Source organism: Triturus cristatus, chromosome 5_1, assembly GCF_964204655.1.
Source record: "Triturus cristatus chromosome 5_1, aTriCri1.1, whole genome shotgun sequence".
Taxonomy (NCBI): domain Eukaryota; kingdom Metazoa; phylum Chordata; class Amphibia; order Caudata; family Salamandridae; genus Triturus; species Triturus cristatus.
Window position 1 is genome coordinate 488397742 of NC_140587.1, and position 72089 is coordinate 488469830.

A 72089-nucleotide genomic window follows, 5' to 3' on the forward strand; every position below is an offset into this window, starting at 1 on the left:
CTAATGAAAGACCAAATATTACTTGTATTTGTTGCCGCAGAAGCCATTATAAAATTCAAACAAGGAATGTTGATCTGTATAAAAAAAGTGAAAATGAAGATAATTATAAGTGGAAGGATTTTGCAACATATATATTTCTGGAAAATTGTTTTGAATTGGGTGAAGATCAGCGTATTTGTAAATACTGTTATAACAAGTTAGAAGAAAATAGAATGCCGACCAGAGCTGTACATAATAATTTAGAATTGGATGCTATTCCTGCCGAACTTTCGGATTTAAATACATATGAGTCTATACTCATTCAATGTGTTCATCCGTTCCAGACCATAGTACGTATGGAGCCCAAAACTGGTAAATTACCTCCTTCAGATTTACTGAGAGGTTTAAAAGGAAGAGTGGTGTATTTGCCCTTGGATTTGAAAAAAAATATGGAAATTATTGATGCAGATACTTTGGAAACTGAACCATTAGTTATTCTGGTTAATGGTGTACCTACAAAGATAAGAAGATTTGGCAGGAGCTGGTAGATGTACGGAAAGTACAAAGAGCAAATTTATATTTGAAAAGGAATAATAAATGGTATGAATCAATTTATATAGATGAAGAAGAAGAAGATTTACAAGAAGACACAGAAACACCAACTGGACAAATTGAAGAAGTGGACAAGTCAAAAGAAGAAGAAATGTATGAACATTTTAGCATACATCCTCTTCATTCAAAAGAAGTTATGGGAGACACTATTGATCTGTTTCAGATGAAGAAAGCAAAAGGAACTCCCGTGAGTGTATGGGAGAAGAGCTTGGAAGCTCGATGTTTTCCTCAGCTGTTTCCTACAGGAAAAGGTGGACGATACGATGAACGCCCAGAACAGATTCCAGCTTCTGAGTATCGGACTACAAGACTATATGCTGAAGATTCAAGATTTCGTCAAAGTATTCCTTATTTGTTTCATCTTTTATTTGAAAGCGACTTGTCTGCATTATCTTATGCAGTAAATCACATTTTAAAAAGTGGAGTACATCTACATAATGTGTCTGCTAAGGATTTTATGGAGAAAGTGCAGCACCGAGATGATCATTTGGAAACATAACTGATCAATCTGATGGCCTGTCAGCGTGGGACAAATGAATATTGGTACCGACGCCATGGTGAATTAAAATGCATGTTACGGAATTTAGGAACTCCTACATGGTTTGTAACCCTAAGCTGTGCCGAGTACGCTTGGGATGATTTATTGGATTTTCTACGAGAGGCAAATTCAAACATTAAAAACATTGAATACAAGACAGCAGGAGAACTGTGCTCATTGGATCCGGTTAATGTTTGCAGATATTTCAATCATAGATTTGAGGCTATGATGTCCTTCATCTGCAATAAAAAAAATCCACCTCTTGGAGAAGTAGTGGATTTCTTTTGGAGAAAAGAGTACCAGGCAAGAGGTGCTCCTCATATTCATATGCTGTTGTGGATCAAGGATGCCCCAAAATTTGGAACAGATGCTGATGAAGCAGTGTTATCTTTCATTGAAGAATATGCAACATGTGCTATACCTAATAGCACAGAAGAGAAAAAGTTAAAAGAACAAGTTTTACGTTTCCAAAGTCATCGGTGTGGAAAATACTGTCGACGGAAGTACAAGACCAAAGATAAATTCTACACAAAGTGTCGATTTGGATTTCCTAGACCTGTTCTTTCAAAAGAAAGAGTCAACAGTTTTATGTCAGCTGTGCGACATACTATAACCAGAAAATCTCCCAAAAATACATACAACCTAAGAAGAAAAGTAGAGTCAAAATGTATAAATGACTTCAACCCAGTCATTTTAACCATGTGGAATGCTAACATGGATATTGAGTATGTGGCAGACAATTCTATTGCTGTTGCTCGGTATGTCACATCTTACATCACTAAATCTGAGAAAACAGAATTGAAGGAAATGTGGGAAGAGATTTCTCACGAGAAGACTGTCAGTAAGAAGCTGTACAGTTTCAGTTTAAAGATGTTATCGCATCGAGAAATTGGATCCTACGAATGCTCAGATAGGTTATCATCTGCAAGTCTTTACTCGAAATCCAGAAGAATAATTTGGGTAAGCTTAGGCCTTGCAGGAATGAGAAATCGGGTACTGAAATCTGTTGGAGAAATTGAATATTTGGCCGAGAATGACCCAGAAAGTACAGATATTTTGAAAACAAACATGTTGGACACATATTACCCAAAAAGAAGTCATCATCTTGAGAACATGTGTCTCTATGAAGTGCTGCAGAACTACATTTTTTCACGGAAAGCCACAGAAGACATCAACAATGGAAAATATAAAGTCATTGGTGAGGAAGGATGTTTGGTGAAGCAAACAAAAGGAAGTTTGATAAATCACAGGAAGCTGAGTTGCGACACTACTGACAAAAAGGAATTTTACTACTTGGCTCTTTTACAGCTGTTTAAACCATGGCGTTCAGAGGACGAACTACTGGGAGAATTTCAAAGCTATGAAGATTCTTTTAATGCTAGCAAAGATAGCATAGAATGCAGTACTTTCACAACTTATGTCCAAATGTTAAATGAAGAAAATGAACAGGAAGCAAAAATTGCAGCTGAAGTAGCTAGAGACAGTTCTCAAGACAGCCAAAGTTCAGGAACACTTAGTCAAGATCCCCTAGGACAACCAATCATAGAAAATGAAGCTGCAGTAGCCATGACTGAAGTAGAAACGGCTATGAATCAAGCACAGGAAGATTCAATTGACTTACTAAATCTGGAACAACAACTGAATGAAGAACAAAAACAAATTAATGAAGAAGTCACCAAAAAAATTGATCATGGATTACTACATGAAAAAAAACAGTGCTCATGCACATCATTTGAACCAATCAGGATGTATGTGAGTGGACAAGCTGGAACTGGTAAAAGTTTCTTAATAAAAGTCATCAGAAGTTACCTACAGCAAAAAACAGCTTCAAATTTGTCTTGTGTGGTAACTGCTCCAACTGGGTTAGCAGCCTATAACATAAAAGGAATTACCTTACATCGCTTGCTAATGTTACCAGTGGAGCATGAGAACAAAATAGAATACCACAAGCTAACTGGAGAAGCATGCTTCGAAGTTTCAAGAGTGTTGAAGAAGATGCAAGTTCTCATTATTGATGAGGTGAGCATGGTTTCAAACTTAATGCTTGCCTTTGTGCATTTAAGAATGCAACAAATTCTTAAGAGAGACTATGACGTGTTATTTGGAGGTAAACACGTCATAGTTTTTGGAGATCTTTTACAGCTCACTCCAGTTAAAGGACAACCAGTGTTTAATACTGTGACACATGAAGACACGAAGAAGTCATTAGGAAGCATTGGTAATGCAAATATTTGGTCGTTCTTTGAGTACAAAGAACTCACTACCAATATGAGACAAGCAAACGACGAAGATTATGCAAGTATTCTGAAAGATATCAGAATTGGACTACTCACAGAAGTTGGCAAAAAAGCATTACAGAGTAGGATGCTACATAATTTATTTCCAAATGAAGAAATAGTTGCAGAGAAAATATACAAGAACATTGCTGAAAGAAATACTGTAATCTGCTTAATGCCAACACTACGTGAGTGCTCAATATTCAATGAGGAACTTTTGAAATTGGAAATGGAAGAGATTAAGAAAATGGAAGCAGAGGACAAAATTCAGCATGAAAGAATTACTTTTACATTAACAGGCAAACTGAAAAATAAATTGGATTCACTAGAGAAGAACATTTCAAAAACAGCTGGATTAGAAAAAAATCTATATGTTTGCATGAATTGTCGAGTGATTTTAAGGAGAAATTTGGATGTAGAAAAAGGTTTAGTGAATGGAGCTATGGGAAGAGTTGTGGGTTTTATTAATTATCAGAAAAAAGAAGGAATTGAATGTTTAAAAATAAAATTTGATCAGATTGAAGAAGTTAAAGACATTTGTCGTTGTTCAGTTCGTTTCATGCTTGTGAAAGACTTATATGTGCGTAGAAAGCAGTTTCCATTTTCTCTAGCATATGCTGTAACTATTCACAAGTCTCAAGGATTGACTGTAGATAGTGCTTTTGTAAACATTGGTTCTACTGTGTTCAAAGAAGGTATGGCATATGTTGCTCTGTCACGAGTAAAAACATTATCTGGTTTATTTATGATAGACTTTGATGACTCAAAAGTTAGTGCTGATACAAACTGTGTAAAGGAGTATAATAGATTAAGAAGAACCTATGCTCCTCATTTAGGACAGTATCCTGTGATTGAAAAACATGTTGTCTCTCGGAAAAGGAGATTTGAAAATATCTGTAATGTGGATGAACAGAACAAAAAAAAAAAGGACAGTGATGTGATAGCAAGGAAAAAGAAAAAGGACAGTGTTGAAGAGGTTGTTGGTTGCCATTTTGAAAATAGCTCTGGTGTCAACTGCTATGCAAATGTAGTGCTGAATGTTGTATTTTATCTTGAAAAGTTGCTAGAACAGATAATAGTAAATCATGGAAAAAGATTGTATTCTCTGCTGAGTCTCCTATATGAGAAGCTGAGTACTGATAAAACTGAAATAGAAAGTGCTACTGATGTTAGAAATCTTTTAGATGTATGTTGTGGTTCTACACAGTTTAAAGAAAATGTCCAGCAAGATGCACAGGAATTCTTAATATATATTTTGAGCGTACTTGAAGATGAAGGAGTAGAAGTAGAAAACTTATTTGGTGTCTCTTACAAATGGGAACATTGCTGTGAAAACTGTATGAACACATGTAGTAGTAATGTTGATTCAGAAAGGTTCATATTTTTACCATTACCACAAAGTAAATCAGTGACTTTTAGTAAATTAGTTAAAGATGCCAATCACAACATGGAATGTTCTGAATGTAAATCTGACATGTTTTCCACGTTATTTTTACAGAAATATGGTCAGTATTAGGCCTGGGCGAAAATTTCGTTCCGTTCGCGGAAATTGCGATAATTTGACATTTTCGCGTTCCGCGGAGAGCGCGAAAATGTCAAAAATTGCGGTTTCCGCAGCTTGGCGATAATTTGTTTCTTGCTCGCGCTATAAAATAATACATTCTCGCGTGCGCGCGATCGCCTTACCTGAATCCCTGCGTTCGCCGACAAGTTTTCTTGATCCGGTCGCGTTCTCCATGAGATGTTGTATTGTTTTTAGCCATTTGCGCTGTCTCGCGACAGTTCGCGCCCGCAGTGACGTCATGCGTTGCGCGATCACGTCTTTCTTCTCGCGATCATGCACTGCGAGAAAACTCAAAACAAGATGGCCGCGCCCGCAAGCAACCACATGGGTAAGTTGGCGACCCGCAACCATGCAGAAAATCTCGCGAACATGCCGGAAAAAAACTTCCGCATCTTCGCGATATTTCCGCTTGTTTGCGATAATTTTAAACATTTTCGCGATAATTTGCGAAAGTTAATTTCACAAATTCCGCCCACCCCTAGTCAGTATGTAATTTTAATGATGCAACGTTGTAGAGCTGATGGTTCAAAATTGGATACTTTAATAAAGAAGTTTACAGGACAACAATTATCAATTTCTGGAAAAACTTTTGTTACAGTTGTAATAATTTTTCATGAAGGACCTACTGTAACTTCTGGACATTACACAGTTTATCTTAAATGTGAAAAAGGCTGGACACTGTGTAATGATTCCCATTTGATTTTCAAGCAACGTTTGCCTTATGATTTACCCAATTCTTACTTAATTTTTCTGAAACCTAAATTTTGAAAAATAAAAACTGCATCTGAAGAAAGCATTCTTTGTCATTTTAAAGGATTATAATTGAAGATATCACTTAAAAAGAATTTTGAAATTACTATTTGGCCTAAAGGAAAAGTAATAAAAACAATTGTGGACTCCTTTGACAGAAATTATTTTGGCATGTGTGCTTTTGCGACAAGGTTTAAAGACGGTTTATCTAGAAAATGTTTATTCATCTAGAAAAGTACTTGTAATATATATGTAATATTTCTAACAAGGTATATTTTAGTGAGGATAGTTTTTGGGCTTTTTTTAAACAATCTTTTAGATTGTTTTTTTTTTTCCCCCTGTTAAATGATGAATACAATTGTTTTCACTATTTTAAGGGAAAATTAAAAAATTCTGAAAACAGCAAAAAAAGGGCAAAAAATTGCTTTGTAAAATATGTAAAAACATGTAATGCTTTTTGTAATGTATGATTGAATATTAATACTTTTTTTCTTTTTTTGCAGAACTAGAAATAAAAAATAAAAAACGAAATTCTGTTCCCTGGCAAAATACAAAAAATTTATTTTTTCCAAATAAGTTATTTTTTTTAAAAAATAGTTGTATTTCTCAATCCTCCCTTTTCATGCTTCCATTTCTTCACCTCTTTTTGTACATTAAATGTAAAAAAAAAAAAAAAAAAAAATTTTTAAAAAACATCCTTGGGTGCGCGCATGGTGCGCGCACCCAAAAAAAAATCCCCCCAAAAATTTTGGGGGTTTAGTTTTTAAGTGGCTCTTAAAAGAGCCCTTGAGTTAATGGAGGGAAACAGGAAGAGAAAAACGAAAAAAAAGAAAAAACATCTATGGCCTACTGCACTCATGCGCATCAAATTTTCTCTGAATGAGATCAAGACTGGTCTCACCCACAGAAATAAGTCGACCGCAATCAGTGCAGCATGTGGACAACCTCGCCAAACAAGGTGGTCCAAAAAGAGGTGTGGAAGAAGGCAAAGGCACCACTGCAGAAGAAGTGCTCGCCTGAGCTGCCGAAGATGTGCTCGGCTGAGCTGCTGCAGATGTCGTCGGTTGAGCAGGTGGAGGGTTTGCTCCAGAAGCTCGACGAAAAGTCACTGGATGCATTTTGTCAACATGCCTCAACATAGTGTGAATGCTAAAAGAATACTTCTTGTTAGGATTCCCACGTGACAAGACTTTTTGACAAAGTACACAAGTAACTTTAGGTGCATTTACCTTTTTTTGTCCCTCTGGAAAAGTGAAAAACTGCCATATAAAGCTGTCTTTCTGCTTCCTGTTCCTCTGCCTCTCAAGAGTGTCCTGGTCACTGTCTGAAGATGGTTGCTGTTCAGCCATTGTCTCTCAACAACAGAATAGCTCCTTCTCCAAAGGAATCAGAACTAATAATGAGGGGAGTAGGTGTGGTTTGGGAAGAATCTGGAACTGAAAATACTTCAAACCAATCAAAAGTGATGATTCATGATCACATGACTTGCCATGAGGGGATTGGGTGTGGTGTTGAAACAATCAGAAACTGAAAGTAATGATAACCAATTAGAAGTGTTGTTTTATTAAGCATATAACCCGAGGTGCGCGCACTGCGCAAGCTCCGAGCGCGCACCTTGTGATTACGCATGCGCGAACGCGTAGGAGCGCATGTGCATACGTCATATGCGCGTACGTAACGCGCATACGTTGAACACGCGTATACGCGAACGTTAATGCGCGTAATTTAAGCGTATGCTTAAGTGAACCGCGTGGAGCGCGTACGACGCACGCACGCATGCGTACGTACGTACGCATACGTACTGGGTGCGCGCTCCCAGCGCGCACTATAACGTATGTATGCGTACGTAAATAACGTACGACGGTATTCATAAAAAACTTACGAAAACGTACTAGGTGCGCGCTCAGAGCGCGCACCCCAAGAATTTATATAAAAAAAAAAAGTGGAGAAAAATTAATTGCAAAAATAAAATAAACTGTTCAAATTTATCCTAATTGAAAGTTAAAAAAAAGAGCAAAAACAAATAAAAGGATACAGATAATATATAAATGAATACATAGGAATTTTATTTTATAATTCAAAAATTAGCATTTAAAAAACCGTACAAATTCACTGAAAAAACCATAGGTTTCACACACGTTCTAGTTAGGAATTAGCATTTAAAAAACCTTGCAAATTCCCTGAAAAAACCATAGGTTTCACACACGTTATAGTTAGCTGGACATTTCTCTCATACAAAACCAATGAAATTCCCCCGTTATAGTTAGTTCAGCTAACTATAACTCGCGCGCCCGCAATGCACTGCTGATGACGTCACATATTACATCACTCATGACATGGTCAGTGACATCACTCATGACATCACTGATGACATCTCAAATGACATCACTCATGACATCACTGATGACATCATCCTTGTGATAGAGTGGCAGATCTCCTGTCACCCTAATATAACCTTTGATACACACATTCAAAAATAAAGACTAAAATTTTCAAAACAATCGACATACCAATACCAGTTACAACAACCTCTTCAGTAATTCTAAGATCCACATACACATCCACTCATCCACCAACAGTCCTATACAGTCACTCATACATGTACTCACTCATCATATGTACTCATACACCTATACATCCTGTTACACAATGCCACTCATCCATAGAGTTACTCACACACATAGTCACTCATAATAATAAAGAATCAAACATACATTTACTTGCATATACAGTTATACACACACCACCACACTTACTTCTATGGAAACTTACACATACTTAGTCTTTTAAACAATCACTTATAGAAACACATACTTATTCATACAGGAACTCTTTCAATCTCTCACTCTCACATATACTCACTTATATACAACAATAGTCACATATACTAGTTTAAAACATATGTAGTTACTCATAAAGACACTATTGAGACAGTCATTCACTCACTAACACACCCATGCACACACTCATCCACCCATACAGTCCTGCACACATGCTGTCTTCAATACATACAAACAGTGAGTCACTCATTCATGCACCTATGCACTACGTAATACCCCCCACCGAACCATGCAGACACTCAGACTGATGCTAAAAACAAACAACTAATAATGGTAATGGTAATGGTAATGGTAAAGGTATTTCTAAAGCGCTAACATTCATCCCAAAGGATATCATGGCGCTAAGATTGAACAATATACAGCGAGCGTTTTAGTGAGTGTTAGGGAACAACATGGTTTTAAGTTTCTTTCTGAAGATGAGGTAATAACCTATACAGCTAACTATAACTCGCGTGCCCGCAATGCACTGCTGATGACGTCACATATTACATCACTCATGACATGGTCAGTGACATCACTCATGACATCACTCATGACATCTCAAATGACATCACTGATGACATGACTGATGACATCATCCAGTGAATGTGTGTTTTTCTGAAAATTAAATAAGTTTTATATATGTATATCTCAAGGTCGATGGAAGAATAAATGGGTATATAAGTGTCTAAATGGAAGATTTGTTTTTGAAACATTGATTGTGTAACTGACTGATTAAGTGTATCATAGTGAATACATGGCTTAGTGAGTAATGTTTAAATATGTAAATATCTGTATCAGTCTCTCACTTTGTGTATAAGTGGCTGCATGGGTTGGTGAGTAGCTACATGGCTGTCTATATAGGTTATTAGTTGGTATTTTGAGTATCAGTCTGAGTGTCTGCATGGTTCGGTGGGGGGTATTACGTAGTGCATAGGTGCATGAATGAGTGACTCACTGTTTGTATGTGTTGAAAACAGCATGTGTGCTGGACTGTATGGGTGGATGAGTGTGTGTATGGGTGTGTTAGTGAGGGAATGACTGTCTCAATAGTGTATTTATGAGTAACTACATATGTTTTAAACTAGTATATGTGACTATTGGTGTATATATGTGAGTATATGTGAGAGTGAGAGATTGAAAGAGTTCCTGTATGAATAAGTATGTGTTTCTATAAGTCATTGTTTAAAAGACTAAGTATGTGTAAGTTTCCGTAGAAGTAAGTGTGGTGGTGTGTGTATAACTGTATATGCAAGTAAATGTATGTTTGATTCTTTATTAGCATGAGTGACTATGTGTGTGAGTAACTCTATGGATGAGTGGCATTGTGTAACAGGATGTATAGGTGTATGAGTACATATGATGAGTGAGTACATGTATGAGTGACTGTATAGGACTGTTGGTGAATGAGTGGATGTGTATGTGGATCTTAGAATTACTGAAGAGGTTGTTGTAACTGGTATTGGTATGTCCATTGTTTTGAAAATTTGAGTCTCTATTTTTGAATGTGTGTATCAAAGGTTATATTAGGGTGAGAGGAGGTCTGCCACTCTATCACAAGGATGATGTCATCAGTGATGTCATCAGTGATGTCATTTGAGATGTCATCAGTGATGTTATGAGTGATGTCACTGACCATGTCATGAGTGATGTAATATGTGACGTCATCAGCAGTGCATTGCGGGCGCGCGAGTTATAGTTAGCTGAACTAACTATAACGGGGGAATTTCAATGGTTTTGTACAAGTGAAAAGTCCAGCTAACTATAACACCCCTGAAACCTATGGTTTTTTCTGTGAATTTCTGAGGTTTTTTAAATGCTAATTCCTAACTATAACGTGCCTGAAACCTATGGTTTTTTCTGTGAATATATATATATATATCACACATTTGTAATCTCCAAAAAATCCGTAGAAACGAAGAATGGAAACCACGCAAATCCAGGTAAGGCACAATTGTTGTTAATTTATTATCAGCCGAGTTTCACCAATCTGACGCGTTTCGGGCATCCGCCCTTGCTCACAGATATATATATATATGTATATGTGTGTATATATATATATTTCCCTTTCTTCGCTGCCGAGGCTTTGGTAGAAGTGGAAGGAGTGTTGTTTGCGATATATATATATATATATATATATTTGAAAGTGTTTCTCTGGCTGTCAGGACGCAAGAAAATGTTGCACACAGGTTTTCATTTTCTCAGGAGTTCGTATTTAATGACTTGACGCATTTCGACAGCACGATCTTTGTCAATAACTCATACAAAGACCAGGAAGTGGGGGTGTCTTTTGAAGCATTTCCTGTTACAAGTTAATAAACATTGAAAACACATTGCATATATTGTTCGCCTGCCTAGTGGTTTAAAAGACAGACTTGCCAAAACTTTATCAATTTGATTTGAACAAAGTTTGAAAATAATTTTAAACAGTTAAAATAAACACTGTTAATTCATAATATATGCAAGGAGACCGTTTTTGAAATAAATTCATTGTGGCAATAGGTGACAAAGCGCAAAACAAAAAGTTCTGAAATTGAAAATGCCGAGTGGCGGTGAACACTTCTATCATTCTGTGCTCAGTTATATTGCATGCCCCATTTCAATTCTGTAACACGAGGTTTATATTGGGGGCACGAGAAATTAATTAATAAATGAAAGTTTGTGCAGTGATCGGCGAGTGCCTGTGATTGCATGTCCTGTTGATGCCACAGTAGGTGCAAGTGGATGAGACACTGGGTTGAGTCCACTCCTGGTAGCACTATAAACCAAAGGTTAGCATCAGTTACTGCGGAGGTGAATTGAAGTGAGAAGGTTTAACAGAAAAAATAAACACAACAAGTAAGGGGGGGTAATTTTGGGCGAGGCAGAATTGAATTAAATAGAATTGAAAGGGCATTTATAGAGCGCATGGCTACCCTAGAGCGTCCCAGCGCTATGGCAACCCTTTGAGCAAGTAAAAGACTTAAGGGAACAGGAAAGTCTTTAGACGCTTACGTAACAAGAGATGATTTGATTCAGACCGAATCATCAATGGCAAACTATTCTAAAGTTTCGCAGCATTGTACCCAAAACAGCGTCCTCCGCTGCGCATCCTTTTTATAGTCGGGACTAGAACAAGGTGCTTTTTTTCCGATCTCAACGATCTGGACGGACAATAGGGCTGGATCAAAGATCTAACAACAGGGGGGGGCCTTATTAGAGAAGGCCTTATGAGCAATACATAATGCTTTAAAATAAATCCACTGGGAAACCGGCAGCGAATGAAGTGTTGCAAGAGAAGGGTTAGCAGACATACACCTAGAGGAATTGCTAAGTAATCATGCTGCACACTTCTGGATGACCTGGAGCCTATTGATGGCTACCAAAGGAGCGCCCAGATTAAGGACATTTGCATAATCCAGGCGCGAAAGAATAAGTGCCTGGACCACTGTTCTTCTAACAGTGAGTGGAAGCAGATGAAGAATCTTCCTAAGCATTCTAAGCAGTCCATAGCAGCCAGTGGCCACCTTAATCGCCTGCTTCTTAAAATTCAGATTGTGGTCTATCCACACTCCCAGACTCTTGATTTCTGCTTTTGGAGTCGGTGGGGGACCAAGACAGTTAGGCCAGGAGGGAGCTATGGTGCACGGAGGGCAATTTCCCAGAAACAAAAGTTCCGTCTTGTCCCCATTAAGCTTTAAATAAGAGTCATCCATCCACCTAGACACTTCTTGCAAACACAGCGCAAGATTAGGAGCAAACTTATCTTCTTGACTAAATGAGACTACTAACTGGGTATTGTCTGCATATGTGACAATCTGGAGTCCATGAGGGATTACAAGTTCCGCCAGGGGACTCATGTACACATTAAAAAGGGTGGGGCTCAGGGACGAACCCTGAGGAACCCCACAACCAAGAGGCAATGGCTCAGAAGAAAAGTTTTCATCAAAAACCACAAATGAGCGGTCCTCAAGAAAGGACTGCAACCATTTTATTGCCAAACCAGTAATTCCGACATCTTTAAGCCTTTGAATCAGAAGCTGGTGGTTCACGGTATCAAAGGTTGCGCTGAGGTCAAGCAGAATCAATGCAGCGCAGCCCCCATTATCCGAGATTTTTCTTAGACTTTCCACCACAACTAACAGAGCGGTCTCCGTGCTCTGTTGGGCTTTAAATCCAGTCTGAGTAGGGTGAAGGCAGTTGGTATTATCCAAAACGGTTGAAACCATGGTGTTAACAGGGCTCTGACCATGGCCTGTTTCCATAAGGGAGGCACGAACCCTGATTCTAAGGAAGCATTAATTGCTTTGAGAATTATCGGGGCGACAGTCTCAAAGACTCGGCTTAGGATGGTAGGAGGGGCGACATCCGAGGGGGCTCCAGATTTTACTTGCTTAAGAATATTCTGGAGGATGGTCAAATTTATAGGGGGAATGGACTCTAGCTGATTAGTAACGGGACATATAGGGGGCCTTATCTGTGGTTCCGAGACCACAGGAAACGATTGATAAATAGCTTGAATTTTTTCATTAAAAAATTTAGCAATTGAATTACAGCATCGAGGGATGTCCTTATCAATACTAGGGGGGGAGGGGGAATAAGAAGAGATTTAGCAATTGTAAAAATTTCACGGGGGTGATTTTCTGCTAAAAAGATTTCCCTTTCAAAGAAAGCGGATTTAGCTGATTTTATTTCATGCTTATAAATTCTAATTGCAGTTCTATAATCCGCTTTCCTGTCAGTTGTCGGATATCTCCTCCAGCTCCGTTCTAGCTGCTTAGAAGTTTGTCTAAGAACACGCAACTTAGGTGTATACCATAAATAGTCTGTAGGGTGGCCGCTCAAGGGGGAGAAAGACAAGAGTGGCCCACGGCAGGGGAGCAAATAGGGGAGAGGGAGACAAGGATGGGTAATGCCGCTAGATACATTGTGAATCATTCTTGGTACAGAGAAGGTGAAAAAAGTCCCCTGATGGGACAGGGAGAGGGGAGAGATGGAGGGGGGCTCCCCCATATTACTGTGGAGTAATAGGAGGCGCTGGTTAGTCTCAGTTCAGCCTAAGTGGACATGGAGGTCCTCCTCATAGTTGAGGCCTCCCGGGGTCTTACTTTGTAGCTTCACTATATATTCAGATTCCAAGCGTCACAGATGACGTTCCCGATCTCCCCCTCTTGCTGATGCAGGAACCCTGTCAATGCCAAAATACGAGATTTTAGAGCTGATATCTTTGACATCCGAGTGTACCAAATCACAATGCTTAGCGATGGCGTAGGAAATGTCGCTGTTTTTGATTGCGCGCAAATGCTCTAAAACACGTTTTTTCACCGGGAAGATGGTGCTCCCCACATAGCGAAGACCACAAATGCAAATCAAAACATATACAACAAAATCAGTATTGCAGATTATAAAAACATGAATCCTCCCTGTTTTCCCATTAGGAAGGTTGAAAGTTTTCACATTCGTGCTGTTGTTGCATGCTTTGCACCGCCCACACTTGTGGAATCCTGGGAGTTCCCTCAACCAGGTACCGCGTGTCTTAGTTTTCACGGAAAAGTGACTATGTACCAGCATGTCCTTTATTGACTGGCACTTTCTGTATGATACATGTGGTGATGGGCTGGCCAGTTTCCCAATGATTACATCATTTCTGACTATCTGCCAGTGTTTGCGTATTATTCGATGGATTTCTCGTGAGGCATGGTTAAAAGTGGTAATGAGTCTCACTTCATGTTTGCCATCTTCACTCTCTTTTGGAACGAGTAAACTGTTTCTGCTGTCTGCTTTTTCAGTGGCTACTCTGATGGTTTTGGCCGAATAGCTCCTGCTTCGAAAGCGACCCCTCACGTTCTTGGCCTCTTTCTCGTAGGAATCAGTCGAGCTGCAGTTTTGTTTCGCTCTTAATAGCTCCCCATATGGAATGCTATTCTTCAGACCTGTCGGGTGATGACTATGTGCATGTAAAATACTGTTGCTTGATGTTGGCTTCCTATAGGGGATGGTATGTAGTGTTCCTAGTTTAACCTCCACTAAAATGTCTAGGAACTCGATGCTGTGACGGTCAGTTTTACTGGTGAATTTAAGGTTTAAATTATTCACCGAGAGTCCTTGAATAAAACCATCCAAGGCGTCCTGTGGACCAGCCCAAATCAGAAAAATGTCGTTGATGTAGCGGGTCCACAGGACACCATTGTTCATGTGGAAGATATTATCGTCATGCCACAGGTGCTCCGCCTCCCACCACCCCATAAACAAACAGTCGTAGCTAGGAGCGAAGCAACTTCCCATGGTAGTACCAGTGTACTGTTCATACCAGTCATCCTCAAACAAAAAACAGTTATTGTGTAGGCAGAAGTGTAGCATGCGCATCAAAAGCATAGTGTGGTCATACATGGTGATTGGTCTGTCTCTTAAGTAATATTTACAAGCCTCCAGGCCCAGATCATGCTCAATACAGGTATATAGGGCAACAACATCGATTGTTGCCAGTATGTAGGGGTCTTTCCACGGAATCTCCTGTATCTTTGACAGGAAATCCATGGTGTCTCTGCAATAGGATGGTAGGTTGAGGACGTAGGGACAAAGAAAATAGTCTAGATAGACGGAAGTGTTTTCAAGGAGGCTTTGATTGGCTGAGATGATCGGCCTGCCTGGAGGGTCAGTGGGATGTTTGTGCACCTTTGTTAACATATAAAAGACCGGGGTGACTGGTTTGCGCACCAAAAGAAATAGGAACTTGTTTTGACTGAGCATGTCATTCTCACGCCAGTCATGCAGCATTTTATGATATTCCTGTACTGTTTTATTGTACCTCCCCAGGCTTGATCTCAGGTAGCACCCTGAGAATTCAAGTTGTCGCTTGGCCTCCATTCTGTACTTGTTAATATCCCAAAGGACCACATTTCCCCCTTTGTCAGAGGGTTTGATCACGAAGTTTGTGGCCTGTTTCAGAGACTGCAGACCATTGCTTTGTGCTGAGGTTAGATTCCTTGCAAAGTTAGTGCCATCTTTTTTCCATAGATCCAATAAGTCATGTAGCACTGTCTCTTGGAATGCATCCATTCCATCATGCAGTGTAATCGGGTTGAATTTAGATCTGGGTTTGAAATAATTTCTGGATCTTTTGCTGACCTCCATATCCATATTGATTAGCAGGTCACGATCCGTTTCCCAGTCTCTAGTTCCCAATTGAAATTCCCTCATAGTTGCTAAGGTCTCAATGTCACCCACGGATAAAGCAGCGTCCGTGGGGTTGGGGGTATTGTCTGTTTGTGTGGCATTTGCTTGGCCTCTGTTATGCTTTAAGGTATGTAGTTTCAGCAATTTAAGTTTGCGCAATAACAGAAACAGATCAATGCGGGTTTTGGCAAAATCAAAATTGGCTGTGGGGCAGAAAGATAGGCCTAATTCTAAGACCAATCTTTCCTCAGGGGTGATGACATGGGGGGAAAGGTTAATAATAGAAAGGTTTGATTGCGCACCCATCATTTGTTCCTCTTGGATCGCCTGATGCCTCTCCCATGTGGCGTTATATATCACTCAAACGCTTGTTGCATCTCAAAAGACAAATGGAGCCAACTTCAAATGCGATTCTTCGTTCTTTACTTTATTTCATGCCCGACAGCAGCCTTGATCACACACACATACACAAAACCAGTAGATGTAAAACGAAAGGATCTTGCTAATAGATAAAAAATGTTTGTCGTTTGGAAAGGCAAATGCAGGTATGCAGATCTGCTTTCTCTTGCAGACCTCCATCCCTACTTTCACAACCAATTTCAGGGGTTCTCGTTGATATTTATGAAGAGGGTTGTTTTGCACACCTCCTCCCCTCCACCCCCTTCCTGCGCACGGACAGCTTGCAATGCGACCTATTTAGTACACAGATTGCTCTGTAGTCTGCTTCCCCATTCACAAAAAGGTTGGGGTGCGATTCACACATCCCTTTGCAAACGGCGTTGGTACATCTGGCCCGAACCGATGTCTACCCAGGTTTCTTGGTGTATTTATGTGAGCTGCTTGAGAAGTTGATTATTTGTTTGATACATGGAAGATGTGAGAAGCAGGCGGTGACTCGGTTACTCCCTTCGAACCTGTAATCAACGGCTCAGGATATTGTTGAGCTGTTGCAAGTTTTAATACATCACCGTCCTATCATCTTGCAAACTGTGATACCAGCTCCCCAGCCACTCCCAGGACATTCTGAGCAGCTTTTAATAATGTCTCGAATTTTACTTGCATGAAATATGTGGGGCGACAGGAGCTCAACTATCCCTTGCTGTGTCTGTGTATTTGCTTTGTGACTACTGAAGTCATCAGACGTGTAAAGTGTCACAATGAATGTGGCGCCATCAGAACAGATAACAGCAGAAGGTTAATGTCTTCTGTGGTTCGCAGACAGCAAAGAGCTTAAAGGGCCATTTTCACTGAAGACTCTTTAGAGCGAGGCACGTCCGGTAATGTACACTTGCTCTGATTTATAAAACTCTGCCCCCCAAAGAGATTTCATTTTGTAGAATCGAATGATTTGACGTCAGGTACTGGCGAATAGAAGTCAGCTTAGTGTAAAGATAAACCGCATTTAATTAAACCTGAGAGATTAAATGGCCTCTGCTTGCTCACAGCTTGTATTGCATTTCGCATTCTTTCCTAATACATTTGGGATAATAAAAGGAACAACATTAATAAAAGGAATTTCAGAAGTATTCAGTTTCTTGCAGGGAATGCTACAGAACAATTTTCCTTTTCTCTAATTTCCTATTTATAGATTACATGCAGATTGAACAGCTGATGTGTATAAAAAATATGTAGCCACATACCTGGGAGTTACAGGTGTGGGACACACAAGAGAATAAGTACACACTCGAGGTGTGCAATTGTGTTATATTTTAGGTGTCGAGTTGAAATCGTGGACTTTGCTTTTGTCGACTATTTCAGCTTGGTAAATAATATGTATTGTGCCTGGTGCTTCATTTGTAAAAGAATAAGTGCTCAGGAGCTTGAGGTCAGTGTTACCAAATGTCGGGGTGCATGATTCCAAGGCTGCACCCCATGCTTCTTGAATCCACCACCAGACACTCCCTGCCACTGTTCAAGTTCTTTTTCATCTCTACTTTCTTTCTTTCTCACTCTTTCTCGTCTACTTCTTTTTTTCCCCCTTTTATGTTTTTCTCTCTCGTGCTCTGGGTCAAAGTTTGAAGAGGAAAAATGTCAGTCCCCAAAAATGAGTGCCGGTGGGCCCCACCTGCAACCATTGGCTCAGATTAGGCAGTGGTTTTGCCCACTTCATACTTGATTTGATTCAAATTTACTTCCATCCCTGAAACAGAACAGTGCTGTTTTCATATGTTTATCTTCTTTGTATTATTTTTTTAGAATCGTTCAGTTTTGTTTTAAAATTTTACGAAGTTGTCTAGTCCATTTTCAAAACTGCTTTTTCACTCGTAAACCCAACTCTGCTCACATATTTTATGATTACTTGCATCAGCAATGTGAATCATTTTGTCTTTTTTGTAGTGAAAAGTATAAACCAAGCTTCACAACACCACAAAAGTGCACAATGGAGAGCAGCAGCACAACCTTTCCTAACACAAAAGGTAGGTAAAAGTCAGGTGGCAGTAGGAGGAAGAGCCAATAATAAAAGACCAATAATAAAAGAGTAGTTCCCTGTGTACATTTCCTTATACTTCTGCCTCTACTTCTGCCTTATGTTATTCACCCACTTACAAACAGTACATTCATACACAAACCCTTATTATCATTAAGAAATATCTCCTCCTTTATTGAAAAAAGTAGTTTTGTATACAATCTTACAAATGTTAAAAGTCACAGCAATTCATCAATGATGCCTAAAATACTTTTGTGAGGGAGACCACCTCACGTATTACAATGGATTATCTCTTGTGTGTGCAATGGTTTTATTTGCCATACATCAAAGACATCATTAGCAAAAATTAAAATAAAGTATACATTACAACATGTCTAATCGTAGACAATCATATACACAATAGTTTGTTTACCAGTTGGTATCCAATAAAAACATTCACTTAATTTAAGAGGATAAAACCAATACAATGCAAAACAGTTGTCGATGCAGCGTTTCAGTGGATTAAAAACTGGTTGACACCACCTTCTTCAGGACAAGCTTTAGATTTAAACACAGTATTGTTCACTCTAAAAAATAAAAACAATAATTGCATAAACATTCAATAAATGAGGACCACTCCCATTCCAACAAAAGGGCTTTAAAAGACACAGGCATACATCGCCCAAAAACGACATAATGGTGTTCATATAGAACTCAATAACATCTGCACCGGGCAAACGTAATATTTGTATAAGACCTCAGTTTTGATTGAATGGTCTTTCCAATAATCCACATTACTCTTTATTCACATTCACTCCCCCCATTCAGTCTAGGCAGTTAATTACTTACAATTTATCGTATTGCTCTTGTTGCAATTCATCTCATAGAGTTGATCACTTCCTTGAAACTTTATGCAGGGCTCAATCGGGGTTTATTATTCTCACCCGTTCATTATCTGCAAAGTATATATATTAAATCCATATTCCTAATCTAGTATTTCCTCAGTTTAATATAACTTATTATTAATAATCAATCATGCTCACCCTTAAGTCAGGAGAATATAGGGTTTATTCCATTGTTCCATAGGTTGTATATGACAGAATTCCTTTTCTTAATTAGGAATTATAGTGTAGGTCTTCTTATTCTCTCCACCCTTCCTCCTTTTTCGATTCAACGGTCAGTTTTTTGTCCGCAGCATCGGAATCTATTAAATGGGCAATAGATTATTTTATAAGAAACATGGCTCCTTATAGTTTATCTGATTCTATATTTTAATCTCATTTATTTTGCTAAACTATTAATATCCCTGGTATAACACACCCTTTTATACAGGAAACCATTTTAGGCGTAAAGGGGTGTCCTTTCTAAATCAGCACCGATCATATTGTAGCGCGTAGTGGCATAAGATCATTGAATACTGGTCACTCCAGAAGGATATTTAAATTATATTCCTTCTGATAACGTGTTGGGCATAGAGAGGTGCACTTATTGAATCAGCACCAATCATTTTATAACTCATACTAGCATGAGATCTTCCATTTGAGATTACAACAGAGGGATGTTTAAATTATATTCCTTCTCATTTGGATCAAAAAATATCCTGTGTTATGGGCAATGTGCACAGCCTCTAGGAGTAAATCAAATCAAAAGATACTTTATTTCGAATTTAGTGTGTAAATTCATAAAAAGTCACATACATACAAATTTAAGATACACAGCCAAACGTTTGTAAAAAATAAGGAGAATAAAGTTCCCTTGACAGATTTAACAATCCATATCCGCTCTTGATTTCAGTGTAGATTTTAAAAAACGGACAATAAAATATATACAATCCGTATGCAGTATTTGTAAAAACATTAAGGCGGGTTTAACCTGGGTAAAGTTCATTTTCTTTAAAATAGGTATCAGGTAGGTTTTCCTTGGAACTAAATAAAATTTACAAAAAAACATGAAGTGTTCTAAATTTTGTGGTGAATGGCCGTCACAGTCACAAGCAGGTAGCATCTGTCCCGAATAACCCACTCTGGGTCTAGCCACTAAGAGGTGGTATGTGTTACATCTAAACCTAGTTAGTAAAAAATGTTTGTGGGTTGTCAGAGAAGACATTAAATAAGGCTCAACAGTTGGGGTACCAGTAGAATGTCCTTTTTGAGGATCGTTTCAGGCTTAAAAAATAGAGAACCCCTACCGATTAATTTGAATCCCCTTTTGATGTGATTAATTCAAGGGATTCGTATCCTGTTCTCTAAAGCCAGGCAATCCCTAAGTATACCTTGTGTCAAGGGTATATCCGGGTTAAGCCAGCTCTGTAGCCAGAGAGTCAGGGGGCCCAGCACTAACTGGTCGTCTATGTAAGGTACTCCCAGTTCTTCATGGGCCACCAAGTTTGGAGTACTCTGCGGAACACATAGAAGTCTTTTCAAGAACTTATTTTCCTCGACCTGTATAGGTTTGGTCGCACCACGTCCCCACAACTCGCTACCATAAGATGCTATGGCGATACTCTTTGCTCTATAAACCTGAAGCATAGCCCCAGTTGGTTTCTTCCCTATTTTGGAAGCAAAGTTAAAGATTGCAGCATTGGCCCGAGCCATCTCCCCCCTTTTTTTGTGTATCGCGGCATCCCACTTAAGTTTGTCGTCGAATAAGACACCTAAATAAGAGAACACCTTGGTGCTAGGAATTAGATCTCCTCCTGTTTTAAAGATAAATGTCTTACTAGAGCGTTTGCCCAAGCTCATGGTATAGGACTTTGTACAATTGATTTTTAAATCTAGCTTATTCATGAATCCATAAAAGGAGTTTAGCAGGGTCTGAAGCCCAATTTCCGTTCTGGCTAGTAGTACGGCATCATCCGCATATAGCAGAACGGGTATACCCCGATCAGCTATACGCGGAAAATCTAATTTTAGACCCGTAATTATACCTGGATATACATTTGTTGCAACCATTCCCACTTTTAGGGTTTCTTGTGTCTGCTACTGCGAGCCCGGCTAGGACAAATAAAGCCTTCATCAAGAAATTTACCAAGCTCATTGGCCTTCGTCCACATGGATTAAGACTTCTCCACATATCAATCTCTTGCAGATGGGCTTGATCCGTGTTATATAGGGACTTACATTTCCACGTTGAATAAGCCCTGCCTCCCTCGTGCGTTTCAGAGTGCTTCCGGGGTCGTTTCTGCCTAAAAGCATGCCCATAGTCCAATTACAACAGCAGCCATCTTGGAGTGTCATTTCTGAATTATCGGCCTTGTGAGTTTTAATTAGTTACATAGAGGCCTTGTGGTTCAAATCAGTAAAGGCCATCTATTCTTAATTATTCCAGACTTCTATATTTTAAATCTGATCTCATGCATGGGAGCTAAAAACACAACAGGAACAGAAAATGTTATTAGTCCTGCCTAAAGTATCTCTCACCTGATCCTATTTTAAAGACCTCTCCCATTCCTCTTTGTTATTTAGACCATATATATATACGTCTTGAATTTACTCATGAAAATGTGTTCTATGTACTTACGTTTTTTATCAATACCTCCACCCAGTTTCTATGATCTTTTCTAGTATGCACCACTTAATTATGTCTACTTTGTGGTTTCATTCTAGCCAAAAGTCTGTAAGGGGGGCACTTCTTTTAACCGTCCATAGGGAGGATCTGTGTTCATTAAGGCATGTACGGATTTCTCTAGACGTCTCGCCTACATAACCTTTCTTGCAGGGACATACAATTAGATATATTACATTTTTAGTCTTGCAATTTGACATTGCGTTAAAAGTGTGTTTGATGCCATCTATTCTATTTCCTTCCCTCTTACTATAGAACTACAGTTCGTACATGTACCACATGGAAAATTGCCCACTACTTTTTCATTATCCACTATACTTCTCTGTTAGGGATGTTTCAGTTCTTTATAGGTATGCACTACTAGGTTTCTGATTGTTTTATTTCTACGATAGGAAAAGAGTGGTTTCTCTATCATTTCTTTGTCTTTTTCAGATAGTGGGGACCGATTTCTGTTATTCAGATTCTTTATTTTGTTGCTGACATTTGCTTGCTATTCTCAAAAAGGAGTTCCCTGTTAAAATATGTTGCTCTTTTATATGCTTGTTTGATTATTTTTTGGGGGTAACCCGATCTCTTAGTTTTTCTTTCAGGTTTTCAGCAAAAGTTTGAAAATCCACCCTGTTTGTACAATTTCTCCTCAGACGAAGAAACTGACAATATGGGATATTATCTTTCTGGCATTTTGGGTGATTACTTCCATAATGGAGGATAGTATGTCTGTCCGTAGGTTTAATGTAAAGTTCTACCTCCAAATTCCCATTCTTTGCTGTAATTTTAATGTCTAAAAATCACAGAACACCTGACTCATGGTAGATGTGAATCTTAAATTTGGATCTCCCAGATTTAACCATTGTATCAAGGTTTCTAAACTTTTCTTGTTGCCTTCCCAAACAAAAACACATCATCTAGGAAGCGTGAACAGTGTAACGTATTCTCATAGAAAGGTGCTGCTTCATTAAAACATGCTTCTCCTCAAAGGCTCCTACATATAAACATGCCAAGCTTCCATGCTGGTCCCTTTGATTTGGCAATACAATTCCCCATCAAAGAGGAAAATATAATTTTTTTAAATCAGTTCAGTAAATTCTATCATCAAATGTGCCCGAGGTGTCAGATCACCATCCTCATCTTGTAACAGGTTCCTGATTTTCTCCACTGTGTCAGTTTGTGTAATATTTGTGTATAGGGCTTCAATGTCTAGCGACACCAGCCACTGACATTTACGATCAAATCCGATGCCTTCAACTTTACTGATCATGTCTGTTGTGTCTTTTATGTATGATTTTTGTTGGTATACTAGTGGTCTTAGGAAACTGTCTACATATTTGCTCAGCGGCTCCGTAAGCAAGTTAATACTAGATGTAATGGGGCACATAGGTGGATCATACAAGTTCTTGTGGACTTTAGGTAGTCCATATAAAGCTGATAATACTGGATGTTGATTGTAAAGGAAGTCATACTCATCTTGGCAAACTATCTTGCCCTCTTTGGCCAAAACTAAACATCTTTTTATTCTAGCTTGTAAATCGATCCATTACCTCTGATTAGACAGCATGTAGTGTTCCCCTACTGCTAAAAGGGTCCTCATCCTCTTATTATAGTCACATGTGTCCATAATAACAACACTTCCGCCTTTATCACCAGGTTTAATAGTGATGTTCTCACATTTGTCTAAGTTTTTTAAGGCGATGCGAAGATCTTGTGATAAACTGTTATTTTGATGGTACCATTTCTTTCTAAATATATCCTCAAGGCATTTTTCAACCACTCTCTTAAAAATCTCAACCCCCTTGTCCACCATTTGTCGAGCAGGTCTCCAGGTAGAGGTTGGTTTTAAACCTGAACGATTTTCTTTTTGAATGGGGTCTTTATAGGCAAAACATTTGTTTAATCTCATTTTCCTGAAAAGGTTTTTTACATCCATTTCTATTTGGAACCTATTGGGAGGAGCTGTTGGCGCAAAACCCAAGCCTTTTCCTAACACTAATGTTTCTTCCCATTCTTAAAAAACCCTCGGCCGACCCTAGCGTGCCAGCCAACTATCGCCCTATTTCCTTGCTCCCCTACTTCGGGAAGGTCCTGGAGTTCATAGCCAATAAACGCCTCACGACCTATCTCGAAACTCACAGGCTCCTCGATCCCTCCCAATCCGGCTTCCGTGCGGCTCATAGCACGGAGACCGCAGTCATTGAGGTAGTGGACAATATTAGACTGGCCCTGGATCGCCGAGAGTCGGCAATTCTGGTCCTCCTGGACCTGTCGGCAGCATTTGACACAATCTCCCACAGTATTCTTAAACATCGTTTGTGGGAGATTGGTGTCAGAGGGAGGGCCCTGGACTGGTTTGCGAGTTATCTGGCAGATCGTTTCACTAAGGTTTCTGTGGACGGGATTACTTCTTGTCCCTACCCAGTAACGTTCGGGGTCCCGCAGGGCTCGATCCTCAGCCCAATGCTGTTTAATGTTTACCTAGCCCCGTTGGCTGACATCATCAGGTCCTATGGTTTTGACACACTATCATATGCCGATGATACCCAGCTGTTAGTGACCTGTGATCCTGACCAGTCTGATGTCCAAACTCGATTCAAGAGCTGTTTGACTAAGATCAATGACTGGATGCACTTAAACCGGCTTCAGCTCAACGGTGGGAAGACTGAGGTAATCCTATTCGGGAAGGCCGAAAAGTTCTGGACCTGTGACTGGTGGCCTCTAGAGCTGGGTACCTGCCCTTTGCCCAAGCCCGCAGTTCGCAACCTGGGTATTACAATTGATAACTCTTTATCCCTGACGACCCACATAAATCAAGTGCTGGGGACCTGTTTCGGCATCATGCGTCTGCTACGCAAGATTTTCAAATGGTTACCCATAGAAGCTAGGAAACCGCTGGTCCAGGGTCTAATCATTAGTCGATTAGATTATGGCAATGCTTTATTTACTGCACTCAACCAGGATCAACTTTCCAAACTTCAGATTCTCCAGAACACGGCCGCGAGGCTTGTTCTGGACCTCCCTCCTCGCACTCCCTCTGCCCCCATTTTGAACACCCTACATTGGCTGTCAATTCGCCAAAGAGGGCGCTTTAAAATCCTATGCCTTACGCACAAGCTAATGCAAGGCACTGGCCCTCTATATCTGGCGAAAAAACTTCAAAGGTACGTCCCAGGACGCTCGCTGCGGTCCAGTTCTAGACCTTTACTTGTCCAACCCCGTGTCCGGACCGCCCGCAATGGAGGTCGCTCCTTTTCATACCAGGCTCCCATGCTATGGAATAGACTTCCATCGGATTTACTTTCCATAACCGACCACCCACTTTTTCGTAGAAAGCTGCAAACCTGGCTCTTTTCTCAAAAAGCTTAGGCACATTAATATCACGTTACTGCCCGGTTTCTTTGTCTTGGTTGTTAGCGCCCTGCGACCTCTGGTGATTTGTGCGCTATATAAAAATCTTTGACATTTGACATTTGACATTTGACATTCCCTAGTTAGAATTCTGGTGGACAAATGTATTATAGGTGCTTTTTTATTCACTACTCCCAGTTCTTTTGACTCATGGTCCTCTTATATTGATTGCTGTATGGTATTGTCGTTGGTAGTTCCCTTGTGTTCTCCCTCTCGGTACCTGGTTTTGTCTTTGTTGTTGTTCTAAAAAAGGATTTTTGGCCCTCCCTACTTTGACCCAACGCATTATCTCTTCTATTTCTCTGGGCTGTTGTATTTCACCTTCAGACTCAGTGCTAGCATAGGATGTATAGAAAAACTGACATGTTTTTTCTGACTTCTAGATCTATTCGGATACCATTTTTTGTTATAGCCACCTTCCTGGGGTTGTTTTTCATAGTAGTCTTTTTGTAGATAGTGGCATACTTTCTCAATGGTATACCTATTTATATCCTTTCTTAGTTTGTTTGATTTTTTGTTTGTCAAATAGGAGGAAGAGCACAGCACAATATTATCATACATATGGTACAGGGTACAACACAGGTATTTAACATCCTAAAGAGATAGTGAGAGGAGTTTAAGGATTGTTTTACGGTCTTTGTAAGCAGACATTATTACCACTTTTGGAATTACCATACACTTGTGTGTTTACATACGATGACGATTTACCCTTATCTACCTAATGTGGTGTGCTTCATCAGGCGGACCCACATCTAGCACTGGGAAGCATCTGACAGTACTAATGTTCACTGGATGCACAGTCTCCTCGTTATGAGTCCCTAATTTGGACGACATTATGTCCCATATGTCTACATATGTTCTCTTTTGATTAAAATGGGTTTTACGGATGTGTCTGTACCACAATATTAAAATAAACATTTGAAATGCAATAGGTCTTGCAATTATGCGAGTTTGAGCTATTGGGATTGTAAATGACAATGCCTTTTATTTTTGTTTTTAAAACATAAATAAAAGGCATTGTCATTCACAATGGCAATAGCTTAAACTCGTTAAAAAGTGAGACTTATTGCATCGCAAATGCTTGTTTACCCACCCGCCACCTCAGAAAGGGGCCATCTAGAGAGCACCTAAGCTAGGAGTTCGGGCTGGACTGTTATTGTAATTGCCTTTACATTGCACTTACTACTGGTGAGGCACTTAAGCACTTTACAGCTAGAGTAGCATGATACTCTGGAACCAAGGGTAGTGGTTAAACCAGTGGTTAATGAGAATAATCTTGTGCTGTCAAGGAAACCCTTTTCAAGAATTTTCTCCTTTTCTTTAGTACTTTGATCGCTTTCTAATGACGGTGATGTTGGTGGCACCTGGCTAGAGAAGGAAGACAATTGGCCAGGAATCTCAGAAAATACTAATTTTCAAGAACAAATACCTGTGATGCATCCACAACCACTGCCTAGAGTTAAAAGCCATGCTCCTTATCTGTCCGCACAAGTCTCTCAAAAATCCAAAGCATAATTTAGATCAGTGTTCAAATTACATTTTTCTTTCAACAAATCAACTGGCCGTTCCAAGTATGTGCAGTTGGTGATCTTGAATTTTGAAAGCTAGAGAAGGAAAACAACAAATCGAAACTTCATGTCACGTGGAATGTAGTTCACAACTGCTTGCCAGGACCTCATGCTGCGCAGGGGGCAGGGGTTGACTGCGAGGCTCCGGTTTCGTGCTGTTTGTGTGCAGCGGACACTGGTTTGTGTGCTTGCGTGCTGACTCTAGGCTCGACCTAAACAGGAGAGATGAGCAACACAGCCTGCTTATATCTAGGATTAAGAAACCTTTATTTTGATTACAGAAGTCAGTGTTTATATCTTGTACTGGCATCGGTAAAGGACAGCCAACATCCAGCTAGTGAGGCAGCGTCATCATTGAGTGAGTCTCACCTCAGCTCACGCGCAGATTCCCTTCAGCACCAGAACAGAGGAGGCTGCAGAGCGCGCCAATGATTCACGACGCCGCAGCGCCAGCGGGGAAGGGGCTGGGTAAGTTCTTTCGCGCCTGTGAACCGCATTGCACTATGGTCTGGGACTACCGATCTTCCCCCTCCCTCGCCCTGCGCATAAACCACATTTACTAATGATGGACATGAGAGGGGAGTTTCTTTGGAGGCGGGGGTCGTACAACCCCGGCCGTATTTATTAAAATATGAAAACAAAATTAAAATTGAATTAAACAATATTTACACAATTTACGCAGAAACATAGCATGACATTTGATTACAATTTATATGCACAGATATCAGATGGCTAACCTTAAAATATTTCTAATACATAGTTTTTCCTAACCGAATCTAACATCTGGATCATAATCATACATTAATTACTTTCTGCGTATCCTATTTGGGCCTACGGCAAGGTCGCTAACCGGTGTCAGATCCTTATCAATTAGCCACGCCCTCCCGTAGGAGTGCGCATGCACAGAGGGACCGCTTACCGAGAGGGTAGTTCCCCCCCTGGTTACCCCCATATGTTCCCTGAACTCCATTAAAAATGGGGGCTCTTGCACTCTGCGCCATTTAGTGACGTCCATGCCAGTGCGGGGTGGCCAACAAGCCTAAAGAAAGCGTGACTCCCCCTTTCCCCGCACCCATCCAGCCAACCGGATGTACCGCCCCTGGAGTTATAGGAGAGACCCCTTGTACCTCCCCCTGGGCGACCCCATCCGAGAATGGCGCCGCCCCCTAAGGACCTTAAATTTACTGCTCACCAGTCATGACCTTACCGCCTGACCAAGGAATAGCAATAAATACGACGATTGATGACCTGTAAACGGGAAAACGCCTAAGGAACAAAAACCATACCGTCAACTTCATAGCACAATGACCATATTGCTACAGGGGATGGTGGGTGGGAAAACAAAGGTTAAAAAACAAACAAAGGTTAGCAGCCTCCTAGAGGCTGCGTGCAGCAGGCCTGAGAGCGCGGGACAAAGAGTCCGAGTCCCGTGCTCCCAGGCCTTTTATCACTATTACTGGGGGCAGGGCGGTTCTAACCGGCCTGCCCCCTGTCCCCCCTTGACCCGGAAGCGCCTTAATCGCTTCCGGGCCAAGGGGTCGCCCCCGCCAGCCAATCCCCGCCGCGTCGAGTCCACCGCGTCATACTGACGCGGTGGAGCGTGCCGGGCCCGGGAGAGCAGGCGAGGGGGGGGAGAGGGTCGGTGCCCCGCCATACTTGCGGCAGGGCCGATACCGGCCCCGCCTTTCTCTATGGTCTGGGACTACCGAACTTCCCCCTCCCCCGCCCTGCGCATAAACCACATTTACTAATGATGGACATGAGAGGGCATGCACAGAGGGCCCACTTACAGAGAGGGTACTTCCCCTCCGGTTACCCCCATACGTTCCCTGAACTCCATTAAAAATGGGGGCTCTTGCACTCTGCGCCATTTAGTGACATCCATGCCAGTGCAGGGTGGCCAACGAGCCTAAAGAAAGCGTGACTCCCCTCTTTCCCCGCACCCATCCAGCCAACCGGATGTACCGCCACTGGAGTTATAGGAGAGACCCCTTGTCCCTCCCCCTGGGCGACCCCATCCGAGAATGGCGCCGCCCCCTAAGGACCTTAAATTTACTGCTCACCAGTCATGACCTTACCGCCACAGGCCAGCGTAGTTGCCCGACTATCTGCCCCCCCCCTCCTGTTGCCCTGAAAGGTCATGCCCCGCCCTTACACTCCCTAGCCAAGCTATGAAATTTTCTAACATTATTTCATTACCTAACCTAGTCAAGTGGACCCCGTCTTTTAAGAAGCACGGTTCTCCCCTGACACACCTGTGTGCAATGTTCTGTAATTGAGGGGATCTGAACAGTTTCCCTATTTTATTGTTGACCCTCCTTACCGAGTGGTTCAATGCCTTCACAGAATTCCCCCCCTCCATTTAAATCTGGGTATCATCTGCGACCAAACTATGGTGCAGCCCTGGCAGGCCTTAGCTAACCAGCCGACTTCGGAGATTATATCCTCGATCAAGACCCTTCTGCCCAATGTTACCAAGTCATTCCCACCCAAATGCAAAATAACTATTGTGGGTGGAGGACTGTGTCGATTCAAAAGACCCGTCATAAAACCCCTAAACTGACTGAGGCAGAGGCCCCCTTTTCCATGAAAAGATACTTTGAAACCATCCTGCTCAGCTCTTTGTCTGTAATTACCTGAAAGGAAACAGATTTAATACGCCGTATATAAGAATGACCAATGACCCACACATTCTGTGTCCCTTTGCCCTGCAGTTTTAACCGCCGTTGAGAAGAATCTTGCTGTTGTGGCGACGGCAGTTTCCCCCCGCGTGACAGGTTCGAGAAACTGAAAGCAAACAAAAACAAGACAGGCATCAGTCCACAATTGTATTGTGCCTTCACAACATGTGCAGCCGCACATAACGCTTATAACTATTGGAAGCCCATCGTCCAATCTTCTTTACACTACTGCTATGCAACCCCCTAGCCGTTGCCTCTGTGGCAGCCCCTATCCTGAATGCATGAGTCCCAAAATCCTTTGGATTCAGACCTGCCTTGCTGATCGCCATTGCCAACACCCTTTTAAACTGGAACATGGTAAGTGGGGTACCGTCTGCATGCAGTACCAATGTCCCCACCTACCGCACTGCTCCTCTGTCTGAGGTAAGCTTCTAGGTGCATCACTGGGCAACATGGATTGTTTTGTGCCCTGTGAAGTACCACCCCCTCACCCCGAGCTTCCTGATCGGTTTTTGATTTTTTAATGGTTAGTAGCAAAGCGTCACCCTGTCTCTTCACGTGCTCCAGTAGGAGCCCACCCTGTACATCCAGCTTGTTGCGTGCCACCAATTCCCCCACTCTGAATGCCCCATAGAAAGCTAATGCAAAGGCAGCTCTGAATAGTATTGCCTCCCCTATTGAACTGCAGATGGCGCCCAATGCCGTTAGCAGAGCATTCAGCCGCTCCAAACCAATCGGCTGCCTGGTGTCAGGAGCAGCCCCCTGGATGCGTCGCCACCCCTTCAATGCCTTTCTTACAATGAAACTGTTCATGGGGTCTTTTGTGTCCCTGATCTGTTCAAAGAAAGAAACCGCTGTTACATGTCGCCAGGCTGTCGCCGCGGAGCGCCCCTCTCTATTCAAATTGTCTAAAAGCAAGAGGAATGCCCTCGACGTATGCTAGCTATCCGCCCAGTCCTGCCCCAAAAAAGTGCAGTAAGACCAAAATGCCCCTTCGTAAGCTTTCCTGGTCCTGGGTGCTAGGCTAGCAGCCACGAGGTTCTGTAGTTGGGGGCACCAATCTGCCAAAGTCCTTCCGGGAAGTGTGCTGGTGCTGTCTCTGCAGATGGTAGATGTTCCCTGAAAACCTGCATCTTGAAGCTGAGACATGTTTAGCCTTAAACTGTATGTTCAGCTTCATACATAACAGCACTATCTCTTTCAACAGGCGGAGAATCATTTTGCACCTTGCCGCCTGTTGATTCATGCATTCGACCACTGTCATGTTATCCGACCAAAAAATCACCGATTGATTTTGCATATGATGGGGCCAAACCGTCAATGCCACCCAAATGGGAAACAGTTCCAAGAAACCTATGTTGGCTGTTAAACTACTCTCGACCCACCAAGCCGGCCACTGTTGCGCCACCCACTGGTTCCCGAGTATGGCACCAAATCCCACACTGCCCGCAGTGTCAGTCCATAAACCTAACTCAGCAGAAGTAGTGGGGGACCGGGCCACACTACCCTGCCATTGAAACCCTCCAGAAATGCGATCCAAATCCGCATGTCCTGGCGAACCTCAGACGACAGTCTTGTGTGATGATGTTTTTCGTGCAGGCCTGTCATGGCCTGTGAGATGGAACGTGAGAATGGTCGTGCCATAGGTATTACCCGTAGCGCAAAGTTCAACTGTCCCACTGCCTGTTGCAGCTGGTGTAAGGTTACTTTATCTTTTGACAGACATTTTTGCAATGCTGCACGAAATTTCATTATTTTTTGTTCAGGTAACCTAAAACACCCTTGTACTGAGTTCAATTCAATGCCTAAAAATTCAATTGTGGTTGCTGGCCCCACTGTTTTCCCTGGTGCCAGAGGGACCCCAAATGTACGCATGAGCACACAAAATTCCTCCAATGCCCCTGCGCATTCCCGGGAGCCCGCCGACCCCAGAAAGAGACAGTCATCAAGATAATGCATGCAAATTGGTGTCCAGTCGCCTGCCTGAAAACCCATTCCAAAAATGAACTAAATTTTTCAAAGCAAGCACAGGAAACTGAACAACCCATGGGCATGCACATATCCATGTAGAATTTTCCTTGAAATGAAAAATCTAACAGGTGGTGATCCAAAGGATGAACCGGCAGCAGCCAGAATGCAGATTCAACATCTGATTTGGCTAGCAAGGCCCCTGGTCCCAAAACCCTTAATATCTCCACCGCCTGGTCAAAGGAAGCATATTTTACGCTGCAGAGTTCCTCATTGATGGCGTCATTTAATGAATTGCCTCTAGGGGCTGATAGATTATGAATCAACCTGAACTCCCCCTCTTCCTTCTTTGGGACCACCCCCAGGGGGGAGCAGACAAAGTTTGGCACAGGGACGAAGTCAAATGGACCCGCTATTCTACCCAGGCGCAAATCCTTATTAATTTTTTGTGCTGCCACCCTGGGGTTTGATCTTACCGACAGCTGATTTTTACACTCTGGTGTCCCTGTGTAATTCCCAACTGGGATCCTAAAACCATACAACACCCCTCCTGTAACATCCTAGCTGTGGCATGATCTGGGTACCTATTTAACCAAGGAGTCATAGCAAATACGTCAATGGGTGAATGCGTTACCTTTTTTCCTTTTTCCTTATTCTTGTTTCTTCCTCCCTCTATTTCCTGAAAAGGCATCCCCTTTTTTAAGGCATTTTGACTCTGGGTGAGAGGAGTGATTACATATGGAGCATGCGTGCCTGAATTTACAAGTACCTTGGGCTCTGGTGCATGTCTTTCTATTGAAATCCCAGCATACTCCTTTTTGCACCCCCCATTCCCTGTACCCGGGGCCGTGCCCCCGGTTTGTGTTGGCCGAAAGGACTGAGGTGGCTGAGAAGTGTGACCCTTGCCCCAATTTTGGCCTGCATTGCCCGGCTGCCCTGGGCCAAACTCGTCAAACCATGAGATAGAATCCACCCGGTCCCATGTGAGTGAAGGGTCAAATTCTTTCGCCTTCCTGAAATTCATGTCGTATTCTTTCCAACCTACGCCACCATATTTATCATGTGTCATCGTTACCCTGCTCTGGTGACACGCCGTTTCTGCTTGCAGATTAGGCGAACGTTCAGCTATTATGGCCATAAACACTGAAAAAGCCCTTATCCAATTGGCCAATGTCTCCTCCACCCTGAATCTTGACATTTCTACCCGCCACTCACTGGGAAGCATCCAATCTTTTTGCCTCTTAGCATACTCCATTTCCCTGTTGTCAACAAGTAAAGGAAACATATTGACATAAGCACCAGACCAAATCAATTCCCTCACTTCTCGTGTTACATGCCGTGCTAAATGTTCCCTCCTGGAGGGTAGCACCCCCGCGCCCAACAATGGCAATGCCAGCTCCTTACCTATTGCCCCAACTCCAGCTGGCTCCGCCGTCTTGTCTTTTCCACTGTCGCTCTCCTGCAGCGCTGGTTGGGGTTGACTGGCCTTATTCGCACCCGGGCTCGGCTCCCCGCTCGGGGCAGCCATAATCCTCGCCACCATTCTTTTTGCCTCTGCCAGTGGGTCCTCCCCTACTTCTTTGGCGCCCACGGAAAGTGGTAACATCCCCCCCTTTCCTAACCAAGGAAGGACTGCCGCTATCTGTGAAGCTAATTCCGGCGGGACTTGCCCAACCTCTGCTGGCGCTAAAACCGGGACCGGGGCACCAGGGTTCAGGACCGGAACACTTGGGCATGATGTGGGCACCACCGGGATCACAATTAGGCCTGGGCTAAAAATCTGTTCCGCTCGCGGAAATTGCGTAATTTCACATTTTCGCGTTCCGCGGAGAGCGCAAAAATGTCAAAATTTCCACAATCCGCATTTTACCGGAAATTTTTTGCTTGCTCGCGCTGTAAAATAATACATTCTTGCGTGCGCGCAATCGCCTTACCTGAATCCCCGCGTTTGCCGACAAGTTTTTCCGATCCGGTCGCGTTCTCCACGAGATGTTGGATTGTTGGTAGCCATTTGCGCTGTCTCGCGACAGTTCGCGCCCGCAGTAACATCATTCGTCGCGTGATCACGTCTTTCTTCTCACGATCATGCACCGCGAGACAATTGAAAACAAGATGGCCGAGCCTGCGAGCAATCGCATGGGTAAGTTGGCGAGCCGCGGCAACGCAGAACATACCGCGAACGGGCAGGAAAAAAACTTCCGCATCTTCGCGATATTTCCGCGTGTTTGCGGAGATTTTTAACATTTTCGCGATAAGTTGCGAAAGTGAATTTCGCAGATTCCGCCCACCCCTAATCACAAATGGTACCACCGGGTTAGCTGCTGGAGGCACCGGACTTGGTGCAGGCACTGGCACAGGGGTCACCGGGACATTTGGCGCTACATCACGAATTACTATAGGGCTCTCAGGTGTAACCAGAAGACCGGAGGGACCACCCCCATCAGGGGTCTTGCCTAAAGGTTGCCCTGTTTTTGGGTCCTGATTCTTCCCCTTCTTGTTTCTAACCCGCTTGGGGAGTGCTTCTCCCCCCTGGGCTTTGGGGGCACTATTGTTCGCTTGGGCCTGCCTGATGGCCCACCCTGATCCTCCACATTCTGTCTGAGCTCCGCTAAGCTGTTCCCCATTTGCTCTACCTTTCCCTATCTCCTATCCATTGTCGCCATCCTACGCATCATAGCTTCCAGCATATGTTCCATGCGGGAACGCTTGGCCCCCCGTTTACCAGACATCTTTTTTCTGAGCCCCAAAATGTCAGATAACCCACGCACTGATTGATAAATACCCTGCAAGTACAACGCTATTCGTCACTTTAGTGGGACCCAACAGGTCCTTACCTTTACGCTGGGGGTACACAAGCTGGCCGTAAGCACCACACCAGCTAACCTGGGCGATAGGCGAGCGAACTCTTAGCCAATGGGCCCACAGAAGCAGTGAAGTGCAGGCCTGCCTGTGTCCCCTCCCTGCGACACCGTCAGTCTCACCTCCTTGTCTGGCGTGATGCGTACCCCCTCAGTATTCCTACAGTGAAAATCAAGTTAGCATATGTCTTGCCTCAGTAACAAACCACAGTTTTAATTTAATGCCCTCTATTCTTTTCTGGCGTGCAATTATTTTACACTGCCCCCAGGACTAAAGGTGCTGGCTGACCACACAGGGACAAGAAACCTGAATCCTCAATTCACTTAGGGATCTGTCTGCATATAATTAATGCTCAATTGAACCTGTAACCTTGAGAGTACAAGTCCCCAGACCTTATCTATTATGCCAAAGTGACAAGTCTCAAACCTTATCTATTATGCCAAAGTGACTCCACAATTTGTAAACAACAGCGATCTAACTGAACAGAATCAACGGGCATTTAACCTGTACCCTTTTAAAAGAGATCTCCTGAACAGTATCAATGGGAATTGAACCGGTAACCTTGAGAGTAAGAGTCTCAGACCTTAACCGTTAGGCCACAGTGACTCTCAATAAATCCCTCGGTCCTATCCTGCTCAGTACCTTATCAGCACGTGCACGCGCCTTACACCAAATCCCCCGTTCGAACCGATGAATTGCCGCTCGGCGCCGCTCCCTTGCCGATGATTCTCCTGCACGCAGACTCCTCGCTGCCCACGTTCCAAATCCTCCATAGGAAAAAACGCCTCTGAGCCGCCTGCTTCGTCCTCGATGAGTCGGGCGTCCAGCTGTATCTACGAGACTGGAAACGCCGTTGGAAACACGAAGACCTGAAAGATAAAAAACAAACAAAGGTTAACAGCCTCCTAGAGGCTGCGTGCACCAGGCCTGAGAGCGCGGGACAAAGAGTCCGAGTCCCGCGCTCCCCGGCCTTTTATCACTATTACTGGGGGCAGGCCGGTTCTAACCGGCCCGCCCCCTGTCCCCCCTTGCCCGGAAGTGCCTTAATCGCTTCCGGGCCAAGGGGTCGCCCCCACCAGCCAATCCCCGCTGCGGCGCGTCCACCACGTCATACTAATGCGGTGGAGCATGCCGGGCCCGGGAGAGCAGGCGAGGGGGGGGAGGGGGTCGGCGCCCCGCCATACTTGCGGCAGAAGTCCGATTGGCCACACTCTGCTCATCCTACCAGCGTGTTACCCCAAAGCATTGTGGTCCATGAAGTAGCGTCGGCGAGTACGCCTATGCCAAAGTTTAAAGTGAAAATGAGTGTTGCGTTAGCCATCCCTGGACACGTGTTTCGAGGTAGTTGCCTCTCATCAGCAGGGATTAGGTATGTGTGTGGGGTTGCTGCGTAGGCTGCCATAAAAAGTATTCTCAGGTAAAGTACCACTCAAGGCGCGCAGGTGCGTAGCCATGGGCTCGTCAGCCCCACCGGCTCAAGGGAGCCTGAATATAAACAAAAGTCCGATTGGCCGCACTCTGCTCGTCCTACCAGCGTGTTACCCTAAAGCATTGTGGTCCATGAAGTAGCGTCGGCGAGTACGCCTATGCCAAAGTTTAAAGTGAAAATGAGTGTTGCGTTAGCCATCCCTGGACACGTGTTTCGAGGTAGTTGCCTCTCGTCAGCAGGGAGTAGGTATGTGTGTGGGGTTGCTGCGTAGGCTGCCATAAAAAGTATTCTCAGGTAAAGTACCACTCAAGGCGCGCAGGTGTGTAGCCATGGGCTCATCAGCCCCACCGGCTCAAGGGAGCCTGAATATAAACAAAAGTCCGATTGGCCGCACTCTGCTCGTCCTACCAGCGTGTTACCCCAAAGCATTGTGGTCCATGAAGTAGCGTCGGCGAGTACGCCTATGCCAAAGTTTAAAGTGAAAATGAGTGTTGCGTTAGCCATCCCTGGACACGTTTATCGAGGTAGTTGCCTCTCGTCAGCAGGGAGTAGGTATGTGTGTGGGGTTGCTGCGTAGGCTGCCATAAAAAGTATTCTCAGGTAAAGTACCAACCAAGGCGCGCAGGTGCGTAGCCATGGGCTCGTCAGCCCCACCGGCTCAAGGGAGCCTGAATATAAACAAAAGTCCGATTGGCCGCACTCTGCTCGTCCTACCAGCGTGTTACCCCAAAGCATTGTGGTCCATGAAGTAGCGTCGGCGAGTACGCCTATGCCAAAGTTTAAAGTGAAAATGAGTGTTGCGTTAGCCATCCCTGGACATCCCGATACCGGCCCCGCCTTTCTCAATGTCATTCCACACAAAAGAAACTAGTTTGCTGCGGACTGCGGTGTCAAGGCAAACTCCTTGTGGACAGAAAAACCCATGAGAAACGATCTGGTGTTCACAAAATGACGTCTAATTTAAAACCTCTACATAAACATTGTGGGTACGAATTATAAAATGCCTCAGTGCCCTGCACTCCTGCCAGCTGAAAGTAAATAGGAAAAAGAAGCACTCCAAAGGGACCATTACAGTGAAATATCAGACACTAAGGCATCCTGGTTATATTTAGATTCTTGTAGGCAAGAGACAAAAATGTCTTCGAAAATGTAATCAGTAGTATGCGGTCATATAATCTTCAGTCTTTCAGTGAAACATTGCCTTTCCTATGAACTCTTCCCCTAATGCGGAGCCGCTATTAACCACCCACCAAAGCCTGCAAAAGCTCCTTCTGTTTAGATTCAACTCTAGGATGAGTCAACAACTGTGGGTTGAATTCCACCGTGGGCCTCACGGATTGTCGTGGTGCGTGCCCAGATCACAGAACTGTCATCACTCTGTTACAGATCATGCAACAAAGTGCGTACACCCCAGCAGAGGAGCAAAAGTCTTTCACTCACGCCAGGCTGTCTGGAAACCAAACTCAGCCCAGGCAAAACAGTTCAATCCCGCCCATTCCTACGGGAGGCTAAGACAAGAGGGCATGGTGTGGTCTGGTAGCCCATAGAGCTCTCAGAGCAGCTCCTTAGCCTGCAGCTCACTGGGGTCATTTCAGCTACAGAATGGCCAGTCCAATTGTGCTCCATGTGAAGGCCTTCCTTTCAAGGTGGCCCTTTAGAAGGGCAAATGGAAGGACCATTGGACCATCCAGAGCCCCTGATACTTGGAAACACCCATGCGCCCCTGGCCCGCTTTAAAAATTTTAAGCAGTTAAAAATTTGTGGACTCTACAATGTTATATTATTCTGAAAATTTATCAAAGGCTTTCAATTCTGCTTATCTACATATTGAGGGAGTTTCTTGTGATTATTGGTGGACGTGATATGAGATGCTGTCTCACTCCCCTTAAACAGTAGTGTGGCCCACATGCACACCATGACAAATCAATGGGAGAGACCATTACCCAATCATAGTGAGTAGGGTATAAAGTGGCGATGGAAACTGAAACAGAGTTCATGCACAGCTGTCCAGTGGCCTGTATATTTAATGCCGTGCATGTGAAGCTATGAGGTGGGCATTGGATGAACTCAAATGATCAATGCAAAGAGGGGGCATGAGTAATGCAATCAGTGGCACCCTGTGACTGCTTCTGAAGTGGAAGATCATTTCTTTCATCAAACTGTGTGACCTATTCTCAAAGATAAGTGTCTCAGACTGAGTTTACCTTGCACCTGCCAGAAATTTACAGACTCATTCCTGGGAGGCATAAACTAATTTACATGTGTGGAAATCTCTTCTCTACTCCCATCAATTTTACTCAAAGAGTAAAATTGTGTGCATTAGCCTTGCAAAGTTTGTAAACACCCATAAACATGGACGTTTATTAGCATTCACAAACTTCTCACCTTCCCCTTTGTAGCCTGGAAAGGACTGGGTTTTTACTCTAGCTGAGGGCTGGTCCATACATAGGGCAATGTGGGCAGCTACAATTCAAATGCTGATTTTTGTTGTTAAGGGCTTTCATTGATCATGTGTATGTGTCATGACAAAGGCCTGTCTCATAGATTGCGGTCTTGTTGGACCAGAAGGGGCTCCCAGAGTGCTACCCTCATAGTGGTGAAAGGCTACTGCCTTTCCCAGGAGTTAAGCAGCACAAGCTCAGTTGTGGCAGCATACTGTGTAGTGATCAGTAGAAGTGAACAGACCTTTTTACCTATCAGGTTAATCTGTAGTGCTGCACAGTTCGTGTGTGCTGTATGCATGTGCTGGGTGTATGTGTGTCTGTGAATCATACAATACATTGAAGATTCTGGTTTCCATTTTGGGGTGCCCAGGGCTGACTGGAAGAGCATGAGGAGGTAGAGGAATCCCCCAGATAGATTTGTAGATCGCTGCATTCCTGTGAGCTGGATGGGACGCTCAATGGAAGAAGGAGAGTCAGATTCTTCTGCACACTTCAAATGGTGCTCTTTGATTCAGAGCGAGGTGGCAGGAAAGGGGTCTGGGCACCGAGGGAGAAGGAGTTGATAAAAGAATCAACAAGAGTAGGGCAGAGGCCCTGTGGTAACCTTTTGATACACATATAAATATGACTGACATCCTGGTGTGAAGCTCTAGTCACTCCCATGGCCTGTGTTGTAGGTCTCTCTGATTAGGTCTTGCTCCTGGTGTGACAGACTGCTTTCTTGAGGAAGGGCCAGCAGGGCAAAGGAGAGGGCACTTCAAAAGGAAGGAGAAACCCAACTCAAACTACCAGAAAAGATTCAGACCCTAAATCACATATGGTGTCTGGAAATGGACTAAAAGAAGGTCCCCAAATGTTCAACTGTGAAGCAGTTAGTTGTGCTGTGCAAGGAAGGGAAGATCCGCAAGATTTCTGTCTGTGACAAGGGCTGGAGGCTAAGGCCTGCCAGCCTCCTGGCTAGGTGAGGGAACAGCTTCAGGGAAATCAAGCTCACCTGTCTGAAGCCTGGTAACCAGTGCAAGCCTCATTGACAAGGCCAGTGAGCCCTGTCAGGAAGAGGAGAGAACTGGAGGGAGTCAGGCCCAGTGGTGGATACTGTTGATTGGATCCCTTCAGCAAGGTGCGGGGAGACTGCTGCTGCACCAATCGTGTTGCTGCCCATGTGCATGATCATGTCAGTGACCCGTATGCCAGAGGGGGCTGTGGTGAAGTTTGCGTGCTGATCGGGCCGTTGCCTGTGTACGATGTGTAATTCAGAGATCCTGTATCCCTCGATGAATAGGGACCTGCGGTTGTGCCGATTTGGCCATTGCCTGAGTGAAGAGCAAGTGTGGTGACCCTAAATGTCAGAGGGGGCCACCAGAGAAAGACAAGGATTGCAGCCTAGTGGATGTCATTGTTGAGAGGAAAGGCTGCCGTAGTAACCCTCGTGGACCAAGCCCAGACTCATGGGGTCGGAACCAGAAGCTACTGACATACCCCTCTTTGTGGGGAAGACCAAAGGAAAGTTACTACTACATCAGAGGAGCGCCAAAGAGAGACAGCTGCACCCCCTGTAAAGTGGTGTGTGTGATACTCACCAGAGGCAGCCGCTGCAGCTGCTGTGCCCGCAAGAGAGACACTCTTGGAGACTGTGATCAGACAATCCCTGCTGGTGCAGGGAAGACTTAGTAGAGGGCCAGAAAGCCTCCTTGGAAATTTGTCTGCCAGATAGTACATTGGTGCTGGAGCACTTTTGACTTCCCTAATAGGACTTGGAGTGAGACTCCTGAGACTCAGACTGCTAGTGAGGCCTAACCTGAATGTCGCCTATAATGAATGGGAAATAACCACTCCCGCTAGTGAGAGCAAGTGGTATGTGCTGAATCCTGGACTACTTTCAATGTATTTCATCTGGATCGCGGCACTTCCCCGTCCTTATTGCCAAATGTTACAAAATGCAACATAAAAAGACAAGAAGGTGGCTGCTTACATGCTCAGCTTTATTCAGTAACAGTTGGTGATAGCATAAACTACTACATAGGCCAGCTTTTGAATTGTGAATACAGCAGAATGTTCATGCAGTAAACCTCCAAGGTTCTATACAATTGCCAAAGCAGGACAGGGGAAGAGAAAAAGAAAAGGAAGGAGAGATAACAGAACTGTAATGTACTCATTTCATCTGCCCCTGGGATGCCTGGGTTAATTATAATTGCTACATTAGTGCAAGTTAGCATACCCTATTATAACAATAAAACCTTGCATTAAACTGATCTCCTAAAAATGCTTCTGGAAATTAAATCACTCCTATGTCATCTTCGTATAATATTTCACCAATTCTCAATAACACAAAGAACACCTGTGCCGATTTTCTGGATCCTTTGGGACACTTAGACTGTTACAAGTTATAGCATTGTGTGCATCAGGTGACAAAATGGAGTAGTTACTTGATGATGAGTAGCAGGATTAAATAACAGGCTGGTTTACACAACCATCTACAACATACATTTTGCATCACATATTGAAATGCAGCTAACATTTAGAATTAAGCTTTTATTTTTCATTGGATTTGCTGATACGTAGCTGTACCCCCGGTCACTGGGTGTCTTTTGAATCCGAAACCAAAAAGAGTGCAAGAGCATTTCGAGAGACTCCTCAACATTTGTGTTTTCCTTAAATAGATAGGGCCCGATTCACAGAACTAACTTAAGACAAAATCCTAAACTTACTACCATTTTGGTATTCACAGAAGGCACTTACTCATTTTGGTATTCACAGAAGGCACTTACTCATTTTGGTATTCACAGAAGTTAGGAGTCCTAACTTTAGGACTCCTAAATGCCTTCTGTGAATACCGACAGTCTTAAAATTAGGATTTTTCTCAGTTTAGTAGTAGTATAGTTAGGACTCTTAACTTTAGGACTCCTAAATGCCTTCTGTGAATACCGACAGTCTTAAAATTAGGATTTTTCTCAATTTAGTAGTCCTAAATTTAGGACTCCTAAATGCCTTCTGTGAATACCGAAAGCCTTAAAATTGGGATTATTCTCAGTTTAGTAGTTGTAAAGTTAGGAGTCCTAACCTTAGGACTCCTAAACTGAGAAAAATCCTAATTTTAAGGCTTTCGGTATTCACAGAAGGCATTTAGGAGTCCTAAAGTTAGGAGTCCTAAATTTAGGACTACTAAATTGAGACAAATCCTAATTTTAAGACTTTCGGTATTCACAGAAGGCATTTAGGAGTCCTAAAGTTAGGAGTCCTAACTATACTACTACTAAACTGAGAAAAATCCTAATTTTAAGACTTTCGGTATTCACAGAAGGCATTTAGGAGTCCTAAAGTTATGAGTAAGTGCCTTCTGTGAATACCAAAATGAGTAAGTGCCTTCTGTGAATACCAAAATGGTAGTAAGTTTAGGATTTTGTCTTAAGTTAGTTCTGTGAATCGGGCCCTTACTGCTTTAGATGCCAAAACAAATCTGAGTAATTGATCTGATCTACGGAGCTTTCACAACAGTGAAGACTTTAAAAAACATTGGACATTATAATTCTTGTCCAACAGCAACGTGTTATTTAGATCTTTCAGAACCAATTTTTACTGGAACACCTCTTTAAGAAATTCAATCCAAAGTCCATTCTCATGTCTTGTGTAATAATGACTTAGGGCCTGATTACGACTTTGGCAGTGCTGTGCCGGCTTTGCGCCAGCACTGCACCGCCAAAGCAGTGCATGGTCCGCTCGCCAGATTGTGAGTACAACTCGTTTCTAGCGGGCTTTACATTTGCCGTTCCCACAACAGTGCCTGGAAACGGGCAACGCAATGAGAACGCAAAAGCAGTTCCACCACGGCATGGACTGTGTAGTCCATGCCGTGCTGGAACCTTGGGTGAATGCAAACAAGGGGGCACATGTTGTGCCCCCCTGAATGCTTCCCCATGGCGGTGGGAGCTTGGGGGCCTTGTATGGCCCCCTTTGTTTCCTCACCGCCAGCATTTTAATGGCGCTCTCACCACCATAAAAAGACTGGTTGTGAGGAAACTTGTTATATACTCGGCGGACAGCGGGGGTCCCGCTTTGCATATTGTATACCCCTATCTGCTGCGCAACTGCTAGGGAACGGCGGTTCTCTGGGGCAGCCGTCGCAATGGTGGCAGTCTGAATGGCTGCCTCGTAATATAGCAAAAACCAAAGGAAATGATGGATGGAGTGTTGCACATTGCAAGCACTCACCCCCAGTCAACAAGGGACTCACGTCTGAGCATACCCTGCCAACTTATGGCGAACAAAGCAAAAACCAAAGGAAATGATGGACGGAGTGTTGAACATTGCAAGCACTCACCCCCAATCAACTGATCTGGGTTTAATCCATCACTGTTCTTTAGCCCACTCTGCCACCCCAGTTCAGACATGGCCATATGCAAATCAGTCTGACCCTGTGCCTCATGGGAACAGTCCAGCCCGAACTGCCAAGCCATGTCTTCCCTGGACCGGAAACAAGCTTCCTAGGACCGGTTTCTGGCATTTCAGCCGTCTTCAACCAGGCTTGCTTGAATCCAGTGGCAAAGTGAGCAAGGGACTCACGTCTGAACATACCCTGCCAACTTATGGCGAACAAAGCAAAAACCAAAGGAAGTGATGGACTGAGTGTTGAACATTGCAAGCACTCACCCCCAGTTAACTGATCTGGGTTTAATCCATCATCGTTCTTTAGCCCACTCTGCCACCCCAGTTCAGACATGAACATATGCAAATCAGTCTGACCCTGTGCCTCATGGGAACAGTCCAGACCGAACTGTCAAGCCATGTCTTCCCTGGACCGGAAACAAGCTTCCTAGGACCGGTTTCTGGCATTTCAGCCGTCTTCAGCCAGGCTTGCTTGAATCCAGTGGCAAAGTGAGCAAGGGACTCACGTCTGAACATACCCTGCCAACTTATGGCGAACAAAGCAAAAACCAAAGGAAATGATGGACTGAGTGTTGAACATTGCAAGCACTCACCCCCAGTCAACTGATCTGGGTTTAATCCATCACCGTTCTTTAGCCCACTCTGCCACCCCAGTCCAGACATGAACATATGCAAATCAGTCTGACCCTGTGCCTCATGGGAACAGTCCAGCCCGAACTGCCAAGCCATGTCTTCCCTGGACCGGAAACAAGCTTCCTAGGACCGGTTTCTGGCATTTCAGCCGTCTTCAGCCAGGCTTGCTTGAATCCAGTGGCAAAGTGAGCAAGGGACTCACGTCTGAACATACCCTGCCAACTTATGGCGAACAAAGCAAAAACCAAAGGAACTGATGGACGGAGTATTGCACATTGCAAGCACTCACCCCCAGTCAACTGATCTGGGTTTAATCCATCACCGTTCTTTAGCCCACTCTGCCACCCCAGTTCAGACATGACCATATGCAAATCAGTCTGACCCTGTGCCTCATGGGAACAGTCCAGCCCAAACTGCCAAGCCATGTCTTCCCTGGACCGGAAACAAGCTTCCTAGGACCGGTTTCTGGCATTTCAGCCGTCTTCAGCCAGGCTTGCTTGAATCCAGTGGCAAAGTAAGCAAGGGACTCACGTCTGAGCATACCCTGCCAACTTATGGCGAACAAAGCAAAAACCAAAGGAAATGATGGACGGAGTGTTGAACATTGCAAGCACTCACCCCCAGTCAACTGATCTGGGTTTAATCCATCACCGTTCTTTAGCCCACTCTGCCACCCCAGTTCAGACATGGCCATATGCAAATCAGTCTGACCCTGTGCCTCATGGGAACAGTCCAGCCCGAACTGCCAAGCCATGTCTTCCCTGGACCGGAAACAAGCTTCCTAGGACCGGTTTCTGGCATTTCAGCCGTCTTCAGCCAGCCTTGCTTGAATCCAGTGGCAAAGTGAGCAAGGGACTCACGTCTGAGCATACCCTGCCAACTTATGGCGAACAAAGCAAAAACCAAAGGAAATGATGGACGGAGTGTTGAACATTGCAAGCACTCACCCCCAGTCAACTGATCTGGGTTTAATCCATCACCGTTCTTTAGCCCACTCTGCCACCCCAGTTCAGACATGGCCATATGCAAATCAGTCTGAACCTGTGCCTCATGGGAACAGTCCAATCCGAACTGCCAAGCCATGTCTTCCCTGGACCGGAAACAAGCTTCCTAGGACCGGTTTCTGGCATTTCAGCCGTCTTCAGCCAGGCTTGCTTGAATCCAGTGGCAAAGTGAGCAAGGGACTCACGTCTGAGCATACCCTGCCAATTTATGGCGAACAAAGCAAAAACTAAAGGAAATGATGGACGGAGTGTTGAACATTGCAAGCACTCACCCCCAGTCAACTGATCTGGGTTTAATCCATCACCGTTCTTTAGCCCACTCTGCCACCCCAGTTCAGACATGGCCATATGCAAATCAGTCTGACCCTGTGCCTCATGGGAACAGTCCAGCCCGAACTGCCAAGCCATGTCTTCCCTGAACCGGAAACAAGCTTCCTAGGACCGGTTTCTGGCATTTCAGCCGTCTTGAGCCAGGCTTGCTTGAATCCAGTGGCAAAGGGAGCAAGGGACTCACGTCTGAGCAAACCCTGCCAACTTATGGCGAACAAAGCAAAAACCAAAGGAAATGATGGACGGAGTGTTGAACATTGCAAGAACTCACCCCCAGTCAACTGATCTGGGTTTAATCCATCACCGTTCTTTAGCCCACTCTGCCACCCCAGTTCAGACATGGCCATATGCAAATCAGTCTGACCCTGTGCCTCATGAGAACAGTCCAGCCCGAACTGCCAAGCCATGTCTTCCCTGGACCGGAAACACGCTTCCTAGGACCGGTTTCTGGCATTTCAGCCGTTTTCAGCCAGGCTTGCTTGAATCCAGTGGCAAAGTGAGCAAGGGACTCACGTCTGAGCATACCCTTCCAACTTATGGCGAACAAAGCAAAAACCAAAGGAAATGATGGACGGAGTGTTGAACATTGCAAGCACTCACCCCCAGTCAACTGATCTGGGTTTAATCCATCACCGTTCTTTAGCCCACTCTGCCACCCCAGTTCAGACATGGCCATATGCAAATCAGTCTGACCCTGTGCCTCATGAGAACAGTCCAGCCCGAACTGCCAAGCCATGTCTTCCCTGGACCGGAAACAAGCTTCCTAGGACCGGTTTCTGGCATTTCAGCCGTCTTCAGCCAGGCTTGCTTGAATCCAGTGGCAAAGTGAGCAAGGGACTCACGTCTGAGCATACCCTTCCAACTTATGGCGAACAAAGCAAAAACCAAAGGAAATGATGGACGGAGTGTTGAACATTGCAAGCACACACCCCCAGTCAACTGATCTCATTTATAAAGTAAGCACATTAATTTTAATAGTGTGATGATGGTTCATCAAATCTCCAAAAGCTATATTTCGTTTAATAAGGTTAAAGCACACAGTATATATGATTTTCTAGTTCTACAGTAAGTGCACTGCAGTATTGAATTTAAGTGTAACACTTTACATAAATAACGTTAGGACACACAAGGTCTGTAGTGTTAAGTTCACACTTATATGCTGTATGTATGCCTTGTAAGGGTGGAGCCAAAATTACACTGCTCCAATACCCCTCTGATGGCAAACCAAGCCATTGCATTAACATAATAATCTCTTATCAGATGGACCATATAAAACTTACCTCACGAGTTTCATAAATGTTCGTCTGAATTCCTCCAGCTGTTTTATGTCATGATAATATCTGCTCTGTCTGTCTTCTAGTTCTACGTCTGCTCTATTTCTCTTGGTTTCCTTCTTCACTTGTGCCTGTTTATATCCCTTATAGATTGCAAACAGGAATAATCCACAGAGGGCAATTATCACAAGAAGCTTCACAACACTTCCAACAATGTTACTCCCTAGGTTTTCAAACCATCTACCTATAGCAGAAAATCAGTTTCCAACTGCTTCCCAAGCACTTGCTGCTTTTAACTCCTTCAGATCTCCCTTCAAGTCAGTGAAGTTTTTGATAAACTTCTTCAAGTTCTTACTTTTTGTCAGGGATGTAATTGTTGAACTTTTAACATCCAATAGACTCTGCCTTCCTTTGGAAGAAGGATGTCGTTAGAAATTGGGTCTCGAGGTGGCAGAGGTTTGCACCCTGTCCAATTAGGGACCATAATCCTAGTCAGGGTAGGCTAGTTACATACTTTAAATTAACCTGGTAGCTTGGCACAGAGCCGACAAGCTTAACTTAAGAGGCAATGTGTAAAGTATTTGTGCAACACACATACACACAGTAACACAATGTACACACCACAAAAAGACTCCATACAGGTTTAGAAAAATAGGGCCCGATTCACAGAATTAACTTAAGACAAAAGCCTAAACTTACTACTTTTGGTATTCACAGAATGCACTTACTACTTTTGGTATTCACAGAATGCACTTACTACTTTTGGTATTCACAGAATGGATTTACGACTACTAACTTTACGTCCGCACTCGGGCCGGAAATTCCGGCCCGGAGGCGGAGCTTCCGGCCCAGAGGCGGGGCTTCCGGCCCAGAGGCGGAGATTCCGGCCCAGAGGCGGAGATTCCTGCCCGAAGGTGGAGATTTCTGCCATGGCTAAATCTCTGCCACTGGCCGGAATCCCCACCTCCGGGCCGGAAGCTCCGCCTCCGGGCCGGAAGCCCCCACCTCCGGGCCCGAGTGCAGACGTAAAGTTAGTAGTCGTAAATCCATTCTGTGAATACCAAAAGTAGTAAGTGCATTCTGTGAATGCCAAAAGTAGTAAGTGCATTCTGTGAATACCAAAAGTAGTAAGTTTAGGATTTTGTCTTAAGTTAATTCTGTGAATCGGGCCCATAGAGATTATGTTTGCCTATGTCTATGTGGGGGTATTTGTAGAGTGCAGTGTTACTGCAAAGAGTGTCCTGGTGCTAAAGCTGAAAAGGTAGCAGCATGGAAGACGAGAGCTTAGGGGCAAGAAAAAAGCCATGTTTTTTGCGGAACAAGGGAGTGGATTCAATGCTTCTCAGATGAAGAGGCATTTTGTTCCAGTGGAAGAGCTCCAGGAAAGGGAGAGACTTACCTCCCAGCCTGGACTTTTTAAAACGGGGGACATTGGCCAGCAACAGATTGGCGGAGCGAAGATTTCTACGCGGAGTGTAGAAGGAAATCCTACATTTAAAGTAACCTGGTCCTTCCTCATATAGGGCTTTCTGTGTGACGAGCAAGGTTTTAAAAATAATTCTCTTCATTACAGGGAGCTACTGCAGGCTCATCCGAAGGTGGGACACATGCGCATTTAGAGGGAGCTCAAAGATGGTATGGGCTGCTGCATTCTGGACAAGATAAAGCCTGTGCAACAGAAAACTAGGCATGCCAAGATAGAGTCTGTCCCCGTAATCCAACGTGGATATTATCAGAGCTTGAATCACCTGTTGTCTGGCCGCTCTGGACAGAAGGAACAAAAATGTCTGTAGAAGACGCAACAGAGCAAAACAGGAGTGTTAGACCTGGCACATTGGCGTGAGTCTCCCTTCCATTTTTCGTTGTGCCTCATGTATGTTTTTGCTGGTGTTAGCTGCTCAGGGCACTGTGCCACTGCTGTCCAGTGCCACAGTGCAAGTGCTCCCTATTGTAAATTGATGTATAATTTGTGATTCCATGATTGGTTGGTTTGGTTTACTTGTCAGCCCCTAGTACAGTGCACCAGGAGTGCCCAGGGCTTGTAATCCAAATACTGCTGGTGGGCTTGCAGCACTGGTTGTGCCACCCACAGAAGCAGCCTGTAAACAAGTGTCTAAGGTCTGCCATTGCAGAGCCTGTGTGCAGTCTGGTACTGTCATGCTGACTGGGCAAGTGCACCCACTTGCCAGTCCCTAAACCTTCCCTTTTCTTCATATCAGACACCCCTATGTTAGGCCCAAGGGCAGGGTGCTTTGTAAGGATAAGGTAGGACATGCCCTGGTGTGTGTGGCATGTTCTAATAGAGAATTACAGCCATTTTCGCTTTTCACTATTGCAAGACTACCTGTTCTCCATAGGCCAGAATGGGCAGTTTGGTTATTACATTTTATAATCCTAACTGACTCAGGGAACATGGTAGAAATTCGAATTTTGTATGCCTGAACTCAGGATGTTAAAATACATCTTTTAGAAAAGTTGGTTTTAACATTCTGTGTTTGAAAACGCCACTTTTAGAAAGTAGACATTTTCTTGTCTAACCATTCAAACCTGCCTCTGCTGGGCTGTGTGTATTCCTTTGTCTGGAGTTTGACAGGGCTGGGGAATTCCAGGAGACAGGGTGAGGTGTCCCTGTGGTGAATAGAGAGATCTGCATCCTGATGGGTGGGAGGAGTTGCACCTGGGATCTGAATAGTGCTGTACTTGCCTTCCACAATGCTAGCTCCACCTCCTGTGGGGCATCTAATGTTTCTGCCCTGCACTGTGAAAGGAAAGGAGAGGTCTGGTAAACAGAGAGCTCAGGAACTGGTTTGGACTGGGCAAAGGCCCCTCTGCCTTCAGAGGACAAAGGATTTCTGGGTACAAATATTGGGACCCTGATCCCAAGAACTTAGATCACTTTGGGAAAACAAGAAGAACCTCTGCTGAGGGAGGAACCAGAAGAAGCTGAGGAGGAAACTATCCCTGAACCTGGGGGATTGGCCTGCAGTGGTTGCCTTACTGCCAAAGAGAGGAGAAAGGAACTTTGAGTGTACTTTTGCTCAACTTGTGAAGGATCTCCAAGGGCTTGGAAAAGAGCTTCCCTCCTGCTGAAGTCTCAGGAACAAAAGACTTCAACCCCAGCTCCCCAGAGTTCTTTGGAAGTGCCTGCTGCTGGGTCTTCTGAAGGACTGCGTGTCGCAAGGAGCTGGAAGCGCGACTCAAGAAGGAGAAGCGTGCCGCCGTCGGAGCTGTTGTCGTCGCATCTCGTAAAGTGTGTCGCCGCTGCAGCATCGCATCGAGCAGAAGCGTCTCGCATCATCCAGGAAGTGTCTCGCAACGCCGAAGAAGCGTGTCACCATCGCAATCATCGTAGCTGTCGCATTGCACCGCATCAAGAAAAGCGCCTCACATCCACGGAGAAGCGTGCCGCCATCGGAGCTGCTGTCATCGCATCGCGTAATAGGGGTGTCGCAGCTGCAACATCACATCGAGCGGAAGCATCTCGCAAATGTCGGAGAAGAGTGTCGCTGCCAAGGCCGCTGTCGTCGCATCGCGTAAAGGGTGTCGCCGCTGCAGCTGACGCATCGAGTCGAGTCTTCTCGCAACATCGGAGAAGCGTGCCGCATCTGGAAGATCCTTACGTCTTTATTTCTTTGCACCAAAAACTTCATGGCATCAACATCGTTGCAACACTTTTGTTGCCCTGCGTGTCGCATCTAAAAGGTACATTGACTTAAAGTTTCGCATTTAAGAACTTAAGAGAACTAAGCAAACTTCTACCATCTAAAGTAACAGTATTGTGCGTTTTTGTCGTTTAATGGTCTTGTGGTAAATCTATATAAAGAATACTTATTTTTGATATAAAACCTGTGTGGTGTCCATCTGTAGTGTTGTCACTTGGTTACTGTATGTGTTCACAAATGCTTTACATACTGCCTCTGAGATAAGCCTGTCTGCTCCTGCCAAGCTACCAAGGGGGTGAGCAGGGGTTATTTTTGGGAGTGTACCCCCTTACCCTGACTAGAGGAGGAGGTCCCTATTTGTCACACATGCATACCTGTGCCAACTAGAGACCCCCAAGTCTAACATTGGTGGTCAGCGGTGAGGATTCTGGACTTGCATTTGTGACTCATGTACAGTGATTGGTGAACACTACTTAGTGAGTGCAGACCATAACGCAACCAATACTTGTTGGCAGATTTCTTTTTGGGACTGTCTATTTTTGAGTACTGCCAAGCTTAACCATGCTGGAGAAAGCAGCATCCATAGTCTCTGTTGATAATGAATGGGAATGGGAAGAAGAGATACTGGAAACCTACAAAGTACAACAGCTGAAATTCTTCTGCAAGAAATTTAATGTTTCTACTACTGGATGTAAAAACAAGGCAGAGTTCTACAAGGCGCTGAGGGCCTGGGTAGAAGCAAGGAATGCCACTGATGATGATAATGCAGAGGAGCAGCTGGATGGGCCATTGGGTCCAAGAGGAAGGAGAACCCCTTCCCCTGCCGGTAGCAGTGTTTCTGTTAAAAGTCTATCTCCAGAGGAGTTGGCAGATAGAAGAGAGGGTAGGATGCACGAAATGGAAATGGCAAAGCTTAAATTAAATGGGCAACTGGAGCTGGAAAGCAAAAAGCTGGCTCTGGAAGAGAAAAAAATCCAAATGGAGCATGATATGGCTTTGAGGGAATTGGAGCTGAAGGCTAAGAGTTTAGAGCTTACTCCCTCTGGTGGCAGCACACCGCCAGTGCAGGTAGAATCAAGGGTGTACATACAAAAAGATGTGGTAAAGGAATTCTTTAAAAATGATGACATAGGGCAGTGGTTCAAGGCCTATGAGGTAGCCATGTCCTCCCACCGGGTCCCTGAGAAGGATTGGAGAGCGGGGTTGTGGGGACGGTTCTTGAGTGAGGGGCGGGACACTGCTAGACTTACCTTCAGATGTTTATAATTCTTATCCCCATATGAAGGATTCTTTGATGTCTAGGTATGGGTTAACTCCTGAGTTGTATAGTCAAAGGTTCAGGGGTTGCACAAAGATTCCTAACAGTACGTATGTTGAGTATGTAACTTTTTTCTGCAGAGCATTGGATGGTAGGGTGAAGGGTAGCAAGGTTGATGATTTTCAAGGGCTTCTTGATTTAATTGCATGGGAGCACTTGTCCAGGAACTGTTTTCCTGAGCTACGCCAGCACCTGATTGATAGTAGGCTGACTAACCCTAGGAAGCTTGCTGAGGAGGCGGACCGCTGGGTCAGTACCAGGGTCCACAAGGGTCACGTGGGAGACTCCGCCAAGGGTGGGCAGGGTCCCCAGCAGAAGAGTGGGGGGGACAAGGGTAAACAGAGGGAGCTCCAAAAGAGGCCCCAAAGTAATCCCCAAGGAAACCAAGGGAAAGGTTCTCAGCCTCCCCCCCAGAAACCGTCAGGGGCCCCGACAGGTCCACCTGTTCAAAGAGGGCCCCCGAGATGCTACAAATGTGGTGAACTGGGTCATCTTGCCAATGATACCAAGTGTCGCCTTTATGGAAAACCAGCACCCAGTGGTGCAGCCCCCCGGCAGATGGCTAGTGTAGCCCTGGGTGATGAAAGGGGTGCCCAAGGTGGGTGGGGTCCCGCAGAGATGTTCCTTGTCTCATTAGGAGACTATGAGGTGGTCCCTAGGGCCCAGCTGCCTGATAACACTAAAAAATACCAGCAGTGGGTGACCATCAATGGCCATAGAGTGGAGGCTCTGAGAGACACAGGAGCCAGTGTGACAGCTGTCAAGTGTCACCTGGTGTCTCAAGAGCAGGTTGTCCCTGGGGCATTCTACCCAGTTGTTGCCGCTGACAACACAGAGAGTCACTGCAAGGTGGCTCAGGTTCCCTTTGAGTGGGGGGGGGGGGTCTCTGGTACTCATCAGGTAGCTGTGAGGCCCGCCATGCCTGTTGACTGTTTGTTAGGGAATGACTTGGAGAGCTCCCCTTGGGCGAAGGTGGAGCGGAATGCACACTTAGAAATGTTTGGTATGCCTGACTGGGCGTGTGTGACCACTCGGTCAATGGCAGCGAGTAAAGGTGCTCAAGAGGACCTGGAGCCTGAGAGGGAGGCCCAGGTACCTGCCATCAAGAGTAGAGGCAGGGGGCGCGGGAAGCCGGCCCCTGAAGTTCCCACGGTCCAGGAGGGAGCAGACCCTGAGGGGGATGCCCTGGAGCCTACAGGGGAACAGGTAGCCGAACTGGGGGACCTGCCTGAGCTGACCCATTGGCAGCAAGAAGGAGGACCCTCCAGGGAGGAATTCTGCAAGGAGCAGAATGAATGCCCTTCTCTTGTGGGTCTGCGGCAACAGGCTGCATACCAGGCAGCAGGTGATCAGTCAGGATCACATAGGATCTACTGGGAGAATGACCTCCTGTATACAGAACCTAAGGTTACTGAGCCTGGGTCAGCCCGTGTGCTGGTGGTACCCCAGCGCTTCAGAGCCTTCCTACTGGGGCTGGCTCATGATGTTCCATTGGCAGGACATTTGGGGCAGGACAAGACCTTTGAAAGGCTTGTCACCCATTTTTATTGGCCCAAAATGCGCAGGAGTTCAGACACTCACTGCAGGACATGCCAGACTTGCCAGGCAAGTGGTAAGAGTGGGAGGAAGCGCAAGGCTCCTCTCCAGCCCTTCTCTGTAGTCAGCACCCCCTTTGAACGGGTGGATATGGACATTGTGGGGCCACTGAACCCCAAGACAGCCATGGGCAACAGGTTCATCCTGGTCTTGGTGGACCATGCCAACCGGTACCCGGAAGCCATATCTCTAAGGACAGTGACGGCCCCCGTGGTGGGACGAGCACTGATGGAAATTTTCTCCCGAGTGGGATTCCCTCGCGAGGTAGTGCCTGACCGGGGCACCAACTTCATATCCAAGTATATGAAGTCCCTGTGGCAAGAGAGTGATGTAACCTACAAGTTTACCACACCTTACCACCCCCAAGGAAACGGGTTGGTTGAGAGATTCAACCGCACCCTTAAAGGCATGATAATGTGTCTTGAGGAACCTATGAGGCGTAAGTGGGACGTCCTCTTACCATGCCTGCTCTTTGCTTACCGTGAGGTGCCACAGAAATATCTAGGGTTCAGTCCCTTTGAGCTTCTCTATGATCACCCCGTAAGAGGACCTCTAAGTCTGGTCAAGGAAGGCTGGGAGCAAACTCCCAGGAAACCTCCCCAGGATGTATATAGCTACATGCTGGCCTTCAGGAACCAGACTAGGCACTTCAGACAACTCGCTGAGGTGAATCTGGAAGCCAGCCAGGAGGAGATGAGGTGGTGGTACAACCAGAATGCCACTCTGGTTGAGCTTCAGCCTGGACAGAAGGTGTGGGTCATGGTCCCAGTGGAGCCCTGTGCGCTCCAGGATAAGTGGATTGGCCCCTTTGAGGTTGTGGAGTGCAAGAGTCCAGTTATCTACTTGGTGGACTTGCAGTCTCCCAGGAACCCCTTGAGGGTCCTGCATGTCAACCACCTGAAGCCCCACTTGGAGAGGTCTCAAGTGGGCATGCTCTTGGCAACAGATGCTGGGATGGAAGAGGAGACCGAGCCTCTTCCTGACCTCCTGTCAGCCAGAGAGCAGGATGGGTCAGTGGATGGTGTCAACCTCTCTTCCACCCTGACCCCTGAGCAACAGAATGACTGCCACCAGTTGCTGGGACAGTTTTCTGATCTGTTCTCCCTGGTTCCTGGTGTCACTGATTGGTGCGTCCATGAGGTGGACACTGGGGACAGTACACCTGTGCGGCACAAGGCCTACAGAGTGACTGACAGGGTAAGGGCTTGCATCAAGGAGGAGGTCTCCAAGATGCTTGTGCTGGGGGTAATTGAGTCCTCTAGCAGTCCTTGGGCCAGCCCAGTGGTCTCGGTCCCAAAGGCTGCCGCGCCGGGTGCCACACCCGAACTCCGGTTCTGTGTGGACTACAGAGGGCTCAATGCAGTCACCAGGACTGATGCACACCCCACCCCCAGAGCTGATGAGCTCATAGATCGGCTAGGGGCTGCACGGTACCTCAGCACGTTGGACTTAACGGCTGGGTACTGGCAGATCGCCTTGACCGATGGGGCAAAGGAGAGGTCAGCATTCTCCACACCAGATGGGCACTACCAGTTCCGGGTTATGCCCTTTGGGATGAAGAATGCCCCTGCCACCTTTCAGAGGTTGGTCAACCAGGTGTTGGCTGGACTGGACTCTTTGGAAGTCCTGTCTCCTTTGCTCAACTAGATTCAAAAATATATTTTCTTCTTCGTGTAATTTACATGTTAGATTGTGCTTGTGTGCTTCAGCTATATCTATTGTTTTCATAGTTAGAAAATATTCTCCCATAAACTTTGCATCTTTATGGTTTAATTCTTTTATTGCACACTGCAAAAAAGGCAAGTTCACAGAGGCCGGGCCACATGGCCCAACTGCAGTGCTGATCAGTGCATTTTAAGCTGAACACAACATAAAAAGAAAAAGGTACAAATACAATCCAACCCACCTCCCTAGATGAGAAAGAAAGAGACCTAAAAAGAGCCACCCCCCACCCTCCCTGGTCCATAGTAACGAAGCATCGCTGTGTCCAGTGAATCTGTGGTCCCACTGGCGGGCCAATCTATTCAGTGCTATCTGGAGACATGAGGCATAACAGAGGAAGATATCTTGGGCAATAAAGCTCCTGGAATTCCAGCGCGAGCAGTGAGAGGAACGGCTGCCACAAGTCACTGAAGGAGGCACCCTTCCCAGCTAGTGTGAGAGAAATGTTCTCCATACCTAATACGTGCCATAGTCGTTGGTACCATCCGGAATATGCAGGGTTGCAGGGGGTCCTCCAGTGAATTAATATGTTCTGAACTGCCGTGCCCAGTGCTATAGCTATCTGCTTCCCTCGCTGAGAATTCAGTGGGTAAGTGAGCGGGTTAGGTACCCCCAAGAGAACATAAGTGGGGAACCTAAGGAGTTCAGTGTCAAGGTGTTTGTCTACTTCATCAAGGACGTGCTTCCAATAGGCCTGAAGGTGTTCGCAATCCCACAATAAATGAACCTGTGTGCCTCTCCTCCCACAACCCCGCCAGCACTCAGGACTTTGCGTCGAGTCAGTTTGGTGGAGCCGCACCGGAGTATAATACCAGTGGTAAACCAACTTGGTGAGGGTCTCAGTGAGACCTATATGCGTCACGGTGTGGCGCGCTCTCTAGCAAGCACCCTCCCATTCCGCAGAGCTAAGGGGACGGCCCAGGTCTCCTTCCCATGGTAGGTATGGGTATATCTGGAAAGAAGCATCTTAGAAAGGTCGGAGATTAATTTCTTATCGGAGGTCCACGTGATGAACCACTGTTCTAATGTGGTAAGTAGTCTAGTGGCCTTGGATCGGTTGTCGGGGGCATAGCCCAGTGGCGGACGTGGAGGTAGTGCATGCATTCGGATTCCGGGAGGCCATAGTCCACCCGAAGCTGCGAGAAGGGAATGATGTCCCCCTTGGTAGACAAAAGACCCAGTGCTCGACAGCCGGCTTCCCTCCACAAACGGTAGGGCTGATGGCCCATCCCGGGGCCAAAGTCAGGATTGTCCACCAATGATGTGAGCGGAGATGGGAAAGTCATAAGATTGTGATGAAGGTTGGTCCGATCCCAGACCGTGAGAAGGGAGCGAGTCACTTCCGAGGCGTAAAGATTGGGAGGGCGGTGTGCCTTCGGTAGGAAGGGTATTTTCATGAGTGTTGTGCCCGCTAAAGCCCGGTCTTGGAAGAGCCAATGTTTTTCAGATTCAGCACGGATCCACTCCACCATATAACGGAGTTGTGTGGCATAGAAATAAAGCGTGAGATCTGGGATGCCCAGTTCCCCTTCCTGGGGTGGGAAAAATCCAACCAACCGCCTGAGCCTAGGTTTGTGCCCCTGCCAGATGAAGTGGGAGAGCTCCGATTGCACCCTTTGAAGCCAACCGGTTGGGGTGGCAGGAGAAGCGGCTGAAATAAGTAGAGGATTTTGGGGAGTATGGTCATCTTGATAGTGGCTACACTCCCCAGCCAAGAGATCTGATGGTGTTTCCACCTCTGCAACTCAGTGCGGATGTGAGAATGAAGGAGCGAGTAGTTAGAGGTACGCATGGCCTGTAGGGTTGGGGCCAGTTGTATACCCAAGTAGGGGATGGTATCTGTGGACCATTGCAGGGGATAGCGAGCCTGCAGGGTCACCAGCTCCGGGCGCGACAGGGAAAGATTCATCGCTATAGATTTGGTCAGGTCCAATATAGAGCACGAAGAGCAGGGGTGACAGGGGACATCCCTGCCACGTGCCTCTGTGAATGGGGAGGGGAGTGGAAGTGTGCCCGTTGACCCATACCGTGGCGGTGGGAGATCTGTAACAGTTAAAAATGTGCATCCGCATCATTTCCCCAATGCCGAAACGGACCAGCGTTTGCTCTAGGTACGGCCAGTGGACCCAATCGAAGGCCTTCTCCGCGTCTATAGCGAGGAGCATGTATTTCCCTGGAATGCGGGAGGCCTTCTCTATGAGGTGCACCACGCGTTTGGTATTGTTGCTGGTCTGTAGCTGAGGAATAAACCCGGCCTGGTCGGGGTCCATCAATTCCTGCATGTAGGGGCGGCCTGGAGGCCAAAATACCAGTATAAAGTTTCAAATCTACGTTTAAGAGAGAGATTGGCCGGTATGACCCACACTCTGACTTGTCCTTCCCTGGCTTGGGGATGACGGCGATCACCGGTTCCAACATGGAGGCTGGAATCGCTCCAGTCGCTGTAAAAGAATTAAAAAGCTGGGTTGGCAAGGGGGCAAGAGTCGTGCAGAACTGCTTATAGAAAGCAGCGGTATAGCCATCGGGGCCGGGGGATTTGCCCAGTTTCAAGCGGGAGATGGCAGCGATAACCTCCTCCGGTCTAATATCCCTCTCTATATGGGCCGCCTGGTCAGGTGTCAAGGTGGGGAGGCGGGCCTGATTGAGATATGCCTCAATGTCAGTTCCATCGAGCGGGTGCGCATCGTAAAGTTGAGCATAGAAATTACAGAAGGTCTCGGCAATGGCTGTGTCCTCACAACGTAAGTCCCTCATAGCGTCTCGGATTTCCAAAACGCCCTCTCGCAGTCGTGCCTCCCGGAGTCTGTTTGCGAGGAGGCGACCACATTTGTCCCCTCCCGTGTAGAAGGAGCGGTGGAGCCGCAACGCTGCATATTCTGCCTTGTCACGGTCGATAGCCGTTAATTGTGCCCGGGCAGCCATCAGTTGCTGCCAGATGCGAGGTGCCCCGGTGCACTGGTGTATCTGCTCCAGTTCCCGTACCTTCTGGGTCAGCTCATCCCTCTTTGTTTTGCGATCCGCGTTGTCTGCGGACGAGATGGCGATGACCTCGTCCCGGAAAACCGCTTTGAGAGTCTCCCACCGTGTAGAGATAACTGTGTCTGGATTGTCGTTATGTGTAAGGAAGTCTTCTAGGGCATTTTGTAGCTGGGCCACTCTGTCAGGTCTGTGCAGCAGAGCATCGCGGAAGCGCCAGTGTCGGGCTGGGCGTTGAGGGTGTGGAAGGGCTAGAACAATTTCCACTGGGGCATGATCAGAAAGGGCAGCCGTCAGGATGTCAGTTGAGAGCAGAGCGTCACGCAGTGCCTTAGAACTCAGGAAATAATCTAACCTGGCATGAGTATTGTGGGCGTTGGAATAGTATGAGAAGGCTCGGGATCGGGGATGTTGGTGCCTCCAGAGGTCGGTGAGATCTAGGTCGCAACTTTGCATCTTTAGTACTAAGAACTGGGTTCATGCTCTTTCACATAGGAACCTCAGAAAAAATCACATCTACATTGGAATAATAATATTGCAACTTTCCTGTTCTATAAAACAAGCTTGCTAAAATACTACAAGAAATACCATAGGTTAATGGAATATGGTGATATGTTACACCTTCCGCTACTGATGCAGGTAATTTCATACACACATAACAATCACTAACTTCCATAGTGTCTACATATTGCACTAATAATTTTGTAAATACATTTAAAGCAGTGTCATTATTTGTCACAGTGTGGTGTGCATCTAACTCATCTGGTGCTCCTAAATCTACTCTGTCTTTTTTAATTTTAGACTCATCTGGTGCTTCTAATGCTACTCTATCTCCTTTAATGTTAGCTACCCTTTCATGTGTGGTTGTGTTATCCTTTTCTTTTGTAACCATTAAATAAGGGATGGCTACTGTTAGTACTAATCAAATTATAAGTACTAAAAATATACTACATATGCATATTCTACAACATCTTTGTACACAATATCATTTTGGTTTTCCAGCAGCCCTATCATCAGCCATTTCGGGCTAAGAAGATTTCTGTTCTTTATTTTTGAATTATTTATGAAATATAAATTCTTGGGGAATTTTTCAGGTTGGCCTCACTTCTTCGACAATCTGTTCTGCATTTATTTCTTCATCACTTTCTTCATTTAAATCTAGATTCTCGAATTCTTCAAGAATTACACATGTCCATTCAGGACCCTTGAACTTATTGTTCAATACATTTAATCTTTGACTTCTTCGTTTGGACTTACTGCCAGATGTTCCAGACTGACAAGAAATTTCGTTTACCTGGTCAGATCTTCATTAATTGTCTTGAAATGATACTTTAACCTTTTCACACCACCTGGCCAGTTATCACCCCTTCTGACCCTTTTTGCCTGCACTGCACTGTCACTGTCTTCGAGTGTTCTTTTATTTTCATTAAGTTGTGGCACAATCTGGTTATTTTCATTTTCAGAATCCCTCTTTCTCTGTCCTTGTCCAGGGCTTATGTCTGTAACGCCATTTTCTGCCTGGATGCGTTCTTCTTACCTGGCCTGACCCTGTTCAGGTTTTATTTTGCTTTTCTCTTCTTCTTCTACTTGAACTTGTTCTTCTTTTCCTAACTGGTCCTGCTCAGGTCTTACTGTAATTTGGTTTTCTGCAGCCTGAACATGTTCTTCTAGACCTATCTGTCCCTCCTCAGACTGATGAATGGTTTCATCCACTTCTGTCTGAGTAGATTGTTCTCTCCTTGTCTGATCCTGCTCAGGTTCTCCAACAGATGTATTTTCACTTTCCTGAGCTTGTTCTTCTATACCTATCTGGTCCTCACTATTCTCCTGTCTCTCTAACCTGGTTTGGCTTCTTGTTCTCAAAATTACTTCAGGTATGTCAACCACTGGTATCCAGTCATCTTGACTTACGCTCGGTTGTTCTTGATCACCTACTTTAGGATCTGTTACTCTAGATCTTTCAGCTGCACAACCTTCTGCAGCCTCAACTGCTTGAGTCAGTTGGGGTCCTTCCTCGTCAGGTGCTGGTACTCTCTTAGTATGACTTGCATGAATCCAATTAGGCAAGCCTGCACATTTCACTGATGTAACCAATATAACCTGATGTGGTTTTTCCCACCTGGGTGCTAGGCACGACTCTCGAGTGTGATTCTTCACCAACACCCAGTCACCCGGATTTAGATCTTGTGCTTGATCCAGCTGCCTGGCAACTGCATCCTCTCCAACCTGGTGAGAGATATAACGCTCTAGGTCAGCCAGTTCTTTGCAATAGTCCAATACCAAATCATCCGATATATTCAACAGTTTGTGTCCTGGTATACATGCTTGGCTCATTGCTCTTCCCATGAGTATTTCATGGGGTCTCAATCCTGTATTCTTGTCAGGAATGCTTCTGAGTCCCACCAGAACAAGGGGTAAATCATCAGGCCACTCCAGTGGGGTGGATGCACACACCTTTGCCATTCTTGTTTTTATAGTGCCATTCATTTGTTCTACCACTGCAGAAGCCTCTGGGCGATATGCACAGTGCAGTTTTTGTTCAATTTTAAATGCTTCACAGATTAGTTGAATTATTTCATTATTTAAATGAGACTCTCTATCTGATTCCAAAGTTACTTGAAAACTGAGCCCTGGAATCAGTTCTCTCAACAACAGTTTGGCAACTGTTATACTGTCATATCTTATAGTAGGGTATGCCTCCACCCACCGTGAGAATAAACAAACTATGACAAGTATGTACTTCAAACCTCTGCAAGGTGGCAATTATATGAAATCTATTTGTAGCCTTATAAATGGACCTTCTGCATTTCCAATTCTTCTCATACTGACCACTGTTTTTCTGCCTGGATTCGTTTGTTGACAGGTTAAGCATCTCTGGCATAGACTCTCTGCTACATTCCTGAACTTTGGATTAAACCAATCCTGCCTAAAGAGTCTGATCATGGCATCCCTGCCTATATGGGTGTCTCCGTGATACATCCTAGCTAATTGTGAAAGCATACAGTCTGGCATTACTGGCTTACCATCCGGGTAAACCCACACATCATCTTCTGACCTCTATTGGGACCCTACTTTCACCCATTCTTCTCTTTCTCTCATTTCTGCCTCATCTTGTAGTTGTCTTACTTCTTCCCATGTTTAGAATCCTGAGAGTAGCATAAGTTGGCAGCTAATTCCACTTGTTTAAATTTTCTTGTTTACCGCTAATTTATTTCTGGCACAGTATTGGGCAACCAGGTCAACATACCTATTACCAGCTGCCACATAGTTATCTCCTGACTGATGTGCTGCACACTTGACCACTGCCACTTCTTTTGGCAATTGTATTGGTTCTAGTAGTTCTTTTACGAAATTTCCATTTTTAATTGGGGATCCTGAGGAAGTCAAGAAATCCCTCTCCATCCAAAGCTGGCCAAAATCATGCACAACCCCGTAACCATACTGGCTATCAGTAAAAATGGTTACTTTCCAATTTTTCCCAATTTTGCAAGCTTTAATTAAACTATCAATTTGGCTACTTGTGCAGATTTGACTCCTGGTAAATAGGATGCTTCGACTATTCCAGCCAATGTGCACACAGCGTAAGCAGCACTTAGTCCTCCCTCCTCCTGGCGCATACACGAGCCGTCTATAAATATCTCATGTTCAGCATTCTTCAAAGGTTCTTCCTGTATGTCCAGACGGGGTTTGGTGCAAAGTTCAGTCACATCCAAACAGACATGCTCGACTTCATCTCTCAGCTCTTCTCCATATACATCTGGTAATAAGGTGGCAGGATTAAGTACTGTACACCTGATTATTGTCACGTTTTCAGCACCCAATATGATTCTTTCATACTTAGTCATCCGACTAGGAGTAAGGTACTGAGTTTGAGTTCTTGTTAAAGGAATCTCAACTGAATGTGAAACATGCACCTTTACCGGATGTCCCCCACAATTGATTTGCTTTGTTCCAAACTCATGCAGGTTGCAGCTACTGCTTTTAAACAACCAGGTAAAGCTGAGGCTACAGTGTCCAAAGTAGCAGAAAGGTATGCTACTGGACGTCGCATCAAACCATGTCTCTGGGTTAAAACTAAGAGTGCACAACTATTTCTTTCACAACAAAACAGTGAAAATTCTTTCGAGTAATCTGGCATACCTAAGGCAGAGGCTTCACACAAACACTTCCGTAATTTCACAAATGCTTCCATACTTTCGTCATCCCATTCTATTGGATCTTTTGCTCGTTTCTTGGTCATTTGTATTAAGGGTTTGGCTAGCAGAGAAAACCCTACAATCCACTGCCTACAGTATCCTACAACCCCAAGGAATATTCTTTTTTCTTTCTGGGTTTCATTCATCTTATTATTTCTATTCTTTCAGGGGTCACTTTCCTTACTCTGTGTTCTATTTGGTGTCCTAGATATTTGACTCCAGGTTTGCAAAACGGTAATTTTTCTGGGGACACTTTATGTCCACCATCAGCCAAATTATTCAACAAGCTTTAACTTCGGGGTTCATTTTGTATTGTCGAGTGTTTGGATAGACTGCACCTTCCTTCACAGTTGCTTTCACTCGGTCTACATTTGCCATTGACCCTACTTCTTTTCCAGTAAAAAATCCCACACATCTGGATTTACTGGTAAATCGTCTTTTGTCATCAAGGAATACATGTCGCCTACCTCTGTGCCTTGTTTAGCTAACATGATTTTGTAGACTCCATCTTCATCTGGGGTTTGAATTGCAACACCGTCCGGCGTGTACAATATTGTGCAATTAATTTTGCACAGTAGATCTCTTCCTAATAAATTTACGGGACTGGAGTCACATACCACAAATTTGTGCATTTCCCTGAAATTGCCAATGCGTACCTCCATTGGTTCTGTAATAGGGGTTCTAATCTGTTGATTTGAAATGCCCACTACTTGGATCGCTTCTCCCGAGAGGGGTAGGTTTGGGATGTCTGCTGTTCTTACATAGAACAGGTAGCACCAGTGTCCAACAAAAAGGTAATATCTTTTCCTTCTACCTTACCATCAATATATGGACCTGACTGATCTACCGGTAAGGATACACCAAGTACGCACTCCTTTTCCTCCCCCCTCAGGCACCGTCATTGGTCGCTGTCATCAAAATAATTATCCTGTAAAAGAAATTGTGATGTTACAGTATTTTTCTTATCACTTCCTCCTTGAAATCCGGTGTCCGCACCGTACTTGGCCTGGTTCACAAAATTTGGCATAGGGGCAGGTGGCAACTGACTCTGTAGATTTACAACCTGCTGCGGTTGACTCATTATCACCGCATTCTGCATCTGTGGATTTAAATTTTGATTTGGGCCATTATTATTCTGAATATTTTTACACTCATTTTTCCAATGCCCCAATTTTCTGCACCCATGACAGGGAAACTTTTTCTTTGCCTTCTCTCTACTCATTCGTCCTTTTTGTTTTCCGCCATTATTTTCACTTTGGCCTTGCCCCTTCCCTTGATTTCCTATCTGACTGCTTAGCTGGAGTTCCTGTTGTTCTGCTAATTTTACTTGGGCCCACATCACCTTTTCTTCTAATTTCTTTTGTTTATTGTCAATCTCATCTCCGCAATACTTTGCATATTTAAGAATGTCATCTATTGGTCTCGCTTGTCAACACAACATGTGCTGATGAATAATGTCTCCAATTTCTGGTTTCAATCCTGTCACAAATCGATACACAAAATGTCCCATATCTTTATCTCCAATGTTCTCAAAACCACTATACTGTTTAAATACCTGCAGTAAGCGTTCATAATAGGTATGTACAGACTCATTTCTATCCTGGGTCATTCTATCTATCTTTACCCAGTCTGTTTCTTTTGGAGGAATTTTCCCTTTCAAGAAAGTGATCACCTGGTGATATTTCTTCATTACCTCTTCTTAAGGGGCTCCTGTTTTCGCATCTCTCGGGTATTCATCAGTAGGCCAATCAACAGTAATTTTACATTCAGTCCATAAATCAGCAGGTACCACTATGTCAAATAAGCCATCCAAATCTTTTAACAATACTTCAGAAACCTTCACAAATATTTCAACTTGCCGATACCATTCAACTGGTTTTTCTCTTAACTTCGGGAAATCATTTGTAAACGACAAAATATACTGTGTGGTCCATGGAACGTGTACATATCCTCCTCCCGGTACCTCTCTCATTGGACATAATCTTTCTAACTTTCCTGTTTCTTTCAACAAGAACTCAGAAGTTGTTCGATTAGTATGTGCTTCTTCCTTTTTGCTCATCCATCTAGCTTTCCATTTTTGTAAAATGGTCATTAATTCTCTATTCTATAATTTTCTTCCGGACACATTAATATTTTCCAAGTCCTTATCACAGAATTCTGCTCTGTATGGTTTCTGCAATACCTTTGGTTACCCTATTTTGACTCCCATTTCGGAGGCTAGATCTGTCAATTTCTCATGAAATATCTTTGCATTTCTAGTGATACTTCTACAAATGAACAGTAACTCTTCTTCACTGTAATTATTTAGCCTGTCTAGTCCCACGTTTCCAGCTATCATTTCTTCCAATTCCACTTTCAATTTGTAAATATATAACATTTTCAGTGGCTGTTTTTGGCTTATCTATTCCCTGTGCCCATCTTTCTATTTCTTCTGGTGATACTATTGTGGCACATTTGGTTCCTGTGGAAGTCTCTATTTGTACTTCCTTTGAACAACTAGGTGTAACTCTTCTCGGGGTTTCATTTATCTGTCCTATTATCGGTAAATCCATTAATGATATCACCGATTCACATTCACTGCCTTGATCATCAATTATTATATTCTCTTTTCTGGGTACAATTGTAGGTGTGGACATGACTGGTGGGTTGGGACTGATTGTTTTATCTGCATATAGTGGAACCACTGGACCTATAGTCAATGGTATAGTCAGCGCTTCAGGGTGGGTACTCAATTCGGTTATTTTCTGTATTAATTCTTCTCTATTCTTATTTATTGCCTCTCTTTCTTTTCCCTGAAGTACCCTACCATTTGTTGGGTCATGTATAACTTGTGGAACCAATGGTGTTCCCAAAACTGGGACACTAGGAGTAGTTCTACTGAATCCATCTTGGTATGGTGGAGTTTTTTTTCATTAAAATGTCCTCCATAAAATCATCTTCTAATTCTCCACTACCTGTCATCGTTAAATGTTTGGTTTTCTCTGTGCACTTGCCTCATGTCTGTTCCTCTGCCATTAGTACAGGATATAATCCTTCAGCCACCATTGCTTGTCTCCATTGTTTCATCTGATTATCTTGTGATTCGTGCTGTAGTCTAGGATAAAACCCTCTAAAACTTCTGCTACTTCTGGGTCTATCGCGCTCAAATGCTTCAGTCTCCCATTCTTCTAAAGCCTCATATTGTGTTAATCTTGGTCGGGGCTCTAATTTGTTCATTCTTTTTTTTTTTTTTTTTTATATATTTTTATTGTGCAGATAAAAAAAGGGTACAAGCACGGGCCTACAACCACCTGGGCCGGCCGCTAGTATGCAGAAATGATCAAGCAGTTCAAAAACAATGACTGGCCCGCGGGGGCTCCGCTAAATAACAGGAGATCAGGCTGCACATAAGGAAAGTTAGGATACACCCTTTTTACATAAATATCAACAAAAGTAAAGAAAAACAAAAAGCAAGGCGAGAAACATTGAAAGGGCGTCTAACCACAGCAGAGGAACTCCACACAGGACCACCCTAGGGTGGTCGATAAAAAGGGGGGTCTGAGAGGGAGGGGGGGGGCCACGGGCAAACCAACTCTATACTCAGATGAACTAATTAAGCAAGGAACCGTCAAGGATCAGGGGGACAAGGCAACATCAGACGTATCCACCAGGGGGGGAGAACAGATAGTCCCTCGATACACATTCCACTGACCCCAGATTCTACCCCACGCCCCGGGTTTACCACGGGCCACATACACCGTCTTCTCCCTGAACATGCACCAGTCCATGTTCTCCTTCCATACGGACACGGTGGGAGGCCGTTGGGAACCCCAAAGCTGCGCAATATCTCTCTTTGCGATCATGTTCCCAAGGGCTGCCCACCGAGCCTGGGCCGCATTATAGTCATTGGGCTCCCACACGTTCAGAACACATCGGCGCACCTCCGGCAGCAGAGCGACCCCAGTGACTCGTTTCATAACATCATGCACCTGGCGCCAATATTCCGCCACCTCGCGGCACTCCCAGAGGATGTAGAGAAAGGTGGCACTGAGACCGCAGCCACGCTTACAGAGCCCGTCGTCAGAAAACCCCATCGAGACCAAACGGGGACCCGTCACGTAGACACGATAGAGAATCTTAAGCTGGACCAGACGGAGACGGGCCGGGATGGCAACCTCCTTAGGGGATGACAGCGCAGACTGCCAGTCCTCGTCGTCCAACTCAACCCCATCTCCAGTCCATACCTCCCGAAGACGCACCAAGAGATCAGCCCGATTATTTATGAGTTTTTTATAAATCAGGGAGATAGTGCTGTCAGGGACGTGTCCGTCGAGTATACGGTCCTCGAGAGGCGAAGAAACAGGGACCGTGGTCCCCTCCCCAAAGACCGAGAGTAGGACGTGCCGAACCTGGGCATAGTGGAAGAACTCCCTTTCACTAAGCTCGTACTCGCTCTGAAGCGCCGCGAAGGATTTAACCGCGCCTTTAACCCATAGGTCCCCCACTCTGCTAATGCCGATCGTATCCCAGTGCTCAAAGCCTTTCGTTGTCCAGAGGCTTCCCAAGCGCTCTGAGGCGAACAGAGGAGTAGCACACGTCAACCGCTCACTCCAGCCCACAGCTACATTCGCCGCCTTCCACACACGTACCGCAATCCTAGTAGGGCCCGTGAGGGTCCTTCCGGCAGATCGAGAGTAAAGCGCTCTGTTATAGTTACCGCCGGGAAGCAGGAATTTATCCATCTCATAAGCCGGGTTCGAGCCAGGAGCGTACGTAGCATGGTTAATGGCAGACAGCTGGGAGGCCCAATAGTACCTTCTAATGTCAGGGAGCGCGATGCCCCCGTCATACCAGGGAAGAGTCAGCTTTGCCAAAGCGATACGTGCACGACCGTACCAAACCAGTCTCCTCTGCAAACTCTCCACTTCCCTAAAGTAGGCCGCCGGAATGATATCGAAGGAGTTCTGGAGTGCGTAAAGAAATCTGGGAAGGGACATCATTTTAAACAGTGCTGCGCGACCAAGCGGAGACAAGGGCAACGTACACCACCGGGCCGTATCCGCCCTCAAACGCCGGAGGGGAGACAGGAGATTCTGCTCGTAGCGGACCGCCGGATCCAACGAAACGTATATCCCCAAGTATTTAAAGCCGGATTGAGATGTTTGGAGCGGAAGCCGCGGCGGCAGGAGAGGAAGGCCACCGGAGATAGGATACACGCAAGATTTGGACCAGTTAATTATCAAACCCGAATTTCTCCCGAAGGAAGTAAGAACAACAAAAAGCACGTTGAGCGACTTCCGCGGCGAGGTGAGGTACATAAGAATATCATCCGCGTACAACGAGACCCGATCCTCGAAGCCCGGGGCCCACCGGATCCCTCTGATTGAGGGCTCCCAGCGGAGCCAGGCACCTAGCGGTTCCAAGGCGAGAGCAAAGAGCAGAGGGGACAACGGGCACCCCTGCCTAGTACCCCTCCCGAGAGCGAAGGGCCGAGAAACCCGCCCATTGACAACAACCTGAGCCGTTGGACCAGCATAGAGGAGCTTCACCCAACTAATAAATCCCTCCCCAAAGCCAAATTTCGCCAATACTGCCCAAAGGTATGGCCACTCGATGGTGTCAAAGGCCATCGTGGCGTCTAAGGAAACCAATATGGCCGGTTCAGAGAAGTACTCCGCCCTAGCGAGGACGCCATGTAGACGCCGCAAGTTGAGAGCGGTATTACGATGAGGGATAAAGCCGCATTGATCCGGATGTATCAAATCGCATATAACTCTCAACAAGCGATTAGCGAGGACCTTGGCAAGGATTTTCGGTTCGGCATTTAGTAGGGAAATAGGCCTATATGAGGCACAGCGGTCTCGTGGCTTACCGTCCTTGGGAATAACAACTATAGTAGCCAGACGCTGGTCGTCGGGAAGGGAACCCCGCTCGAGCGACTCCAGAAACATACGACGGAGGAAGGGCGCGATTTTATCCGGGCGTAGTTTATACAGTTCAATCGGCAGTCCGTTGGGGCCCATAGCCTTGCCCGAGCGGAGGGAACGAATCGCGGCAGCAATCTCGTCGACAGACAGAGAGGCATCCATCTGCTCACGGTCCTCGACGGATAGGCCGGGCAAGGCAATATCCCGCAGCAAGAGACGAGAGTCATCCTCATCTCTATCAGACACCGGGGAGTACACCGCCCGGAGGTGGTCCGCAAAACACTCCACAATCTCACCAGGGTCAGTCACACACACTCCATCCGAAACCCGAAGCTCCGGGACCACACGATTCACTCTCGCCTTCTTATCCAACCAAGCAATCAGTTTACCTGCCTTTTCCCCGGCATCATACAACCTACCCTGTTGCTCCCTATACATAATCTTGGCAGCGTCAGTGACAAGAGACTTATATTCAAACTGCTTCAAGCTGAGGGCATGAAGCCCATCCTGAGTCACACCCGTCTCCAAGGCTGCCTCCAGCCCCGATATTTCAGTCTCCAGCTTCACCACCGCCTCATTCTTAACCCTCTTAGCCTCCACTATCTGGGATAGGGCATGCCCGCGGAGCACTGATTTGAAGGCTTCCCACAGGGACACTGAGGACACCACCGACCCCTCATTCTCGAGAAAATACTGATCAATCGACTTAACAAGGCTATCACGAATCTTGGGGTCTCGCAAGTACCAAGGGTTAATAGGGGCGATCCGCCCAGCGGAACGCATCCCGGTGTCGAAAAGCAACCAAAGTGGGGAATCATCAGAGATACCCCGGGCCAAGTGAAATGAAATGAAATGAAATGAAAACGGATTTCTAAAGCGCATGGCTGCCCTTGAGCGTCCCAGCGCTAAGTAATACACTAAGCCACTGTCCCAGAACATCAGAAGGAACCTACAAAGGGAAAAGAAGGGTCTTAAGTGTTTTGCGGAATTTTGTCAGGTTGGATTCGTTACGCAGAGCCACTGGTAAGGAATTCCAGAGATGGCCCGCATTAATAGAAAAACGACGTCCACCTGTTTTCACCTTTTTTGCTCTGGGTATTGCTACAAGGTTCCCAGCTTCAGAGCGAAGGGCACGGGAGGGTTGATAGGGGCGGATCAAATCTCTAAGAATGGGGGGCCCAGATCCTTGTAGAGCCTTAAACACCATGCAGAGGGATTTGAATTTGATGCGGGATCTTATTGGTAACCAGTGCAAGGCCTCCAAAGCAGGCCGAGCTGAGGAGGTCTTGGCTGTACCAGTAAGCATCCGCGCAGCTGCGTTCTGAGCTCTTTGAAGAACATTCAGAGTGGATTCAGGTGCTGCTAGAAAGAGGGCATTGCTGTAATCCAGCCTCGAAAGCACCAAACCATGGATAAGAAGTCTCCTGGAGTTGTCAGGAAGGAGCGGCAGGATCTTCCGGACTGAACGAAGCAGCCCGTAACACGTCCCCGCCACTCGCTTGGCTTGAGTAATGAAAGATAACTCAGGTTCAAGCCAGACCCCAAGACTTTTTATGGTGTCCTTGGGGGCCGGGAGGACTCCCATGCTGGCAGGCCACATACACTTGGGCAGTGACGAGCACAAATTGCCAAGAATCATTAGCTCAGTTTTTGACCCGTTCAGTTTAAGCCGGGATTCCGCCATCCAAGCCACGATGTTGGTGAGGCAGGCAGCGAACTTCTCCCCCTGGCTTTCTGAAAGAGACAGGGAAACAATCAATTGAGTGTCGTCTGCATAGGTTGCCATGGTCACTCCAAAGGGTGCCACCACCTCCTCCAGCGGGGCCATATAGACGTTAAAAAGCGTAGGGCTCAACGAAGAGCCCTGCGGGACTCCACACTGGAGGGGAATAGGCGAAGATCTAAAATCGCCATCGGCAACCTGATAAGAACGACCACTCAAGTATGACTGAAGCCACTGTAGTGCCCGTCCCCCTACTCCAATATTTCCTAAACGGTGGATCAGAATATTATAGTCCACCGTATCAAAAGCTGCACTTAGATCCAGGAGTACCAGTGCTGCAGAACCTCCTGAATCTAAGATACATCTGGCTTCCTCCACCATCGCTAGCAAGGCCGTGTCTGTTCCATGGCCTGGGCGGAAACCAGTCTGCGACCGGCCTAATAAATTGTTGTCTTCCAGGAAGCCGGAGAGCTGGCGATTAACAAACTTCTCCGCGATCTTATTCAGGCCCGGCAAGAGTGATATAGGGCGATAGTTTGCCAAATCAATGGGGTCAAGGCCAGGCTTTTTTAATAGGGCCTTCACAATGGCCTGCTTCCAGCTTGGTGGAACAATTCCATGGGTGAAGGAGGCATTCAGAAGGTCCATTGCAGGGCCAACAATTAGATCGACACATTGTTTGAGGATCCGGATAGGCATAGGATCCAGCGGGGAGCCACTCTTCAGGGCCAACAGCTCCTCACAGAAAGCTTCCCTTGTAATGGGGGAGATAGAATTAAAACACTTCATGCCTAGAACCCCCTTCGGGGCTGCTGTGCTCATATTACCTGAACTCGGGGGAAGACTAGCTAGGATATTTTGTATTTTAGTATCAAAAAACTGGGCCAGCTCATTGCATCTATTGGGATTCTCCGCCAGAGAGGCTGGGGCGATGGGAGCCGTAATAAGCTCTTTGAGAATTTTATAGGCTTCCTTTGAAGAATTACCTGCCTTATTTATTCGCTCCTCAAAGTAGGCGGCCTTGGTGGAGATCCGTGCGGCTTTATAAGCTCTCATAGCTTCCCGATAGTTATGTTTACTATTAGCGGCCCAGTCCTTCCGCCATTCCCGTTCAAGCCTCTTGCAGTTCTTTCTCATCGTCCCCAGCTCCGGAGTGTACCAAGATGATTTATGACTGTTAGTTTTATTGGCACACTTTTTTACAGGCAGAACCGCATCCAGCGCATGGCAAAGCCAGTCATGGAAAGCGATATCGGCCTCCAAAGGCCCGTGGCCAGGAGGGGGACTGAACTCAGCGAGGGAACGCAAGAGGCTGTCAGTAGGGAGTTGGGACCAAATTCTCTTATAGATCGGGGGGGACTTCTGCGGCCGGGAACAAGAAGAGTCCAGGCTGACATTGAGCTCCCCTACCACAAGGAAATGGTCAGACCAGGGTAAGGGAAGAGGGGGGCCTGTGCTTTACCTCTCGAATCCGGGCAGTCTGGGCCGCGGGCATAAGAAAATAATCCAATCTGGAGAGACTCCCGTGGGCCCAGAGTGAAATGTGTACTGACACTGTGTCGGATGCATTAACCTCCAACAATCCACCAGACCGAAGGTATCCAAGAGTCCGCCGAGCCACGCCTGGGCAGCAGGGAGGGCCCTGGGCGGGTGGCGATCCAAATCACCCGAAACAGCCGAATTAAAATCCCCATCCATAAGCAAAAGACTGTCAGGAAGCTCAAGCATCATACGACCCAAGTCGGAGAAAGTGGAGTTCTGGAGGCCCGGGGGAACATAAACCGAAACCAAGGAAAGGGACTGTCCCTCCCACCTCCCAGTCAGAGCCACATAGCGCCCTCTATCGTCTAGGACAACCCTGGTGATCTCTAGCGGAAGTGAAGATCGTATGAGAATGCCCACCCCTCTAGAGCCAGTGGTGAAACCGGAATGGGCCACGAGTCGGTATCCCCCCCTGTTCATGGCATGACAAACATTACCAACCAGATGCGTCTCCTGTAAGAATACCACATCAGGAGTCAAACGACGCAAATACTGCAGCACAACACCCCGTTTGATACAATCCCCCAATCCGTTGACGTTCCAAGACATCAGTCTCAACCCGTCCCCCCCCATCCCCTCCGGTAGATCAAGGATCCCCCTGCAAATAGCGCGACACCAGAAACTGAAGCAGAGCCCATACCTCGCCTTGAAAACAGAAAACACAAATCCAAACAACCCCACCCACCCACCAACCCCCCCCCAAATTCAACTCCCCCCACCCTGCACCCCTGCGGTCCAGAAAACCACCCCAACTTGCAGTGTGCCTGTCGCCCTACAAACCCCATTCTACGAAAAGACCCCGGAGGAGGAATGGGACCCGTCCCTGCCCGCCCCCAACACAGATCATAGTTAAACAAAATGTACAAAAGAAGTAGAACCCAGCCGAACAAAACAAAATGTCAAAGTCAAGGACCAAAAGTCACTCCGAAGGAGGCCCGCCACTCTCGGTACCACCAGAAGGCCCAGGCCGGTCACCCCGGTCCGGCAGAGAATCCAGCCAGTCACTCACGGTCGCAGGACAGTCAAAAAAGGTAGTCCGGTCTTCGTATTCCACTCGGAGCCTAGCAGGAAAAAGCATCGAGTACTTAAGACCCAGGTCCCGAAGACGGCGCTTCACCCCCTGGAAGCCCATCCGCTGTTTCTGGACAAGTTGGGTGAAGTCCGGGAAAAAGTTAACGGATGAGTTCTCATAGCGGACCGGGCCATGTACCCGTGAGGCCTGCAGAATCGCATCACGGTCTCTGTAGTGAAAAAGTTTTGCGACAATAGGCCTCGGGGGAGCTCCCGGTCGCGGCCGACCGCCGGGGACTCGATGGGCCCGCTCCACGGCAAAGAACTTACTCAGGCCAGCGGGGGCAAGCTGTTTGAGGATGAGTTCCTCAACCACAAGATCCACCGGGCGATTGTCGGAGGTCTCTGGAACACCTATGACGCGGATGTTATTGCGTCGAGCCCGTCCCTCGAAGTCCTCCAGCCGCCGGGCCATCAGGTCGTTGGCCGACTTGAGGTCGCCAAGAGCAGTCTGCAGGTCCGACACATCCGTACCAAGGGTGGACGTCCGCAAATCCAGCGATTGAACCCTCTCATTGGTCTTAGAGAGATCCGCCCGAATTAGCGTAACATCAATGGCCACCGTGTCGATTTTACGGGCCAAGGCCTCGTACTGCTTAGCGAATGGTCTCCTTGATGCCATTAATGGCGCCCATGATGTCCTGCAGTGACAAATCCGGAGGGGCTGACGGAACACCCCCAGCGTCGTCCGGGAGAACACTGGCCGCCCCAGGGGACCCTTTACCATGAGTGTAGCGGTCC